Raw genomic sequence first — 60,948 nt, 5'->3', positions numbered from 1 at the left:
TTCGACAGAGTTCTCTAGCGCAGACCCGATTAATACAACATATGCTAGACCTCTTGCTATTGAATCGCGACACGAACTTTCAAGCCTTTATAAAAAACCATTTGAAACTATAATGTGTAAAAGCAAATTTTAAACATTGTTGTTATTCTTTATATTTAAAGCTTTTTCAAGAATGATAAAATACCTTTTATATTGAAGCACACACTAAATAACTAGTGAGAACATATATACAGTACATGATTAATTTACAGAATATAACAAAGAAACTTATTTATGGAAACAACCTTTTTTTAGACTTTAACCATGCCTTCTCCATGTTCATATTCACATACTTACAAATGTTATATCTATATATAAATAATGAAATGTGAATAAAGAATCTTTGTTTCTTAAAGTACTTGGGACTATTTGTTTTTTTATTTTTCTTACTTTCTCAATAAATAAGAAAGTAAAGAGAGATCCAAAGTCTTTATGGAAAGAAAAAGATAAACAGACAAACAAATAAAGTGAAATATATATAGAGAGAGAATCATATGATCAGAAAATAACAATATTAAATGATATAATAATATAATATCTATTTTTGAAAAATGCAATAAGAAGGCTTTCAAGACAAGATAAAAGAGCATTACAAATGTTCTGAAATGCAAAGTCTTGAACTAGTCCCTGAAAACCCAAATCAACTATTGGGCTCACAACACAAAGAAAGTAGTGAAAACAATATGGATATAGACACAGAAAATAGTAAAAATGCAGAGAAAGATAAAGAGAGTTCAGTTGGTTTTACAGAGTTGTTTAGATTTGCAGACAGATTAGACTATTTATTAATGGGAATTGGAACTATTGGTGCTTTTGTTCATGGTTGTTCTTTGCCTATTTTTCTAAGATTCTTTGCTGATCTTGTTAATTCCTTTGGTTCAAATGCAAACAATATTGATAAAATGAGCCAGGAAGTGTTGAGGGTAAGAGTCTTTTTTGTTTTTATTTTTATTTTTTGTAAATTTAGTATCTTTAGTCATAGAAATAATGATATGATATCTTATTGTCATAAAAATTTAATCTTTTTGTCAAATTTGTGCTTTTTTCTTGTTGGGTATTGTAGTATGCAACTTATTTCAAGATAAAGTTTTGATTTTTATGTTTTTTGTTATTGGTTTTTGCAGTATGCATTTTACTTTCTTGTAGTTGGAGCTGCAATATGGGCTTCTTCATGGGCAGGTATTTGTTTATGCTAAACTTTCTCATCTTATAAGAACTGATTTTATGAAGCATTTTTCAAAAAAGATGGAAATTTGGCATGAATATTGTAATTAATGTAAGTTTTTTGCAGAGATATCATGTTGGATGTGGACAGGAGAAAGACAATCAACAAAAATGAGGATCAAATACTTAGAAGCAGCATTGAGTCAAGACATTCAGTTTTTCGATACCGAAGTTAGAACTTCAGATGTTGTGTTTGCTATCAATACTGATGCTGTTATGGTTCAAGATGCTATTAGTGAAAAGGTAACAAAAAGTGATCAAATTTTGTTGTTAAATCATATGCATATACATACATACATAGATACATTTATCTAAATGTTCGCGTGTTTCGTGTTGTATGGCAGTTAGGGAATTTTATACATTATTTGGCAACATTTGTGTCTGGATTTGTTGTGGGATTTACAGCAGTTTGGCAATTAGCACTAGTGACACTTGCTGTGGTGCCTTTAATTGCTGTAATTGGAGCTATTCATATGACTACATTAGCTAAATTGTCTTCCAAAAGCCAAGAAGCTCTTTCTGAAGCTGGAAATATTGCTGAGCAGGTGAGTTTTATCGAAATCATAAGAATTGTGAATCATTTTAGTCAAATGTTTTTATATCTTTATGTGTACAAATTTGGGTTAAATTCAAGAATCTTCCCCTGTTATTCTATCCGTTTTTTTAATATTCGACTTTGCAATACTTCTCAATCATGGTAGTTCTGAATTTGGTTACAATTTAGGAGTAAAAACCCCCCATCTTTTCCATGTTTCTCAATCTGGGTATTCAAGAAGTTGTTCTAAATCAATAACAAAAAAAGTATCATTTCAAGGCTTTTAACCGGATATCACTGATTTTTTTTACCCAAATTCAAGCAAAAAAGGAAAGAAAAAGGAAAGAAAGAAAAGCAGACTATGCTTAATGCTTTTACATGTGGGTGTTGCCAAATTTAAAACTGAACTTAAGAAGCTGTTGATCATAAAAATGTCACATTTATTACTGTATGGTCATGGTTATTTTCTTTGATCTGCCCAAAAATGCAGACAATTGCACAAATCCGAACTGTTTTGGCATACGTTGGGGAATCGAGAGCATTACAAGCCTACTCTGCAGCATTAAAAATCTCGCAAAAGCTGGGCTATAAGAGTGGATTTGCAAAAGGATTAGGATTAGGGGCAACTTATTTTACTGTCTTTTGTTGCTATGCCCTTTTACTATGGTATGGAGGCTATCTTGTTAGACACCATTACACCAATGGTGGACTTGCCATTTCTACTATGTTTTCTGTCATGATTGGTGGACTGTAAGTACTGATTCTGTCTCCAACTTTTGAATAAATCCTGTTCAGTTCTAACTTTTCAATTTTCACATTTGGCAGTGCTTTAGGCCAGTCTGCTCCAAGTATGGCAGCATTTACAAAAGCAAGAGTAGCCGCAGCTAAAATCTTTAAAATTATCGATCATAAACCAAGTGTTGATAGAAACTGTGATTCGGGTTTGGAGTTGGATTCCATTTCGGGACAACTAGAGCTGAAAAATGTTGACTTTTCATACCCTTCAAGACCAGATGTTAAGATTCTAAACAACTTCACTTTAAGTGTTCCATCTGGGAAAACCATTGCTTTGGTTGGCAGCAGTGGTTCCGGGAAATCCACTGTTGTTTCTCTTATTGAAAGGTTCTATGATCCTACATCAGGTAATTTGACAATATACAACAAATCAAATGTATAATGAGAACATTGAATTATAAGTAGTTTTGTTATTATTTTGACAGGACAAGTGATGCTTGATGGGCATGACATCAAAGGACTAAATTTGAAATGGTTAAGGCAACAAATTGGTTTGGTTAGCCAAGAGCCAGCACTTTTTGCAACCACTATCAGAGAAAATATACTCTTGGGTCGGCCTGATGCATCCATGGTCGAGATTGAGGAAGCTGCTCGTGTCTCCAATGCTCATTCGTTCATTATCAAATTGCCTGACGCCTATGATACTCAGGTTCGTTGCCTACTATTATACTATACTGTACCCATAATCAAATAGGCCTTTTATTATCCGAGCATAAAGGGAATATCGGTCAATTTTGTCTTTAAAGTAGGCCTACTCAGTTAACTCTCATATTCTAACATTAGACGGGATTGATCTTGTTTCTTGTAAGATTAGATATGCAAATACCAAATAGATCATTTGTTCACTTTAGAAAAACCTAGGCCTTTTGGCATCCAAGCATTAGGGCATTTTGATCATTTTATCTACTTTACCTGACCCATGTTCCTAGCATAGCCCCACCCCGAGTAACTATCGAGTGTTAACACTGATGGTGATTGATCTTTATTATGGATTGGATATGGATGGTAGGGTGGGGGCTTTCTTTAGTTAAAGTTGATAGCTTTTTGGTGTTGCTTCAATCTTAATTCAAAAGATTAAAAATGAAAGAAAATTGAAGTCAAAAAACAACCTAACTTATGCTTATAAAAGTCAAATGTGGTAAGCTGAAGTTTTCTTTCGAGGTAATAATGCATTAATTAATAAGTTACAACATGGTTTTTGAATCAACATTGCATGTGCAGATCATGCAAGAAACAAAAACTTGACTGCAACATCCCTGGATGGGAAGGAAAATATAAATATAACACTAAATAAATAAATAATAATTAAATATTTAAAATAAATATACAATCCTCAACATGACTGACAAATTCCAAGATTTTACTTGACTAGGAGCATCTTCAAGGAACCCTTTGACTACCATCAGAAAGACAAATGTGTCAACGATACCCAATTCTGTCATTGGAGTATTTTCTTGAAATTTAAGTGTCAAACATGCTGATATGAAAATTATTGTGAATATGGTTTGCTTTGGGAGAAAACTAGATAAGGGTAGGGAGAACACAAGAAACATATACATACTCTAGCGGAGAAATATATCTGTAAATATGTAAATTATTATGGCATAACCATTGACTTAAAAAGTTCTATAATTTGATTTTAAAAAACTATGTGCACATAGGCAGGGGCGGAATGGGATTCAGTTGAACCAATGAGATTTTTTTGCAGGGTTGTAGCAATATTTTAGTTATGAACTATTTGATTTTGTATACAAACATAAGTAATATTGATTATGAGACTGTTGGTATAATTTTTGGGGCTCGTCCGTGTAGGTTGGGGAGAGAGGATTACAGCTATCAGGTGGACAAAAGCAGAGAATTGCAATAGCAAGAGCAATGCTAAAGAATCCAGCTATCTTGCTTTTGGATGAGGCTACAAGTGCATTGGATTCAGAATCAGAGAAGTTAGTACAAGAGGCATTGGACAGATTCATGATTGGGAGAACAACTCTTGTGATTGCCCACCGCCTCTCCACCATACGCAAGGCTGATCTCGTGGTGGTTTTGCAGCAAGGTGGTGTTTTGGAAATGGGAACTCATGATGAACTTTTTGCCAAAGGAGAAAATGGTGTCTACGCAAAACTTATAAAGATGCAAGAAGTTGCTCATGAAACTGCTTTAAACAATGCTCGAAAAAGCAGTGCAAGGTACTGAACTAAAATCAAGTTGACTTTAAAGGTCAGACAAACTAATGTCTGCACTTCATGTTTGACAACAAAACCTTTAAAGTTCTTATAAGGATGATAAACTCATTATACTATACAAGGATGAACTAATCTAAACATGAACTTGGTCTTTTAAGTTAAAGCACATACTAAATACAATCTATGAAAAATTAGCAGCTTGACTTCGAAAGTCAGCCCAGTAGTAAAATGTTTTTGCTTATTACTACTACCTGTTTTTCAGGCCTTCTACTGCAAGAAACTCGGTGAGTTCACCAATAATTACAAGAAACTCATCTTATGGGCGATCGCCCTACTCCCGGAGGTTATCTGACTTCTCGATGTCAGACTTTAGCCTATCAGTTGACGGAGGATACCCTACCTATCGGGTTGAGAAGCTTCCTTTTAAAGAGCAAGCAAGTTCCTTTTGGAGGCTAGCGAAAATGAACTCACCTGAATGGGCCTATGCTTTGATTGGCTCAGTGGGTTCAGTGGTTTGTGGTTCGCTAAGTGCATTCTTCGCTTATGTTCTCAGTGCTGTTCTGAGCGTGTACTACAATCAAGATCACAAATACATGATCAAAGAAATTGGAAAGTATTGTTATCTATTGATAGGAGTGTCATCTGCTGCTCTTATTTTCAACACATTACAGCATTTCTTCTGGGATGTCGTTGGAGAAAACTTGACTAAAAGGGTAAGAGAGAAAATGCTGGCTGCGGTTTTGAAAAATGAAATGGCATGGTTTGATCAGGAAGAGAATGAAAGCTCACGTGTGGCAGCTAGGCTGTCTCTAGATGCAAATAATGTTAGGTCAGCAATTGGTGACCGGATATCTGTGATCATGCAGAACTCTGCCCTCATGTTGGTTGCATGCACGGCCGGTTTTGTTCTGCAATGGCGTCTTGCTCTAGTTCTTGTTGCTGTTTTCCCTATTGTGGTGGCAGCAACTGTTTTGCAGGTTGGTTTGTTTATTTTTGCTAGTTTCTTGATTTCTTACGTTTCTACAAGGCTTGATCATTGATTGATTTTTGTGTTTCTTGGACAGAAAATGTTTATGCAAGGTTTTTCGGGCGACTTAGAAGGTGCACACGCGAAGGCCACACAGCTGGCTGGAGAGGCAGTGGCTAATATGAGAACAGTAGCCGCATTCAATTCAGAGGCGAAAATAGTTAACCTTTTCACGACAAGTCTCCAAACGCCTCTTCGTAGATGCTTTTGGAAGGGACAGATAGCTGGGAGTGGGTTTGGGGTAGCCCAGTTTTTGCTCTATGCTTCGTATGCACTCGGTCTTTGGTACGCGTCGTGGCTAGTAAAACATGGGATCTCTGATTTCTCGAAGACTATTCGGGTGTTCATGGTTCTTATGGTCTCAGCCAATGGTGCAGCTGAAACCCTCACTCTAGCTCCTGATTTTATTAAGGGCGGTCGGGCCATGAGGTCCGTGTTCGAGCTCCTTGATAGGAAAACCGAGATTGAGGCCGATGATGCTGACTCGGCCCCTGCACCTGACCGCCTCCGAGGTGAAGTCGAACTCAAACATGTCGATTTCGCTTATCCCTCTCGTCCTGACACCCCGGTCTTCTTTGACCTTTGTCTACGAGCCCGGGCTGGAAAGACACTAGCCCTAGTGGGCCCGAGTGGGTGCGGGAAGAGCTCTGTAATCGCACTCATACAAAGATTCTACGAACCGTCATCAGGACGTGTGATGATTGATGGAAAAGACATCAAAAAGTACAACCTTAAGTCACTACGACGTCACATTGCCATAGTCCCACAAGAGCCCTGCCTTTTTGCTACCACAATCTACGAAAACATAGCATATGGACACGAGTCAGCAACTGAGGCCGAGATCATAGAAGCCGCCACCCTTGCAAACGCTCACAAGTTCATATCATCCTTACCAGAGGGATACAAAACATTTGTAGGCGAAAGAGGGGTGCAGCTCTCAGGAGGGCAAAAGCAACGGGTTGCCATAGCACGAGCATTTTTAAGAAAAGCCGAGATCATGCTACTGGACGAAGCAACAAGTGCACTAGATGCAGAGTCAGAGAAGTGCATTCAAGAGGGGCTTGAACGCGTTTGCTCAGGAAAAACAACAATAGTAGTTGCACACAGGCTATCAACGATACGAAATGCACATAGCATTGCAGTCATTGATGATGGCAAAGTCGTAGAACAAGGATCACACTCGCATCTATTGAAAAACAATGTAGATGGCTGTTACGCAAAGATGATTCAATTACAAAGATTCTCGCACGGGCATGAAGTTGTAAACCTTGCATCAATTGGCTCAAGTTCTTCAACCGTGTGATGTAATTCGAGTATTTTTCTTGTTTATTTTTCGATTTTTTGGTATAACTTCAGTATATGTTGCTAAATCTTAGTTGTCTAGTTTATGCTGTTTGAGGTAAAGTTAAAAAATGACTATTGTACTTATATCAATATATGACAAAATTTACAATTCTCTACAAGTATCAAGGTTTATGTAAAATTTTATCATGTATAACTATTATCATTGACTCATAATAAGTACACCAACAATTATACCAGATCTCAGCACACTCGGAAACAAAGGATGTAAGATGTATATATGATATAACAACCCAAGACAGAAAATGAGGGATATGAGATGCAAATGGTATCATTTTAATTGTTACAAATTATTGTAAATTTGTAATCTATACTTTATATGAAGACCAATTATGAAGTACAATAATCAGATAGAAAGCAATGGACCCCATATGTTCCAAATTATGCATCTTTCTGAGACAAAAGATAAAAACAAGGCGTGTAAACTTCCAAACAAGTTATTCACCTACTTACACTACACTTTTCTATCACATGTTCCATTTTTCACGACATCATTATATTCCACTATTAATCATGTAAACCCAATAATACTTCATAATCATTCAAATTCTGAGACAGTAATATAAGACAAATGATGTTTATTGGTTGGGTTTACACATTTGTTTTTGTATGAATTACGTGTTTATTGACATATATACAAGTATACAACACGGTCTCAAGTCGTGTGATTGCTTTAGCTCGATTACATTAGTATATATCAAATGACAACTAAACCAGTTTTGTTCAAGGATAAAACCGCTGATTTGCACCACATGAAAGCCTTGAATGGAATTACACGTGAAGTGTCGATTCGTTTGATCATGGACATAAAATTTCTTAAACAAGCCCGACATGTGGCAGTGCAATTCATTGGATAAGATTAGTACAGGACATGACGACACATTCATTATGGGTGAAAACTTTCAAGACCGAAAAAGAAAAAAATACAAGTACACATGCAAAAATATTATAAAAGGGTCATTAAGAAAGGTATGGGTTATTGGGTTTCCACTTTCCACATGGTGGTAGCAAACACTGATAGCAACCGTGTATGTAAACCAATTAGGACCCAGCAATAGTTGGGGTATAGTGGTCCATATCCAGCAACCGTTTGTTCCAAAAGAGTGACACTGGATTGTAACCATCTAGTTAGGTCATTGTGTCACTTTCATATTGATATGTATTGTTAGCTTTGCAGAAAAGGGAAACCGTAATAAATGAGTGGTAAGCATACAAACCCAATAACAAACTGAACATTCATATCCAAGGGTTAATGATACCAATTTCCACGATTCGTTATAAATCATCTTTCTGTAACATTACATGTGGAGAAAAACTTTGATTCTTACATTGCATACTAAATTAAAGGAACATCAAGTATTGATAGGCTCACATCGACATTAGCTTTGGCCCGTTATCAGGCATGCCCATTCCAGCTGCTAGATCTGCATCGAGCTGTGTATGTGGTGCAGGGCCAGCCATCACCTTCAGCCTGCAGACATCAATACATTTCTAAGAAGATGATGTTGTAAATGAACAATCTTTTTTTAAACTGCATGTATAGAAAACAACTGATACAGCGATTGAACAATATAGAAACACAACAAGCACGTAATTAACCAAGCGTTCCAAAGTGTATTAGTTCAAAACAATCACGAGATATTTAATGAAACAAAAAACTACAGTTACAAGAGAATAACAAGCATCAAGAAAAAAAATTCAAGTTACTAAATTAAGAGCCAAAGTACCATCACGGCATCACTTATAATTTGAAAGTAATCAAATAACATTACTCCTAAATTGTGCTCGTATTTACCAAAACCTATTAATTACAGTAACAATTTAACCAAACTTTGAATGCTATTTACTCAAGCGGGTCCCACACGGCCAACATGAGAAAGGTACTCCAAATTCTACTAGTGAATGGAAGGCCTGTTTAACCTCAACAAAGATTCTGAATAAAGAGATTCTACCCCTAACTAAAAAAGCTTACAATCACCTATAACATGTTAACCCATCAACAAACAGGTCTCTCCATCCTTCCCGCATTAGGCTACAAAGCCATAGTAAGTTTCATGGGTCCAGCATGACCATTTTATATAACATTTGGAAATAGGTGTGTATCATCTAGCTGTCAGGAAAATATTTCAAATTCTATTTGTAATGTAAATCCATGTAGTAAAAATATTTCGAAGTCTCTAATATGTGAAACAATTATTTCTTCAAGGTTATTGTATCTCATAAAAGTATGCTAGTATTTTTTTTTCAACAATATAGAGAGCAAGCAAAACTCAAACATTGTTTTAACCTTCATCGCTATCGAACACAGCCATGTTTCAAGTCCATCCAATAAAAAGTAGCTTACTGCTAATATAAGTTGACTTTGTACCCGACAAACTTATTGTATCTCATAAAAGTATGCTAGTATCTTTTTCAACAATATAGAGAGCAAGTGAAACTTAAACATTGTTTAACCTTCATCGTTATCAAACACACCCATGTTTCAAGTCCATCCTATAAAAGGTAGTTCACCTGCTAATTCAAGATGACTTTGTACCCGACAAACTGACTGAATTTATCAAATATGTGAAACTTCACTTAAGACCGACAAAAAGTTCTTAACACTAGAAAAGGGCAAATGCCAAGAAAATCAGAAACTGCTAGTGTAACGCTCCAAAAAGCCAAAAGCACTGGACTACTCAGAATCTCGGATACCCTTCAGGTTCAACTAAAATCATGGTGGAGGGTATTAGTACCCACTACTTTAGACTTACAAGAGGCCCAAACGTCTTATCTCATACAAATATGAATGTGGGAATGGTTACAGTTAGTGTCCATGAACGATTAAATCAAAATTAAAAGTCAATCACATTGACAAAACATATATTTAATAAGAAACTTAAACATATATTTAATAAGAAACTATCGATTAATGCAAGTCTTTCATAAAAAGTTCTACCTTTCAACAATTTTGTGCACTGTCATAGACATGGTAATTAACAAAGACCGACCTTCGGCCAGAAAGGTAGGTTTGCATTCGATGATATTGTAACCCCAGTTTATTCATTATACATACAAAGTGATATTGTCCTTGCCATAAGAAACTCATGTTTATTAAAGGTAGACCTTGTTGGGCGTATTGTTGTCTACGGCCCGTTAAAAGGCTGAAGACAATTAGGGCAGCAGGCCTGATTTCAGCCAGCCCCATTACATAGGCCCGTTCCAGCTTTAGGAAACTTGGGGAGCAAGTTTAGCAACCCTAATTGTAGCCTATATATTCTATCATCTCTTGTACATGTATTGTGTGGAAAATCAATAAGAAAACCTCTTTCCCCCCGTGGATTAGTTCACACAGTTTAGTGTGAGATACCACGTTAAATCTTCGTGTTATTACTTTCTGTTTAAGTTCCAGAATTTCAGTTGTGTGTGTGTTTAATCAGACCTGAGTTCCTAACAAGTGGTATCAGAGCCAAGGTTAACGGCTTCCAAGGTTCTGATTCACACAGATCACACAAATCCGTCACCCAGATTAGGGTTCCGGCCAATACCATTTACCACAACAGCCGCAACCAGAACAGCCAGATTAGTCACCACAGCCACCGCTTAGAGATCGGGCAAAGCTGATTTAAGCAGTATTAGGTCTGCTTTGGTCAGAATCAGGTCTGATTTAGGCAGATTTAGGTCTGAATTGGGCAGTTTAGGGTTCCGGCGATAATGTTTTGGGCAGTTCAGGGTCTCACTTTGGTAGATCAAGGTTCAGTTAGGCATATTAGGGCTTGATTTGGCAGATTGGGGTTTTTTGGGGGTCGGTGAATTAACAGGAGGAAGAACTGGTTTTCGGGACAGCAGGGGCTGTTCCTGGAGTGTGTATAACAGCAGAAAAACAGAGACTGTTCACAGCAGGGGTTGTTTCAAGTCTCTTTGGGACGGCAGGGGCTGTTTCAGGGCTGTTTTTGAGGGACTGTTTTGATCAGGTATCTTCAAACCAAGTTTTATTCTTTCTTTTGTGCCTAGTATAAGAACAGAAAAGCAAGACAGCTTGTTCTTGAGGCATAAGTTATTCCAACCAGAGCAGAAGAAACGGACAGGAAAAATTCATCAAGCAGGAGGCTTTGAACTAGGTCATGCTTAGCTAGAAAAAAGAAAGGGGCAGAAGCAGGAGGGTCAGTTGTTTTTTTTATTATTTGGTTGGTGGTTGTTGAGAAAGAATTTCTGGGTAGTGAAGATCAGATCAAAATTTTCAGCATGGTGTGCTGATGTTGAGTTCTTTGCGGGCCTTGATTGGCTTGTTCATGATATAAGGAGACCGTTGTGTTACATGAAAAACAGGCAGTAAGGATCCGTTAAAGCAGGTGGCTTTGGATTCGTCTCGTTTAGCAAGGTGAAAGAAAACGTTAGAAGCAGGTGGCTCGTTTTCAGGTCGATGGAGATATTTCTTTGAACAAGCATAATCAGAAGAGGTGGGACATTTTAGAAATCAATGTCCAGAAAATAATAAAGAACTAAACACTACAGAAGACTACAGCTCCGACGAGGCACTGATTGCAGAGTAGAGAGTAGTATGAATTCTTGGGTCGTGGATTTCAGTGCTTCATTTAATGCTACCCACAGCAGTGAAGCACTGCGGAATATGAAAGTTGGGGATTTTGAAATGGTAAGACCGGCGAACATGAATTTCTTGATGTGTAGGGCATGGTTGACATAGATTTGAAGACTCCAGCCGGTTTATGGACTTTGAAAGTCCTGGTTACTCCAAGTCTGGACAGTTGGTTCTGTCGGGCAGTTGGATGAACATGGTATGAGGTAAGTTCGGGAACAGGCAGTAGAGAGTCAAGGGAATTCTACTCGTGGCTCAAGCTAAGAAATGAGGTTCGCATTATTTGGTCAGTTTATCATCTGAGGGAGTGACCATCCCAGTTCAGAAGAAAAACAAAATCCGGTTCACAGAATCTCGTGGGCAGAAGAAGGTTTGCTTAGCAGATGGTAAACCCAAAGCTACAGGTCAGATTTAGGTTGAACGTGCTAGGAAAGGTTCAGAGAAACCAGTCAAGGATTTTGTTGACAGTGGGAGCATGGATGTTGTGCTTCAGTCATAGCCTCCAGACAGTGGGTTAAGTGAGCCAGTATTCCAGCTCTTAAAGTCTCTCCAGTTTATTATCTGCTTTAAAGGAGAGTGTTTGTTCTCCGGATTTCTCAGGATCCGGCAGTTCGTTTCAGTGGGAGCCGGTAGAGACAGAGAACGAGTTAGGGGCATAGATTGCCGTGATTGATGGGTTGAAGCTCAGTGGGCTTTAACGGGCCTTCAGGTCATCTGAAGAGATAACCAGGGGGTATATAGGACACAATGAAGAACGGGATTTAGTTCTTAATACAGATGTACAGAAGAGATTGAAGATGGTGCAGTTCGAGGTCCGAAGACACCAAGTGGGAGATTGTTGGCGTATTGTTGTCTACGGCCCATTAAAAGGCTGAAGACAATTAGGGCAGCAGGCCTAATTTCAGCCAGCCCCATTACATAGGCCCGTTCCAGCTTTAGGAACTTGGGGAGCAAGTTTAGCAACCCTAATTGTAGCCTATATATTCTATCATCTCTTGTACATGTATTGTGTGGAAAATCAATAAGAAAACCTCTTTCCCCACGTGGATTAGTTCACACAGTTTAGTGTGAGATACCACGTTAAATCTTCGTGTTATTACTTTCTGTTTAAGTTCCAGAATTTCGGTTGTGTGTGTTTAATCAGACCTGAGTTCCTAACAGACCTCCCTATCCCAATTATATAGATTTTTAACAACAATTGACGAATTCCAACTTCCGGAGTTTCTCAAACTAACGATCAGCGAGATTTCTTAACAAGGATTAGATAATTGGAGGTCTTCCTAGTGATGTGAATCAAGCAACATTGATATTGTTTTCCCTTAATGTCATATTTACCTATAAAGAACTACTGGCATATAAGATTACTAATGTGATCACTAAATATTAATTCAAGTAACAAAGACTATAAAGTCCAGCAAGATGGGAAAGGCACCAAGAAAAGGAAGTTTCAGTTCATAGTTATAAAATGGACAGAAAAAATCGCTGGAACAGAAACAGGAGGCCACGCTATCCATCTAAAACGTTTGTGAGGGCCTAAAAGCATACTTTATGGGACAGTTGTGGTATGACTGCCGGCCTAACACAGTTCAAAGTGTATACCTTATTGTTCATCCCTACTCCATAGTAAATCAAAATTTTGCATCACATACTAGTTTGATGAAAGAATCATTGCCATAAATAACCCCCATTCCCCATCTTGAGTTGACAGTTAAATTCCCTACTGTTACATAAAACTTAGACGCTAGTGCGCTTCTTGAGTCAGAATACTCGGGTTATTATCAAAGCACTAACCCCTAGACATTCACAATTTGCAGCCTTTATACATGAATACAATCCTCTAAACTTGACATATACTGTATACCCATATGATACCAGCCTACACATCTACGTCAACTATTATTCCTAAACGGTGAACGCTAAATGCAACGCCATAAAACTTTCGCCATACATATGTCAAACAATTCACCATTCAACTATAAAACCAATGAATATATAAATATCAAAAACGAATATCATCGTATCAACAACATACCGCTTCTTGTGACGCTTGGTCTTGAAATGCTCATCTCTCACCGTCACATTCGCAAAATACCGACTACAATTATTTATCACAAAAAAACACACAACATCAAAAGATTTATTCAAAACAAAATAAACAATGATCACAAAAAGAACTACATAATACAAAAATAATAATAACAATATAATTACATACTCGCAATGTAAACAATAATATTGACCCATCCCCGGCAAATCTTCGTCTTTCGGCAACACGATTTCCGGTTTCTTTAGCTCATCATAAACAGCATCATCACGTGTCATTCTTAAGTTAAAGAAACACACAAACACAAACACATATACATATATCTATATCTATATATATAAATTATAGGACTTTGCTAACTATAGCAATTAATTGGTTAAAGAAATTCTAAATTCTAAATAAAATAGGAAGAATTAAAAAAAAAAAAGGATATCTTTAATAAGGAATTTAGCGAGACGGAATGATTTATGACCGTAACGTCTTTTTTTCACCCTTCTGTGTGGACATTTTCCGCCCATTTTTTATATATTTTTTGAGCTGTGAAATTGGGGGTGAAAACCCTAGAAATATATAAATTTAGGGTTTAGATGTGAAAAGGTGGAAGTTTGGGTTTTTGGGGGTGTTTTTATATGTTGGTGAACCGGGTTGATTGTATTGTTATTGAGCCCAATACTTGGGGGCCAAGTCTTCCTTTTTTTTTCTTGTTAAGACAAGGCCCAAACCTATATTCTACTACTTTTTCTTTCTAGCATTTTAGGTTTTTTTTTGAAAAAAAATTATTATTATGGTCTTAAACTCTTAATGATAGGAGTGGGGCGTTAAATGCCCATGAGACGTCGGTTGGACGTTGGAGAACGTCGGGCATACCGCCACAGTGTTTAAAAGAGGTCTCTGCATTGGATATCCGACGTCTTTTTTTTCCTCTCTATTTTCGAGCCAACGGCTCTTTTGACCAACAAATAGGCTAAATTTAGCTTTTTTTCATATTTTTTAATTCTCCAAAACTCATATGTATACAGATAAAATGGACTCACATGTAAAAACCGGTCAAATGACTAGACGTCACGTGTCGTAAAATGACAAAAAAAAAAAAGACTTTCATTGGAAACCTCACTCCTAATAGTCTGTGTGACAAACCATTCAGCAGTTTTTAGAAACCTCACTCCTAATAGTCTGTGTGACAAACCATTCAGCAGTTTTTAGTTCATGTCTGACAAAATCGAAAATGTAATACTATGATTGAGGTCATACAGAGGCGGTATTAGGAAAAAATTTCAAAGGGGGCAAACTTTAAAAACTTATGAAAAATAAATCTAAAAGGGAGCAAAATGTTAAAAACCTATAGAAATTTTTTAAAATTTTATGAAAAATTTAAAAATACATGACAAAATTTAAATTTGGAGGAGGGCATTGGACCCCCTTGCCCCCCCCCCCCCCCCTTTAGTACCGCCCATGAGGTCATACATAATTTTATATTTCCATTACCCTTTATAAACCACCATGAAGATAGTCTAATGGTCATGCTTCCTTAAGTTATTGACCAATTATTTATTACGAAGATGGCTTAGTTGTCGAACATCCATTTTCCTTACAAGGGATGTTTGAAACCTCTATAGAAAACAATAATGGGTTAATTTTAACAAAATCAAGTTTCTCATTAGTTAAAAAATAATCATAATTTTGGGTTCCAAGTTCTTCGATATGAACAAAAGAAAACACAAGTAATATATGAGGCTCAACCCTATGGGCCATGGGGACTTTGAGTTGATGAATGTGTATTTCTCAAGAATACCAAGTAAATTTAATTGAAAAATGGATATAATGATGCATTTAGACACGTCTCCATCAATGTCCTAAACTCCTCATTGCTATTTTATCAACTTTGGTGGCACATCTAGATTAAGATATTTGAAATTTCGATCACTAGTAGTTAGGTTGGTTAAGATAGCGATTTTTACATTGACATTCTTATTTATGCCCTTCTACAAGAAAAAAAAAAAAAAAGAATCAGTTGAAATAAGACAAAGTCTACTACCCATTGTTGTCTCTAACTAAAAATGTTGAAAACCCGATTCCTCACATAGTAATTCGCGCCTTTTAGGAATTTTAGTTTTTTTTTTAAAGTGAGTTTCGATACAAACGTTTTGGAAGCAATTTTAACCAGAGATTTTCTGGACCTTCAACCCCCTCATAAAAAATTCCTTTGAGATGAGAATCCCAAGACTTAAACTTAAAACCTTAGGTAAACTCACCCCAGTCTCACATAGTAGATTTAAAAGATACCTATGACCACATGTTTAAATCAAGTTGCTGTTAAAGTTGGTGACTTGGTGTTAAAGTTGTATGTCGTCGGGTAATTATTATTATTATTTTTTAACCCTTTTCAATTACTTAATTTTATTGATCTAGAGTTAAATTGAGAGAATATCTTTTTATAGAGAAGAGTTTTGCGTTCAAACGTTGCAACTTTTTCTTTTTTCGAACACGATAAAAGTTAAATCCTAATAAGTTCCTAACTTTTCATAATGCAGTAAAAAAAGACAAGCTCCATCCTTCACGTAGGAAACGATGAATATCGTTGTCATTAGCAAAATCAATAAACAAAATATAAATTGAAAGTCATTTTAGTAATTTGGTATTGAAACGTTTTACAATTATTTTATGCAACAAGGGACAACCTGCTGTACCCTTGTAAAACAACATCTTATGGTAGTTTTGAACGGTTCTGAATGGTGGCATTAGTGTAAGAGAAGAAAGAAATGGTTTTTCTTAACATTAATACGAAACAATGTAACTACATAGTCTATATATATGAAAATGATTTATTGTCTATATCATGAATCAAACAGATCAACTAGAAAATAATTTGATTACCATGTAAAAGAAAGCTGCTAACAACTAGAACAACTGCAGCCCTCTTAACATTTTCAAGATTTAGCATGTAGCGAGTATAAGTTACCTATCATCAGTATATAAAGCAGCCAATATACCATTAGCAAAGACGAGTACTAATATATATCCTGTCAAACCCCTAGCTGGACACACATTGCTAAGTCAACAAGTTCAACAATACCTAATGGCCATGCTTGGCACGAGGTTTAAGAATTCCAGGAACCGGTGGCGAGCTTGACGGCTTGCCGGATTGCACGGTGGGCTTTGAAGGAGTCCAAAACATTGGAGATGTGTCGTTTGCTATGACTTCTTCTTTTGGCTGGTCAGAAACGTCGATTGTCATGTCATCAAATTCTGGTTGGCCAGATAGCTTCATTGCCTTGAGAACGTAGTTGTCATCGTGTAGCTCAAATGGAGTACTGTAAATAAGTTAATTAAATAAGTTAAATAATGTCAAAATGAAAATTCATCTTTTAAAACCCGTGTGCTTACCTATTGAAGTCGAAATGAACCAGTTGCATATCTTCTGAAATTTCCACTTCCACGGTAGCGTGAGGTTGAGTCTACAACATGGGACCATTAGTTTTGTATCAGTGTCAAAAGTTTATCATACGACTATTTCCGGGCAAAGATAAATCATAAAATCAAAAGATCAGGTGATACTTTTACGTGTGAGTTGTGACCTCAAAAGTAAACGAATTCCTCTACTTATGGACATACAGTATCTGATCATTGATTGCTAAGAATAAACGTTCTCGCACAAATATTAGTCCTTTGGTTTCAAAATTAATGTAATTTTTTATTGGACGCATAGCTCAATTTAGATTCTGGCTATAAGTCATATATGATGTATCTAACATAACTCTCAGAAAATGTGAACACGAAGTATTCTTGTGAGCTCAAAATGGTATCACTATTTCAACAAATGCTAACGAAAAATATGGTTATTTCTTGACTCATTTCTTTTACCAACATGAAAACTATTACACCTTGCCAAAGAATCATACCTGGACAAGTATAAAAGGCAAAGACACTCCACCATTTGGAGCATTTCCAGAACTGTATAACCGTTCATTCCGATGTACCAGATTCTGAAGGCCTTCATACTATGAGGGGAAAGGAAGACAAGTTAACAATTTAGAGGAAAACAATCAACAGTTTCAACTTAAAGAGAGAAAAACAAGAAGAATAATATAACGCACTTGATCCTGCAGTTCTTTGAGATATGCAGCTTTCTTCTCCATTCTGCTCCTTATAGCAAGACGTTCCCTCTGCCATGTGAACAGCAAAATAATCAAATCTCGGTACCTTAAGAGACCTTTTTTAAAGAAAAATTTGATAAATCCTATCAAAAGTAAGATATATAGAGAGGGCCAACTATTTGCAAACCTTTATCTCTTGGATATCATCCAAGCTAGTTCTTGGAAAACCCTTCCACTGTATTTCTTTTTTATCTTTAGATATAATATCCATTGCCATGATGACATTCAATGCATCATATACCCTTCGCCGAATATTCTTTTCATCATATGGCTGCTGAAATAGGTATTCAAAGACAACAAGAAGCTTGTGTAAGTATCTAGAAAAACTACTAAAATAAACGTATAATATACTCCCCACATACCAAGAAATTCCCTTTTCAAGATGTCCTTTAAAACTTAATGTGTTTGCATTTACCATCACTATTACTACTATTTAATAAATTGATAAAAACTGGTTTGAGTTCACTAAATTTGGATAAAAATTTAAACACTATTTTAGGCATAAGAAAGATAGCCCATGACTCTCCTTGGTCCTTAACTATGCATTACCTGATCAGCAGTTTCGCCAGCGTTGCTAGTATCTGTATATTCGGCTACAAGTTCATCTGCAACCTGAAATTGAGCTTAACATATATCAGTTTATGCTTTAAGATTGCAACGTGACTTGAAACATGTCAACTATGGCGCTTTGTGTAAGACGGGTAAAGGAAGAGGGATTCATGTTCAGGCTGCCAGGGAAAATAAAGCCTTAGCTCTGATGCACACATCTAAACAGTATTCTCATGGCAACTTCCTAGACTTTTTCCCTGGTCATCCCAACTTCCCAAGATATTCACCCAGTGATGTGCGAACCTTGGTCTCTTCTAAGACCTTCAAGATGGCTTATCACTAGGCCACCTTGGAGATGGTTAACTATGACCCTTCATGTACGGTTAGTAAATGAAAATTATACATAATCTGGCTACATATATTTGAAAAGAATGAACAAACTATCTTGTATTCATCAGCTGTGGATTCACTATATTTGTTGCAAAGCTTGACTTTTTATAAATATACGAACACAATAAACAAGCATTCTAGAGATAAATGAAAAATGAAAATTTTATTGGTGCTAATCATGATAATGTAGTTTATCTCATTATAACATTAAATTGTTAAACTGAAAATCTTGTAACAAACATACATAGAATACAAGTGAAACACGTAGATAAAACTAGAAGAGCACAGAAATAGACAACTAATCCACTAACCTCATTATAAGTGGTTCTTCCCTTGCTTTCAACCTTCTCGCACACTATGCACATCAAAAATTAAAACATACATTAACTGACACTAAAAATCACAAATGGTAATTTGCAAAATCAGAAAGGAAAGGAGCAAACCTTTCATACTAAACTGCCGAAGTCCTCTATTTCCTTTATCCGGTCCAGTTGCGCGTTGTCTTTGCTTCTTCTTTTTATCACTGTTTAAATTTTCGCATTAGTCAAGTCAAATAGCATTATCGAAAGCAAACTAAACTTGACTCAACAGTCAAGACTCTATGTTATCCGGAAAGGATCATGATAAAAGTCCCCTTACGGAGAATATGGCAGGAAACAGTTTGGTGTTGACACAAGTCTGATCAATGCACCAAAAAATACGGTGCATGAGTTTGGATATGGTTTACAAAAGTGTAACAACGGTTGCATCAATGAGTAAAACAAAATGATGCATCAGGCATTAATAGCACTAATCCTTACTACCCTTTTCTCCATGAAGTGACCTTGTTCCCGAACCACTCTCTAACACAAACACACACGTATATACCCACTGAATCACAAACTATAACCCAATTTAAGCATGACAATGACGCGGCCTCATTCGCGGAGCCAAAATACGATCACATTTACAAACTAACATTCATGACACATTTTAAACATAATTATGTATACCATTTCCCATATAAGCCTATACTTTTTACTTTAGTGTTACAAAAGCTACAACAATAACATATTCTACAAATTTACACAATTCACACTATTCATATCATTTTTATACATCAAAAACACTAACCGAAAAGAAGAAAAAAATAACGACAACGGTATCCAATTACGCAGGGCAGGTATATGATAAAGTTAAACAAAAAATTAAAAAATTCTCACCCAACAACTTCTTGAGATCCAACACTATCAAGAGTATTCAACCTCAAAATTTTATTCTCAGGAACAGGTGTCACAACTCCTCCTCCTCCTCCTGCTGAATCACTCCGGGTCAAAGGTGACCCGACACTGCCACTTGTCGAAACGGATTGACCCGACCCGTTTGTGCCCCATGACCCACCACCACCCCCTTTGGAATTAACTGGTTTTTTCTTATCCCCACTAATTTTGTCTTGATTGTTTGATATCACCATTAAAAGCCCACCAAGATTTAATCAAAAATTTGGGATTTTGATCGATACCCAGGTGATAATTTGGTCGATTAAAAGTGGGTTTTGAAGGAATTTTAATTAGGGATTTAGTTATGATGATATATGGAAAATTGATTTTTGTTATTATTAGATGTCGATGAGAGGGAAAACAAGAATAAGGGTTTCAGGTTTGTAATTTGTACAAGTCTTTGTTTGGTAATGACTCCGTAGCAAGTCCAACTATGTGTCACTCTTTGCAATTTTTTTTATTTTCTTTATTTCACCCGATATTTGCTAACGGAAAATGATAAATCCTCTTAACTAAATAGCCTAAAAATTCTCTTAATACTTTAAGAATGTGACATGTGGTATTCACTAATTCTCTTTCCTAATCTTGTCCCCTGATTTTTCCACATGTCATCATCCAATCGTTAGGAGAATTTTTAAGCTAATTAGTTATGAGGATTAATCACTTCCCTTTGCTAACACGATACTTGCTTAATGTGACGATGTTTGTGATGGCGATGGTTGACGACGGTTGGCGTTAGAGGCGGTGGCGTCGAATGGTGTAGATAATTGATGTAAAGGTTAATGAGATATTTGAAAAGATAGAGTACTAATAGTGTAATACGATAATCATTAAGGGTATTTTATACAATTTTTTCTCGTATAACTTTCAACATGAGACTATTTTTTTATAATATAATATATATCTTAATCTTAATCTTACTCTTAATCTTAATCTCTACTACATTATAAAGCATTTTCTCTCTCTAAAATTTCAACTTTCAACAAGTGAAAACCCTAAAATACCCCTATCACTTATTCATAATATCCTTAAAATAAATCTCAACCACTCATTTTTTCTCTCTCTCCTCAAATCTCAACCACTCATTTTTCTCTCTCCTCAAATCTCAACCACTCATTTTTCTCTCTCCTCCATAAACTTTTCTAATTAATTCAAAATCTTTTATCTCAAAAACCGTAAATTGATAAATTATAAAAATTATATGGGTGTTCTTAAAATATCATTCTCTTTCATTAAAGATGTCATTCGATATACTTTCGACGAATTTTTAAATCCGATGATGGAGCCCATACGGCTAAAGCATTTGGCTATCACACTCTATGACATGTCACAACCTATGACCTATCACAAATTCACAACCTATGACCTATCACCCTACAATTTTACCCCCGCAACGCACGGGTACTTACTCTCGTATATACTAAAAGACAACTGATCTAATCTCAATTAACCAATCACAACTCTCAATTTCTCTAATTTAATTAAATTAATACATGTCATAATATAATTTACACTTTTTGAATTTTTATCACCAATTTACACTTTTGCCATGGCCGTATTGACCCCCCGAGTACTCCCTCATAGGCCCAAGCACTCTCAAATCTCTAATCAACTGACTTAACTATATAATCCAAGATTTCATTAAAAACAAATACCACAACTAAAACTACAATAGGTTTTTTTAATTGTATTGTTAACAAAACAGTTACAACAACAAACATTGACATGATATTGATAGACGGACAAATTGAGCGCTTTCGTCAATGTTCCACTATTACATTCTGTTACTTTGATTTTTATTACGTTATTTATATTTGAATTTACCAGTTTGTTATTTTATAATTTTAATTACATTATTTATAATTGCATGTATTGGTTTGTTCTTTCACATCATTTTTTGAATTACATATATTAAATTTTATCTTTAGTGTGTCATAAACAATCCGTGTATTTAACACGGCTCTAAATATAATATAGTTATTGTAAATCTAAATTAAACCTGTATTTTATACGACAATAGTTATAATAACTATTAATTAAAAAAATAGTCATTCATAATATACCTCAATTTAAAACACATACTTTATAATGTAGTAGTGATTAATAATTCTTAATGATACATTGATACAGGGGAAGTGAATGTGTGGGACAACACATCCAACTTGGGTGAAAAACTACTCACATCTTGATTTTTTATTTCATAAAAATCAGGGACCCATCATTTATTCATTAATATTAAAATATTAATATGTAAGAGATTTTTTACTTAACTTAGGTGTTTGACAACCCCACACTCACTTTAAATTGTCAAAATCTTTATTAGCCAAATTAACTAATTAATTGATGGATTAGACTAATAAGCATTATATGTTATATACATAATATACATGACATAAAAATGGAATGAATAATGTGATAAAATGACACATAATTTAAACTCATCGAGTCGAGCCGAATACTTCCCGAGTACTCGTTATAAGGCAGCGCGTTGAGTCAATGGATTAATCTGAGCACTTTCCGCCATTGTCGCTTTGACCCCCGAGTACTCCCGTATAGGCCCAAGTATTCTCAAATCCCTAGTCAACTGACTTAAAAAAGGTTTAGCGACTTCTGTAACCTTGATTAAGTTTATTAAATTAAATATACAATTAACTTATCTAAACAAATGAAGCTCATGAAACTAAAAAAGTAATATTAAATTAACCGAATACTAGTTTAATCAATTTTGTTCCTTATATATGTTGCTAACTAAGAGCACTTATTAAGCTATTGTACTTTGGGACTTCATTACATTTCATAGTTGATATATTAGATTTATTTAAGCAACTGTGCGATCAAGTGATCTAGAGTCCGATAGCAAGGTTTCAACTTTTGGCTATTTAAGTGATTCAATCACATGGCTAAACAAGCAGTATCAATGTTCTCGTTGAACAATACAGACGTGCTAAAGTCGATCTTGAAAGTACATTGGAGGAGGCGGTGGAAATCCGGTTCTATATTTTTATCTTTATTTTTATTCCTTTACAAAACAAATTATCGCATATTCTCGAAATACCCTTAACTTTCAACATATTCTCAACTCACACAATCTATCTACTCAAAATACCCTTTAGATATTTTACAATCTCTATCTATCCAAACTGCATATTTTATTTATTTACTAATTAAATATTTGCACCTGATGTATATATATAATATCCTTAAGAATACTATTTACAACCTATATTACTCAACTTTTAAAATAAGTACACTACTTCTGTTTATATATATTATTTTTACATTAATAACTACATCGTCAGCAACAGCCGCTGCTACTTTCGTTAACATTACGCGGGTACCGTTCTTGTGTTTGGTAGAATGAATTTTTATATTTTGTTGTAAACAATAATAAACATGACAAAAATCATAACGAACCCAGGCTAATTTTGAGTTTGGTGCCGCTTCTTGAGCTATTTCCATTTGTTTATAGTTTATTGGGTTATTTGGCCCGTTAGTAACCTAAAATATGTTATTTCCATTTGTTTATAGTTTATTGGGTTATTTGGCCCGTTAGTAACCTAAAATATGTTATTTCCATTTGTTTATAGTTTATTGGGTTATTTGGCCCGTTAGTAACCTAAAATATGTTATTTTACCTAGCCATTTTAATAGTTAAATAATGGTTAAATAAAACAAATTGTAAAGAAAAGTTTATTCAGACAATTCGTACGTAAACCACTCAACCTACACAACGCCACCACCACTTCCTGCGAACTCAGTTACACTCCAAAATATACAGACAAACTAATTCGAACTAAAGCTTGCATCGTTTGTTTTTACTCCATGCAAACAGTAAAATTCTACAATTCAGGGTTAATTTCGTAACTCACTCGTAAAAAAAAAAAAAAAAAAGAGAGATTGTTGAGTCCTCTGTCTCTGGTGCAAAAATTTTAGTGTATGTCTCTCTTCTTTCTTTCTTTCTTTCTCTCTCTATCTGTACATATAGATTTCTGTATCTAAATGTTGTAACTGTAGTTCCTTCATTAATCTATTAATGTACTGATTTTTATTTTGATTAATATTTATTTATTTTTACATGCAGTTGCTTTTCGGAATTTCAGAATGAATGTGTTTGTTTGATTTTTTTTATTTTTTTTCTTGTGATCGCTAAAACCCTAGATATCATTATATATTCTCCCTGTATCTATCTATCTATCTATCTATCTATCTATAATATATATATATATACATATTGGGTTAGGTTTTGAGTTAAATACTTCATGGAGGATACTATTGATGAAGATTTTTTCGATAAGTTGGTCGATGATGTCGATGCAACGGAATCAAGTAATTTGGTAAACTATTCTATTGAAGCTAAACCTAATTTAGTTAAAGAACTGGGAAAAGTAGGCGTAGGTGGTGAAGAGAAAGAAGAAGGTAATACAGGTTTTAGTACTGTAGATGAGTTGATTGACGATACAGTGGGGACCGGTCAGTCGTTAGTGTCGGGTGATGTGTTTGTTACTAATAACGTGAATCGAGAATCTACTGCGGGTCGGGATCATGGGACTGCAGGTGGTTCGGTTGTTAAGGAGGTGCAGTGGAGTGCTTTTACTGCTCAACCGTTAGATGATAACGTTTTTGGATCGGACTTTGATTTTTTTACGGAATTTGATAGTGATTTGGTTGATCCCGCTGGGAAAGTGGATAACTTTGTTAACAGTGAAGCAAATTTCGTGAGTATTTCGTCGCATGGTGGGAGTGTAATAGATCATTCGCATCATTTCAAGAGGGTCAAGGTTATACGACATCTGGGAGACCAAGTACGGATGAACAAGATGTTAATAGCAGTCAGTATTGGGAGGATCCTTATCAAGGATATAAGTATGATGCATATACCGGACAATGGTATCGAGTTGATGATGGTTATAATGCAGCATCAAATGCACAAAAGGTGAATAATTCAAATTCTGCATCTGACTGGACTATTCCCAATGTGAAAACAGAGTTTACTTATTCACAGCAAACTGGTCAATCTTTTGTAGGAGAAAAATTAACAAATGAAAGTTTAATGAGTTGGAGTCCAAATTCACAAACAAGTCACACTAAAACGAGTTCATCAAGTTGGGGTCAAACATCACAAGGAAATAGTTTCGTGTATCCTCCACAGTTTTATTATGATCCTCAATGTCCCGGTCGGTATAATGACCTGAATATCCAAGAATGCCATTCTGTGGACACATATAATTCTCAACTAACCCAGCCAAGTAGTCTTACAGCAAGTAATAGTTCTTATGGAAATGAACAATTTGATAAGCGGTCTGGATCATACTATAACTGGAATGGGACATATAGTAAACAAGGTTGGCAACCTGATACGCTTCAACAACAGCAATCTTCTGGCACTAATTTTTGTGTTCACAATAATGTTAATCAACAGCAGTATTATGATAATGGGGAAACGGTTTCATATCAATCTAGAGAGGTTCGTGCTGAGTTTCCCGGTGGAAACGTCAGTCAATCATTTGGTCAATCAAAGACAGAACACAGTGATATGATGAAAGCTACACCGGCCTTTGGAAATCACAGCCAGTTAAGTTGTTCTCAGCAAAGTGTTTGTCAGAGTGGACATCAAAAATCTTATGGACCTACTATTAGAAGATCATCAATTGGCCAACCGGCTCATGCATTGGTTACATTCGGGTTTGGTGGGAAGCTAATTGTCATGAAGGAAACAAGTGCTCTCATAAAGCCATCCTATGGAGGCCAGGTGAGCATGTGAATCTTCATTCTCAATGGATATATATGAATATTTATACTTTCCTTTTCCTTTTCCTTTTTCTTATCTTTATCCGTGTTTATGTTAGACTCACACCATTTATGTTCGATTTTTAACAAGGTAGTTTCAGTATTTCTATTAGAGGTGGCAATATTAACCCTTAACATAAATAGTGGTTGATTTGGGCTAGAAAAAGATGGAAGGTTTTATTTTTAAAGATATTGATGGCCAACTGTTGAAATTAGATCAAATTTGTATTTTAATTCTCATTATTAGTTTTCTTAAAAATGGAATGTGCTTCCTTTCAATTTACCTTAATTGTTGTCCAGGTTTTGTTTGACAAATGCTTACTTCTCTTATTGAAGGATTCTAGCTCTGGGTTAATATCCATTTTTAATCTGGCGGAACTTGTCACCGGAGTTGGTGATGCATCAAGCAGCAAGACAGGTGTACATAGTTACTTTCATACTCTTTGGCAGCAATCGTTTCCGGGATCACTGGCTAGTGGAAATGTTGGTAAAGAGTTGAATAAATGGCTTGATGAGAGGATCGCGCACCCTACTGATGCCGATTACAAGAAAGACTACGTTTTAAGGCTGCTCCTTTCTTTGCTTAAAATAGCTTTACAACACTATGGGAAATTGCGTTCTCCTTTTGGCACTAATACTACATCAAAGGTAAAAATAGGTCTGTTGATTTTTTATGCTTTTATGGATTATCTTTTATATTCAAATGTTGTAAGAAATTCACATATCTTAGTTCTTACCAACACTTCTACAGTTCTACCCATCAGTTTGGGTGATAAACTTATGTATTGTTTTCATTGCAAAAGATGAGACTCTTCCATATTTGTATTTTGATAATTTTTTGTTTGTTTTGAGTACGGTATTTGCATACTGGGCAGTCCTTTTATCTTCCATAAATTACTTTAACTTACACAGCAACTCTTTCCCATTTTAGAGTCTTTCTGGAATTATGAAAATTATGAGACTATTCTTATTATAGCGTGTTTCTTTATTTATATTGTTTTTCCCATATTAAAGTTCTCATATATTATTGTGCAGCAATATTGATTTAGTCACTAAAGGCATTAAAAAGACTTCGGTCCATCAATCATATAAGAAATCTTAAAGTTTTGTCTCAAAACATTTTGATAAGAATGAATTTCATGATGCTCCTCATGTAATCGGCTGACACTGTAAATGTTAATATTGGTATTTTGGTACATGTTCCAGGAAAATGATGCACCTGATGTAGCTGTTGCTCAACTCTTTGCATCTGCAAAGAGAAACACTGCAGCGTACGGTGATTATGGTGCTTTTGCCAACTGCTTGCAGTACTTACCTTCAGAAAGACAAACCAGGGTATTCGTCTTATTTGATCATTTCGACTCATTAATCTATAAATGGTTCTACTTGGGCTATTTTTTATCTCAAAAAGTTCAAAAGAAAATCTTGTTAATTTATAAAGGAACCTGGTCAAAGGTCCCTAACATGTCAAAGCTTCCTTAAATGTATTTTACGTATGCATATAACCACCTAAATCATTTTATTAGTAATTTAGGTAATTTTTGGAGAAAAGGTGTTTACAGGTTGGCCTAACCCAATCTGTTATAATCCCTACTAAGAACTGTCCATTTTGATCCTTTACCAACCCAGCCATTTCGCCACTCGTATTTCTTTCTCCTTGAAATCGCTTTATCTTCTACCGCTTATGTATATGACTTAGGCATCTGCTGCCGAGGTCCAAACTCTACTGGTTTCTGGTAGAAAGATGGAAGCCCTTCATCGTGCACAAGAGGGTCATATTTGGGGTATCGCCCTTCTTCTTGCAAAACAACTTGGTGGTCAGGTTAGTTTTTCTTACAGGAATCTATATTGTTTTATGTTATTTGTTGTTAAAACTGCTTGCATGGGCCTGGGCTTTTTGTTGCAGTTTTTTGCGGATACTGCTAGTAAGATGGCTCGTGATCTTGTACCAGGTTCACCTTTGCGGACGTTATGCTTACTTATTGCTGGTGAGCTTGGGGATGTGTTTCTAACTGACTCTCTGGCAAATGATGCCACTTCTGCTGCTGTAAATATGTTTCAACAGCCCGCACAGGTATCATGGTCATATATTATTCCTAAATGGTCAAATATGTACCATGAAAAAAGGTTGGCTAAAAAGCAAATGGGTCTAAAGGTCAATTTTGGTTACCCGTGTTCACACTTTACAACCTACTAGGTGTAGATTGGAGGGAATACCTGGATCCCCGTTACCACATTGGTAATGACATGTGCATGCCGCACATGCCCTCCACCAAATTACCCACACATGAGCCGTGAGCGATATTTATGGTTAAATATTCTCAAGCATGCTTGCAGGTGGATTCAAACCTGGGTCCCATCAATTATAAGGGGTAAACATGGTGGGCCCGGCTTTGTAGGGGGCGGCTGGCCACTTGAGCTAACTCAAGTGGTTCACTTCACAACCTACTAAAGTCTATTCACTGTAAATTTGGACCATTATATTAAGAATTGACGGGTCAACCCTAACCAACTGACCTAGCCTAAAAACTACCATATTCTTTTTAAGCCCACCTTACCCGTTGCCCAATCCACCCATATCCTCATTTATCAACAATTTAACATATACATCCCTTCTTCTGAATGTTAAGATATCTTCTTGGCTGATATGTGGATTACTTGCTCAAATGCTCACTGGTTTCTTTGCTGTAGGCTCAGCATGGTGCCAATGCTATGGTAGATAACTGGGAAGAGAATTTAGCTATGATGACTGCTAATAGGAACATGTATGATGATCTAGTGCTTCTTGAACTTGGAGACCGTTTATGGAAGGAAACAAGTAATGTAAGTGCTGCAAATGAATATCCAACCATATATATAGTTATTGATATACTTTTCATGTCAAGTAATTCTGTTTTTTCTTTCATGTTTGTGATTTTTTGACAAATAATTCAGGTTATTGCGGCACACATTTGCTACTTAGTTGCAGAAGTAAACTTTGAGCCGTATTCAGATAGTGCTAGACTGTGTCTCATTGGCGCAGACCACTTGAAATATCCGCGCACATATGCCTGTCCAGAAGCCATTCAGGTACCTTATTATATGCAATTACTATTCTGAGTAATAGGTTGAAAGTTGGGTGGTTCTACATGTTGGGTAAGGGTTAAAACAGGTCATATTTGTGCAAAACTGGTAAAAGATCAAAAGCAGTGGATGAATAATCGAATCTGTTTAATAATTCTGTATGATTATGAGGATGTCTAGATTTGTGTCTTGGAACCGATCATTTTGATAACCAGTTCTAAAGCTTCCACAAACTGATTCTGTTTCTAATTATTTCTCACATAATTAGTTTTATACCAGCTGCAATAAAGCTGATATCAGTACAATCACCCATATAATCATTTCTTTTACCTTAATTTCAGAAACTTCTTCTCCAGTTCATAAAAAGCATTTTATAGGAAAAAGAAATTGATGAAGTTTTAGTTTAAAGTCATTGTATCTGTTGACTGCTTAAGTGATTAGAAATTTCCTAAAACTAAATAGTAAATACATCTCATTAATACAACTTGAAACAACATAAGGACACCCATTTACAATGTCCTATAAGTATAACCCATTTTGTTGAAGGCCAAATGGAAAACACATGTTATTGCAGTTTTTATCATATTATCATTTTGAATGCATTTCCAGTTGTCCAAACACCACTAAAGTGATAATCTAATACTTTTTTAATAAAGCGATGAGAAGATCGTAAGCATATAACTACAACTTGGACCACTTTCCAACGCTTTTTGGCCTATTTGACTCATTTCATCTATAGCAAATTTTTACATTTATGTACAAAGTATAACTTAAAGTTGATCTTGGTAAATGGGTCAGTTTCCCTTTCTATATTTCCCATTCATAATGTGTGATAGTTATATTAATTATGTTCTTGTAATAGTATGTTTAAAACTTGGAATAACAATATCATGAATATGGCAGAGGACAGAGGTATATGAATATTCAAAGCTTCTGGGGAACTCTCAGTTTACCCTGCTACCATTTCAACCGTATAAGCTTATATATGCCAGTATGTTGGCTGAAGTAGGAAAACTCTCCGATTCATTGAAGTACGCATACAGATATATCTTGTTTTTTTTTGTAATATTGTTTCTTCATGTCCTTCCCCTTTAAGTGTTTTTTTATTTATTTATTTAGGTATTGTCAATTGATATTAAGATCATTGAAAACTGGCCGATCCCCTGAAGTAGAAACTTGGAGGCATCTGGTTACATCCTTGGAGGATAGGATAAAAAATCACCAACAGGTAAAACTTTCATTTTATAGCTACTCACATGTCATTGTCATTTAACAGGTAAAACATACACTGTTATTGTTATTCACGCGATTTGGATTATGAGTTGAATTGAGTTTGGGTTAAAACATGCAATTTCTTGCTGAGAGTCAGGTCATTGGGTTGAACCAAACACTTGATGGCCAAATTTTAATTAATTGGTAATATTAGCTCCAAATTTAAATTATTATAATATTAAATTATATATTAAGAGAATTACTATTTGTTCCAACTATTCATGCCTACAAATGTTGCTACTCAATGAGATGCATACACTTGTCATTCACAAATATCTAAATAGGCCCACACCAATGTAAGCATCTCATTGAGTAGCAAATTTGTAGGCGCGAATTGTAGGAGCACATAACATCTCTCAGTTTTTTAATAGAATGATTTATGAGGTGTTATGAACTATATCTATATTCGAGGCTTTTTTATTCCCATTACCTTGAATATGGTTTTTTTATTTCTCTCTTATACCCGCTAGAGATAAAACATAATCTGAATCGACCCATTTACTAGTAAATAGCTTCAAATTGCCAGAATTCTATATATATACATATCCTCTGAAAGTTAAACTTCTTTGTGACTATTTTTCAGGGTGGTTTTTCTACAAATTTAGCTCCTAAATTAGTTGGAAAAATTCTCAACCTTTTTGACAATCGGAATAATAGACCACCACTCGCCCCATCACATTCTGTTTCTGCTGTACAAAATGACCATTATCAGCAACCCACGCCTCCTTGGGTATCCACTAGTCAGTCAACAATGGCAATGTCGTCATTGGTTCCATCTGCATCTATGGAGTCCATCAGTCAGAAGTCTGCAGAGGGTAACAGTAGAAGAATCATGCATAACAGAAGCGTTTCTGAGCCTGATTTTGGTCGATCACCTATGCAGGTTGTTACATAATTCTGTGTTAAATTTCTTCAATTTTTTTGAAGTACTTTCTCAATGCACTATTTGTTGGTTAATTTGAGAGAGATTAGTTACGGGAAAAACAGAGGAATTTTCTTATAATATATCATGTGGAAACCTTTATGTAGAATCAGGTGGATTCTTCAAAAGAAAACCCTCCAGATTCTCAAACTAAAGCATCTACTTCGCGTTTTAGACGTTTTGGCTCACAGCTCTTCCAAAAGACAGTTGGTTTAGTTTTAAAACCTCGCCCGGACAAACAGGTATCAGTTCGTCTATCAATCAATTTACTATAGTATTGCGATTAGTTCTAAACTGATTCTTTGAACCCTAAATACTTTGTTTAAATGCACCTATAGGCTAGTTAGGATTGTATTAAGATTCAGTACAGATGCTTACATAAAAAAGTGGGACTTTGGCTTTAAATTGCCTCCCTTCAGTAAAAGAAAAAATACGTTTTATGTGCGCTGACAGAATTGGGGGAGCCGAATAAATTATTTATAATGATAAACTTATAACATGGGTGGAGGAAGGTGTTGATACTTATATAAAAAAAGTGGGACTTGGTTTTATGTTGCCCCCCTTCAGTATATAAAAGGAATACGTTTGATGTGTGCAGGCAAAATTGGGGGAGACTAATAAATTTTATTATGATGATAAACTTAAAAGATGGGTAGAAGAAGGTGTTGATCCACAAGGCGAGGAGGCATCACTTCCTCCACCACCCACAATGGCAACTTTTCAGAATGGAACACCAGAGCATGGCTCAAAGATGCAAAGAGTGAAGGGAGTCTTAACAATGGAGTTTCAGAATTTTCAAACTCAAAAAGTTCAGGAATTCCACCAATTCCAGCCACCTCAAGCCAATTTTCAACGCTCGGAAGGACGGGAGTTCGTGCAAGGTGACTGATTCTGTTTTTCTTGTTCTATAACTAGTTCAGGAATTATATATTCGATTAGACTGCGTTGAAAGGTCATTTAGAAGCACATTTTTATTTCAATAATATGATTAGACGTGGCAAAATGGACTTGGTAACTTGTCAAAAGATAGGTTAGTGTCAAACCTGCAGTTTTTTTTTACCGTTGTGGTAAATTAGTTTGACTTGAAACACTTGTGTCAAAGTTCATAACTCTATATAAACTTTTATCCTGTCAAATATGATTGTTGAGATTATACTATTTCAGTAGTTCTCTGCTCTTTTTTATTTAAATAAAATGATTTAAGAAGTTTTTATGCATTTAAAATACGCTGATTTTTTCCTTTTAGATTTATTTCATTCATCCAACACGTTAAATGATATGGGATGACCCAAATCAACCATTTATAAGTAACTAGGCTTGCCACCTCTAGATATGAGTAATGTTTTGTATGCTCCTTACAGGTATGTTGATACTTTCAACCAAGGTGGGGGGAACCCAACTAAGTTGTTCCAGTCCGCATCTGCAACTTCTGTCAAACCAATCACAAAATCAAATCCAAAATTCTTCGTTCCAATGTCCATACCCTTGGCTGAACAACCAGCCGATGCTCTCAGAGAAAACATACAACAAAAAACTACAACTGGTGATAATCATTCACCAACTTCGGTGCATAACCGGTTCCAACCTCCTTCGTATGAATCTTCCATGCAAAGATTTGCAAGCATGGATAATATCTCAAAAGGGGGAGTGCCATCCTTCATGAGTGCATCCAGCTCACCTCACTCGAGAAGAACAGCCTCATGGAGTGGAAGTACCGATGAACGTTTTTCGGTATCTAGTAGTGGAATAAAACCAAGAGGAGGAGTTTTTGGTATGCCTCAAAAGTCGTTCATCCCAAGTGAACCAGCTGTTTGATCAAACAACCAATGGTGATGGTTTTTGCGACGATCTTCATGAGGTTGAACTTTAAAAACCAGTAAAAGTAAGTGTGGTGATATGTGCAGAGCGTGTCCGGGGGTTGCAACTGTACAGTTTAATTTTTTGTTGGTTGATTTATCTAAGTATGCCTCGCTTGAATATGTTGATGACGAGCATAGGGCGATGCGGCGGTGGTGGAGATGAAGGGCGGTGGTGGAGAAGAAGGGCGACGGCGGAGGGTGATAGAAGGTCAATGAAAGTGTGTTATATTTAGAGAGAATGGGGAAAAGATGTATTTAAAGGTTTTATGTTTAAACAAGGGTATTTTAGAAAAAAAAAAAAAGAAAAAAAGAAAATGATTAATCAACCTAACTCATATGCCTAAAAATCAACCTAATACCTTAGAAATTTGACATGTGGATTCCACTAATTCTCTTTCCTAATCTTGCCCCTTGATTTTTCCACATGTCATCATCTTACTATTAGCAAAAAAAAAAGTGTAAAGGGTATTATGGGAATATTGAAAAAAGTGTATAATTTTTAAAAATAAAAAACCAATATGCTTTATAGAGATTTATAGCTATGTTAATTTTGGGAGGGGGGTTGATGTATATGGTTTTCCGAATGTACAAAGAATGTGACAGATTTTGATCTCATAGCAAATGATAGCTCTTATTTTGTTGAATCCGGGTATGTTTATATACAAGTAAATCGATTTTGCTTTATGACCTTAGTATATTGTTATTATATATTATGTTTCTCTAATTACGTCATAAAAATATTGACAGGCTTAAAAATCTAAATTATAATGGTTTCTTAAAAATCTAAATTTATAATGGTTTAATCATATATAATTGTTAGTGTAAAGTATTAAATGTTAAAGTTGAAAACTGAAAGGAAAACATCATATGAGATTATAGAAGATCCATCACCATTAATAACTTATTTAGTCGAATTGTTGTACATAACTATCGAAATATTTTGGTTGAAACTTGAAGAAGAATTATACAAAATTAAAATGATAACATAATATGAAATAAAAAAAAACTAGATCGAAACTTAAACATGATAACATAATGCGAAATTGAAAAGAACTTCAAAACTTAAAAATGAACTTCAATTCATATACTAAACATGAAAATTAACATAACGCGATGAAATCATAAAAAACTCCATCGAAACTTAAAGCTAAAACATCATACTAATTAAGCTTAAGGGATAATGCATATGGAGGCCAATAGTTTTATCAACTTTTTTTTTTTCTTTTAGGTCACTTAAATATCAAAATTTTCTATAAGCCATCAAAGTTTCTGCTTCGTTTCATTTTTACCAATTTTGATCGAAATTATATCAAAAGTTTATCAAAATGTAAAAGTATCTCTACTTCTGAAAATCTAAAAATGTTTGAAGTTATAACTTACATGTATAATACATGTCATGTACTATTTTAAAGTCCTGAGTTGGTAAATATTGTCTTCTTATCTCTTATATTAATAAAAGAGAATTGTTTCCAGAACCCTTTTTCCTATGTGGTAAGCTTATGTCCCTTGCTACAAGTGTTTTTAAAACTTACGAGCATGGTACACGCGCAACGGCGACGGCGGTATAGTGGGTTGGTGACGCGTAGTGATGACATTGACAATTGGTGTCGAGTGGTGTAAGTTGATGTTAAGATAATAGAACTATTTTATAAGATAAGGACTTAAAATGTAAATTAGCAAGATAAGGGTTTATGATGTAAATTAATTCATTAAGGGCAAATTTGGTAATTCATAAAAACCCTTTCATAGTGGGGTGTTTATTAAGGACATTTTGGTAATTTCGCATGTGACATTTTGGTAACACTTTCCATTTTGAGGGAGGTGTATAATCTTTAATAAGGAGTATAGATAACATCATATATTTATATTTGTTATTTCTTTTTTTTACTTTCTATAATTTTATTTAACCTTAGACATTATATATTATAATTAATTTAAGAAAGATTAAATAGATAAGTGAATATATTATATTGTTTCTTAAGTTTAAAGGAAAAAAAATATAACTATATACAACAAAAATATCAATAAGTCATATAAGATTATCATAAATTTAGTATTTAATTTATAGTGTTTAATTATTATTGCATTGATTCATTATTAGTCATACTAAAATTCCATTACTAACATAAAAAAAAACTTTAATTATTTTTAATAAACATTATTTATAAAACTTTTATTAAAAATCCCGGGTTAAACCCGGGTTAATTAGCTAGTCTACTAATATACTAAAACAAGATTGCAATCGCAGCGTTCTTTGATTAACACGTGTCACAATATTTTAGCAACACGTGTCTTTAGCCTATATCCTAATTTGAATATTTCTTATTATGATCAAATACCATATATATTATATTAAAAATAAAAATATTGTTAGCTATTTAAAATTTGTTTGGTTCCACACAACACTAAAAAGTGCTTTAACATCCATAATATATTGAAAATTTTCTAATGTTTATCAAATTTTTGACTTATCCTAAATTGATAAATATTAATAGTTATTTTAATATTAAAATAGATTAATACTTTGTAATTTTATTTGCATTATCATTATTTCGAAGTTATTCCATCATATAACAATTAATCGATAGCAATAGATCGTAAATGTCAAATTATAAGACACCAGTCAAAATCTTTATAATGGTAATACAAATATAAATATAGTTATAAACTATAATAAGTGAGTCTGTACATCGTACGAGTATTAAAGACTAGTTAAGTATATAAAAGGTGTTACACATTAATTTTAATCTACGGTGTTGAGTTTGTAAAATGATAACATTTTTTGTAGTTTAAATAACTTTTTCAAGTGTTTTAGTTAAAATTAATTGAAACGAAACAAATTATATATTTGAGTGACCTATAAGTAAATTTTTATAGTTGAGTGGCCTAAAAAAAAGTTTAATATTTGGATGGCCTCCATGGACATTATCCCTAAACTTAAACATGAAATTCATACTTAAAGCTAAAACATCATACTAAACTAGATCTCGGAGAAGCTTAAAGATGAAATTCATACATACTAAACACAAAAACATAACGCGAAATATATATATAATATAAAAACTCGATTGAACACATAATATTTATACTAAACACGAAATAATTTAAAAATTCTTCATCATACTTAACTTCCACACCCTTGTACCATCATAAGCTGTCATCCGTCCACCCAACTCATCCACTAGATCTAGGCACGTTATTTCCATCATCCGGTGGGATATTCATGACCAACTGATCACCCAAGGGTTATGGTCCATGAAGCACTGGTCGGCCGAAAGTGGGTGGGAGATTTGGGGAATAAGGTTGAAACGGATCAAGTGTGACGAATAGTCCTTGAGCAACACCGACGAATAGTGGTCGGATATAAAGGGGTTGGCCGAGGTAGAATGATGACTGAGGCTGTGGTGGTATTGGGGGTATGTTGAATGCAAGTATTGGCAGTGGTACGTAAATAGGTTCGGGATGGTTTCGATGGAGCTGATAGTAGTACACGTAACTCCCTTGAAAGATAAAAGTGTGGAATTCAACGATATCACCTATTGGTTAATTTGGTGTTTGTGTGTGCAATTTGTGAGGTGATTTGAAAAGAAAAAAAAATGATAATTATATAGAAGTACTATTTCACCCTTCAATCTATTTTTAATAATTTATATAATAAGGTTATATTTGTAAAACTATATTTTTTTTTCTTTTTCTTTTCCTTTCATTTAAACTCAAGAATATACTTATCATTTTGATTTTTTTTTTTCTTTTCATTTTTTTTTAAACTCGAGAATGCATTATATATATATAATTTCTTTTCTTTTTCATTCCTTATCAAATCTTATCATCTCTTTTCTTTTAATTAAGATCTTGAGAATGCAGTGTAAGTATGTTATGCATATTATATATCTATGTTTGTATTTTTAGTTTTTTTTTTGAACCTTCTTAGTATATATATAATATAGTTTTTGAAAAATGAATTGTTACAATTGACTAATTAAATACTGTAATATATTTTATTAACTTCAATTATTTTTCAAAGTTAGTAATTACAGGTAACTCCCTTGATCGATAACAGTGTGGAACCCAACGATATCCCCCATTGATTAATTTGGTGTTTGTGTGATATGTATATGTAGGGTGAGTGAAGGTGAATGTGTGTGTGCAATTTGTGAGATGATATGTTGTATATATATAGAGATAGAGAGAGAATCGAAGAAAGAAGGTACCTAGCTGTAATCTGTCACCTATGAGCTGTTGTATGAGTGCCACGTGTCACTGTTGGGATTGTGAAATGAACATGTAAGAAGAATGAAGGTGAATGTGTGCGTGAATTTTGTGAGGTGATATATGTCGTATATATAAACAGAGTGAGAAGTAATCTTTCACCTATCAGCCACTTGATGAGTGCCACGTGTAACATTGATCAATATAAATATCATATCCGGATTGTGTAATGAACATGTGAGACAAAAGATTTGTGTAAGATACATACAGTATATAACCATCCTAGCTATTTAAAAGTTTAAAAATAACCTGTACAATTAGCAAAAAAAATTGTACACTTCTCTTCAAAATTAGGTGGTAAATTTGTACACTTCTCTTCAAAGTTAGGTGGTGACACTACTTACAAAACTTGTCTTTGTACCAGCCACTCACAATGCATTGTTATTTCCCTTTTAAGCTAATCAATTCATGTATAAAATAAACTTTCAAATTTAAATGTACTATGATATATACACTTGTACAAAATACACCCACATACTATAGATATTAATGTGAAACTATCTAGAATAATCAAGATATTATTGGTTTTATTTCCAAACTTTTTAGTTTCTTACGTATTAAATAATTTATTAAATGTTTTGATTTATTTATTATAATTCTCACTATGAATTGAGATGTAAGTCTTTTTATTCTATAGCTTTTGATCAATGATATGAAAAGTTTTTTTTTCCTCTCTATTGACTAGTTTGTGTTTAATTAATGAAACTGCTTGGTTATAGGTATTCTGTAATAATTACAATAGTTAGAAAAATTATTCCTGACATTCTTGTGAATTAACAGGTTCAATCGTTTATCCATTTTTTCTCTCTACATTAGTTGGTATCCGAGCCAAATATCCTGATCAAGATGTCTCATAGTAACGATATAATCTATGATTATCCGCCCATGTATGATGAATACAAAGATGAAGAATGGTATCTTTGGTTCGGGTCTGATTGTTGTGAATATGATGAGAAGTTCGATGAAGAAGATCAATTGTTGTTTCGAAATATACCTAAAATTCCATTTATGTTCGTCCAACTCTGCGCAGTTGTGGGAAAGCAGGTGGCACGAGTCCGTTCATCGTTGGATCGCTCTGATTTTTGGATATGTTGTTCAAGACTTATCGACGCATGATCTGACCATTGGGATTTTCGATCGGAGCATTCTACAGGTAGTTATTCTTCTCCGAAGTTGTTGCAGTTTGTTAACTTTATAGTTTTATTTGATAAAATTATGAGCAAGGTGACACCGACACACATGAATATGAGTTGGTTGTATGGGAAACTTAAGTATGAAAATTATGATTGTTATGCTTGGACAAGGGGTGATGTGAAAGAAATCTCTATGAATCTCCAAAAAGAATATTGGTTGGAGACAAAGGTTTTAATTGACTATGATCAAGAATGCCAAGATGAGAAACACGAAGATGGTTTTGTGTTTAATATCGTGGGCCAAGTTCTTGGAACTCTTTGTAACCACAAGTAATTTGTTGCTAACAAGGTTTTTGAAGTTCAAAGGGCTCAAACACATAAAGTTGTGATCTGCGTTTTTATGTTGATAAGAGGAGATAAGTCTATATCTAATACGATTGAGAAACATAAGAGTAAATCAATTCCAAAGAAACGATTCGATATCCCTTTCAACCCGGGTGGCTTGGTCCGAAGTAAAACTCGAGGATGAGATTTCGTTAAGAAGGGGAGAATATTACGGAACTATCTAGAATAATCAAGATAATATTGGTTTTATTACCAAACTGGTACAATTTTGGTGCCATCGTCGTACACCATTTTGGTGCTACCAGTTCAAAGAAAAAACACCTGGCCAAAACCCAACCTTGAAAAATAACCTCAAATTTAGATTTGAACCCGAAACCTCACGATATTCATACTCTGGCTTTATTTGCATCTCCCTGTCTCTTTGATATATATAGATCCGAGTCATTATCACCGAGTCTCCGGCAACGAGTGAATGTCATCATCATCTACACAAACCATATCTCTATCTCTATAATCAAAATCAAAATACAAAATACAATATGCTATATAATGATATAACACACTTACATTACATATACATACGCATATTGTAGAAGAATAATTTCAACTTTTTAGGTCATATTAATTACTAAACGATTTAACAATAAGAATACATTTATCTTGTCAAAGTCATAATATACATCGTTATATTATTGAATAAAATTACAAAAAAAAATTAAAAAATTTAAGGTTTGCAAAAATCTATATGTTAGAGTATGTTTAATATCTCTATATCTATATAATTATTAAAACAGTAGGAATCCTAGCCATTTGCTCTCCTTAAAACCTTAAGTTATCTTTAAACAATGCCACGTAAGATTATCCTAGGTGTCATTTTATAGTTTTTGTACATTATTATTATATTATTATTATTATTTTTATTATTATTATTATTATTATATCAATGCACGCAGACCTATCAGCTATCCAAGTACCCAACCCTATTATCAAACTCGACATATACCTTCTTCTTCTGAGCAAAACTATAATAAAAACAACAAGCCCTAACCAATCCTTCCTTTATCTTGATCCGAGTAAACGTTTTATGCATTATTGAAGGTTACTGTTATTATTGTTATTATTATTTGTTTACCTTCTTTTAGTTTGATCCATGGTAATTGTTTTTAGCTTCGTTGAAGATTCTTATTATTGTTAATACTATTTATTTACCTTTCTTCATCTTGATCCACAATAACCATTTTCTGCTTCATTGAAGGTAGTTAATGCTCTTGGACTATATAATGATATATACTGTTATTAATTTTTTTCTTTTTTTGAATGCAGGATTTGGGAATTGTCTTCCATGTGTTTGACGAATGTCTCAAAGGAGTAAGAATTTATATGTAGTAAGATATGCTAGCTAGCTATAGCATCTTTTTGCAGAATTCCTGATTACTTATTAGGTGTTTTTTACCCCGCGATATTTTTCTAGGCTGAACTTATTTATCCTAACTACATTTATAATTTTATCAAGAATTTCGAGTACAATCTGTTTAAATAAGACTGTGTTACTGTAAAGCTTTCATATAACTGGTCCACATAGGCTACCCATACTCGAAAACGTCACCATATTGGTGTTACCAAATTTAATTAAGATGATCACAGCTAAGCTTATCAGTGATCAAGCTATAAACCGTAACCATTTATAAAAATACTGATAAAAAGGAATTCGTCACTCTTTGTTTAATTCAACGAAATTCATCTAATATAGGGTCCAACAGTTTGTTTATGGAATTTAAATTGATTATGCAAAGAGATTCGATCATTGAAATCATAAGCCGTCTTGCACGAATTTACCAACTATTCACAAAGTTATCTTCTGTGGGTATTCCCCTTGAATATCTACTGGTAATTCCTAACCGTCGGGTCACCCTGTACCGACATCAACTAGGTTACATTACATGTAATAATTATGATTGTATTTTTTGTTAGTTTCATTATGATTTTTTTTTTTTTGTTAGTTTCATTAAGATAGCTTGAATTGAGTTTTTATATATGTTAACGTGTTGCGTTGAAGCTTATGTATATAAGCTAACTGTAAAATTAATCAAAAACTTATGTAGAATTCAACAACTAATCCAGAATCATTGACAAAACATGAAAGATGGATGCAAACTGACATCTTGATTGAAGAACAATAAAGGAGTTTTGTTACAAATTATTAACCTAAGATTCTTAAAAGAAAAACTAACAATGTTTTGAAATTTAAAATACAAAAATGGAATGGAACAAACGCTCATCTCGTACTACATCTTAACGGTAAACATTCAAAACGGCTAAAAGAGAAGAAGCAGCAGAACTGTTCGAGATCCAAGAGAGATATGGCTGCGTTTATATAGAAACAAAATAATCATCTTCAGCCCTTGTCTTCTTCTTATTTACACTTGAGACCCTGTCTTCTGTAGAAAACCATTTGTCCAGTTTTGGCCCTTCAACAATATAAAACTGCAAAACAAAAACTTAAGTAAGACAATTAAGTTGAATCCCTTTAACACCCTCCCACAACTTAATTGTGGAAGGGATTGAACATACCTAACTGGTCACACAGAGTCTTGTGTTGCAACTGCACAAGCCTTTTAGTAAATATGTCAGCCACATTCCTTTCTGAGGCAATCTTAATAATGTCTATAACTCCCAAGTTAATCTTTTCTATTGTAAAAAACAAGTCTAATTCAAAATGTTTAGTTTTCTCATGAAAGACAGGATTTGCAGAAATTTGTATGGCAGCTTTACTATCACACATGATTTGGACAGGATCATGTGTGTTTATACCAAGATCTTTAAGGATTTTTAATACCCAGATCACTTCACAAGTCACTATAGCAAGAGCTCTAAATTCAGCTTCAGCTGATGACCTAGAAATTGTTGGCTGCCTTTTACTTTTCCAAGACACAGGGCAACTACCTAAGAAGAGACTAAATCCTGTAACACTCTTCCTGGCAGTCACTTTCTTGGCCCAATCAGAATCAACATAGGCCTTGAGAGTAAGGTCAGTGTCTTTATTAAGTAAAATGCCATTTCCTGGACATCCTTTAAGATATCTGAGTACTCTCATGGCAATTTTAAGATGAGATTCAAAAGGATTATGCATGAACTGACTCAGAATGTGAACTGCATATGAGATGTCAGGCCTAGTAAGAGTTAAGTAAATCAACTTACCAACAAGTTTCTGATATTCAGTGATATTAGCAAGAGGAGTATCAGATTTATCATTAGTATCAAAGTTAAGATTGCAGTCAATGGGAGTATTAGCAGGCTTACAACCTAAAAGACCAAATTCAGAAATTAAGTCAAGACAGTACTTCCTCTGTGTTAAGCATAACCCATTTTGGGTATCAATGACTTCAATGCCAAGGAAATATCTCAACTTTCCTAGATCCTTAATGGAGAACCTATTACTGAGATAATTTTTGCAGTTATCAATTTCTTTGATACAGTTCCAGTGATGATAATATCATCCACATACACAAGTAAAACAACTAAGGTATTACCCGAATTCTTAGTATACAAAGAGTAGTCACTTTGACTTTGCACAAAACCAAAATCAGTTAAAGCATTAGTGAGTTTTTCATTCCACTTCCTTGGTGCTTGTTTAAGACCATACAAGGATTTTAACAGTTTGCATACCTTAGGGCTTGAAGGAGAGTGATAACCAGGAGGTGGTAACATGTACACATCCTCATCAAGATCTCCATTTAGGAAGGCATTGTTAACATCAAGCTGAAAAATAGACCAATTGATATGACATTTTATGAATGCATGTGTTGCACTTGCACGAGAAAGCAAAATGCAAGTCCAACCTATTGATATGACATTTTATGAATCCGTAATGGCTTAAATTTAATTCAAAACATGCTTATTACTTTTATTGCAGAACACTAAATATGCGTTTAATGTCTTGCTATCAAATAAATTTGGGTATAGTAGTGAGATGGCGAGCTAAACGTGGACCCGAATTTACTTGGGAACGCGAGGACTCCATGAAAGCCAAGTATCCTCATTTATTCGACGAGACTAGTTAGAATTAGAATTTCGGGACGAAATTCCTTTAAAGGGGGAATGATGTAACATTGTGGTTTTTGACTTGTTTTAATGTGAATTAAACGTGATTTATTTTGCTTTATTTCCACGATTTTGTGGCTTAATTTATTCTCGACCCGTTGACTCGAACGTGCTAAATGAATTATTGTTCAAATCGATTTAAATAGTTTATATATTTATCTGTTAACTAGAAACGTGCATTTATGCTAGTCAAAGCTATGTGAACGTATTTATCGGCTGTAGGACGTAAGGTGACATTTAAATTGATTAGAAACGTAATCGGTTGATCCATGAGTCGACCCATGACCCATGAATCACCCCATATGACCCAACCCTATCCACCCAACCCAAGTCTTACACTCTCACCCACTCATTCACTTCCATCTCATCTCATCCTCTTTCTCTCTCACCACATTCATTGCAAGAACATTATCTCTCTCACTAAATTCTTGTTCATTAAATGTGTTTCAAGCTTAATTAATACTAGTTTAAACATCATTATCACCATATAATCATCATATCAAAGATTGGTGGGTCAAAGTTCAAGTAAACTCTCCAAACGGGTCAAATTCGAGGTTGAGCATTTGAGAAGGGTTTTGAAAGGTAAAATTCATCTCTTGTTCATCTAATTATGTTGTAAACTTGTTACTAAGCCAAACCCTTGAAGCTTTTAGTCGAATTCGAAATTTAAGCCAGATTAGGGTTTTGAATGGGTAAATGGGTCAAAAACGGGTTTTCCAACATATTGGTGAAATGGGTCGAATATTTTGAGTGGGGTATACTTCAATTCATGTATCTAGTCTAACAAAATCAATCTCTGGTCAAAATGTGAATTTACAACTCATAAAATCGGAATTAGGGTTTTGGTTAAATAAATTAGGTCAAAAACCATTTAAATTCAAAAATAATAATTTGTGATCGTTTTTGGATCGAGGGTCGAGTTGGTGTAGGTTCATCTCGACTACAATCACCCCAAGACAAGTTTCAAACCATCACAAATTGATCCCATGGCTGCAATTTAGAGTTTCTTGGACGGAGTCAAAGTTGACCAAAAAGTCAACTGTGTGTGTTATTCATCTTCCTGCCCAGTTTTGCGCCCAGATCCTTCATACCTTGCAACCATCGTCTGCCACGCCTGTAGCAGCGTCCAAGACGCTGCCTTTTCTGTTTAACCGTCCCACACGCCAGCCAGACCGTCCAAGACGGTGCCCTGCAAACTCTAATCGACCCGCACGCATGCCAGACGCCTAAGTCTCCTGTTTTACGACCCCCTAGACGCTGTACTTCTTCTTTCCAAGCCACCGTCCCAGACGGTGGCATACACCGTCCCAGACGGTCTGTTCTCCTTGAACTTGCTCCGTTCTGTTTCTTCTGTTAAGTTGTGAGATAGTCAAGACCAAAAGCCCATATTAGACAAATAAAATAGGAAGACTATTGTTTCCAGTTTTATGATTGGGCCAACCTACACTTTTTCTATTCTTGGGTCGGTTTGAACTCTACCCGATTTGTCTCCCACCCCTTCTCTTTTTCATGTGTCGATGTAAACAAGAGGCCAACAAATAAAAGATGAGTTTCTTTTACAACCAATTAATGTACTTAACTATTAATACATACATAGAGGTACATATACTTATTCGTGTTAAATAAACGTAACGACAAATAGTGAACTATGATAATTACGAGACGTTGGTAACTTGTTAAAAACTCATAACTCGACCCATCTTGTATTGGATACGAGGCCTAAGAATTTTCTAAGCATAAGTCATTTTTAAACGTCAAGTAAAGACTTATGATAAAAACGTGTTCTGTATATTAATAGGTTTGGACGTGTGACTCTCACCAAACACTTATAACTTGATTATAACTCGACGATACAAGGCAAAGGTGAGTTTCATAGCCCTTACGTTTACATTATTTGGGGTGGAAAGTGTACTTAGTCGTTTAAACGAGTTATGATATGAAACGAGACGTTAGTTATCCACTTGTTTATTTGTGATACGTGTTAATGGATGTTTATGTGTGATGAAGGTCGTTATGGTATATTATGTAAGACGTTATATTATATATATATATATATGTATATATATGGACGTGGACGTGAATGGTGGATTGACAAATCCACACCCGGTATAATCATTACCGTGGATACAGGTTGTTTAACCTAGATATGGACGATATTATATGTATATGGACGATTATTGGACTAGGACATGGACTTGTGTTGACTTGTGATAACGTGGGACCCTTTTAGGGTATTACTTGGACGTGAATAGGTATCCTAATCCTTGTATATCATTAACGGTTGTTATCCCGACACACTTGATTTTTATTATTTAAACCTACGAACTCACCAACTTTATGTTGACCCGTTTTAGTATACTTTTCAGGTGAACAGGAGAATCAAAGACGTGTTGGATGATGATTGATTGTTTGCATGCTAGGATTGGACTTGGACTTTATCATGGATCCGTGATTTATAGTTCCCGCTTATGGGTTATGCTTAGGATCATACGCCATCTTTTGTGCTATCTTTTGTAAACGTTTGATGGTCATGCTCCTTATGCATTTTTGTATGATCTCGGGATTGTAATTGAATATTTGTATGGATTTCCAATCCTATTAAATGCATCTAGACTTGTCTCTACTTAATTTCCATGTCATGCTGTGCTTAGTACGTAACCCTCATGATTCCGCCTTGTTGGGGTATTACATCAGTTACCTTCATCAAAAGCTTGTTACACATCCCGCGATTGCTCGTCATGACTGGACATCTAATAATCTCAGGTTTTCTGCCCGGACCAGGCCCAAAAAAATGGGCATGAATCCTAGTGTAAGTGCTGGTATATGTGGCCTTACAGTGTTTGCAACTCCACCTTTTGGAACCTCCAACATTCTTGCTCTTTCCTATAATGAAACCCAATGTTGCATTGTTATATTAATAATGATAGTATGGTACTATAAAAGTCACTTTTAAATTGTATCAGATTTTTATCCCGCGGGAAACCGCGGATCGATTTTAAATAAACGAAAATTTACACTAAATGTATATATATAATGTGAAAATAATGAAATAGTATTAGATATAAACATAGAAAAGTAGGAATTGTAGATTGGATATTACAGATAATAAGAGTATTTGTAGCAAAACATGTGTACTGCTTGAATGTAATAAGACATGAGCAGCATCTTCACAAACATTGTAGCACTTCTTTGTAGACCACATTTGCGGTTGTGTTCTTCACTTCAAAGTTTTCATCTTGTATTAGAATTTTCAATCCTTTCTTGCTTTTCACTCTCGAGACTGCTACATATAATTGGCCATGACTAAAAACTGGTTGTGGAAGATACAAACCAACACGATCGAGTGATTGTCCTTGGCTCTTGTTTATCGTCATAGCAAAACATACTGAAATAGGGAATTGCTTTCGACAAATCTTCACTGGAATCCTTTTATCCGATGGAGTCATCTTTAACCTTGAAATTAAAGTGTGAGTGCCAATGTTTGTTCCTGTGATGATTTTAGCTTCTATCACATGTTTTCCCAACCTCATCACTTGTAAACGCGTGCCATTACACAAGCCATTTTGTTGATCAAGGTTTCGCAATAACATAACAGGGACTCCAACCTTCAACACCAACTTATGATTCGGTAATCCGGCCAATCTAAGTCCATTTATTACTTCTGATGAGAACAAAGCTGCATCTGTTGCGTTGGTATCTTCAGATTCACATAAGTTGTCGGAACTGAGATATGTCATCTCTTCACCGGGCATCATTTGTAACAGCTTCTCATTTATGGTTCCCACCACATCATGAGTTGGTGCAAGAATAGCACGTTGTTGAAAAAACACTGGATCCTGCAAATTCTTGAAGCTCTTGTAAATCTTGTTGTTGTGTTCCAACTTTTAGCCTCATATTGACAGTCAATTTAAGCACTTTACAATGATGCCATATAGATTTAAATCCCGCGTAAAATGCGGGCCTTTTGATATAAACTTTTGTATTTATTTTCGATTAGGTGATAGAAATGACACTCGGAAATTTATAAATTGTATTTGAAGAAAACCATAGTTGATATGCTTTAACGAAACTTTGACGATTGGTTAACCTTATGGTGATTGTTGTTTTTATATGAGTAGTTATACCCCAAGTCATCTTCCTTTATTTGGTGACGTAAAAACACAACTTATAATTTTGTATTCGAGACCTATTTTGTTTGAATTTAAATTGTTTATCTTTCTCATACATGCTAAGGACATTACATTGTCATTTTCTCAAATTAACAGATGCTCAAGTTTTTCTTAAATGAGATTTATATTCAATATATTTCAATGGCTCGTCAACGAAACATACACACGATACGTAAACATATGTAACAAAATTCTCGTAGTTAATTCTACTTTTTTGGCATTCAACATAAATAAATTTGGGTAAAAAGGCACTTGGAAATTTATTGCTTAAAAAAATTATTACAAAACAAAAGCTATGAGCCCAATTCAACTAAGATACTGTAGCTTCAACAATAATTAAATTTGGGTAAAAAGGCATTCAACATTGATAGTTTGATGTAAATCTTGTAGCTTCAAACAATTTCACATTTGCACTATTTTATTGCCTTGTAAATCTGCTCCAAAAACGATGAAATCATTCACTTGAGCCCATTCTTTAGTCCAGTCCTCTTTTAGTTTTTATGGAAAAGTCCAAGGTAACTTTGACTTAACAAAGTCAAACCTCCACTATAAAACCCATTTTCATAAAAAATATCATGACATTCTTCCATGCCAAGTGCAATATACAATTTTACTCCACATATCATCCAATCTATCCCCCACCAGCAAACCATTACATTTTACAAAATCTGTTAGCCACTATTTTGTTAACCGCATAAAACAGATTTTGGACATGTATGCTGACAGCTTACTATACTTCCAATTTTAATACTCTCAGCTAAAGCTAACCAATTCCATTTCCAATTTTTACAAATTGACCATAAGTAAAATAAGCATGATAAGTTGTTTGACAGCAACAACTTATCATAGCCTGCAACAACCATAAGTAAAATTGACCATAAGTTTGTCCAGTTTGTATTCCAGAAAATGCAATAATAAAAAAAGAAAATAAACCTGCAAACCCTTCTTGCTAAGTTGCTTGACAGCAACATCAATGTTCTAACCCGAACCACCTGTTTTCCTTAGCATAGCCTGATACACACCTCCAAAACCATGTTCACTTGTTCATCCATTATAATACTTAACTGCTGCAGTTCTGCACCAATTCAGCTTGAAACAGTCCATAAATCTGCACCAAAAACTGCTTCAATTCTGCACCAAAAAATTGCTGCAATTCTGCACCAAAAACAGGAGAAAAACAGCCATAGTTCAGCAGCAACACAACCATAATTCTACAGCAGGAATCTGCAATAAACCAGCAGAAATTCTGCACCAAACAACAGCAAAAAAAATACAGCAAAACAGCAACAAAAAACTGCCAAAAACACCAGCAACAAAACTGTAGAGCAGGAAATAAAAGGTCAAAAACAAGTTTCTTTCATTAAATCGTGATTAAACAATTTACAAATTACAACTTTCATTGAACCATGATAAAAACAAGTTACAAATTACAACTTTCCTTTACGATGAACCTTGTTAAAGCAAGCAATAGCTAATTAGACAACACAAACCAATAGCTAATTAGACAACCACAAGCATATCTTTCAGTCTAAAACAACCACAAAAACTAAATATAAGTTTCACCATTGCATCGAATAATCATGATAAACCATGACTATTAAAAAAGAAACAAATCAAATTATTATATTTAATTAAACTACCAGATTTAAATTTTCACTTTTGATATTTTGAAGTCAAAATCATAATAAAAACCAAACCTTTTGTGATAAGCAGTTTCACTTTTAAGTTCTATATGAGTCGTTATAATGGGCAGCCAAATGTATCTAGAGAAAATATGAATGCAAGTTATATGCCTTACAGTTCTTTTTTAATAAGCCTTCGTAATATAATGTAGCTTACTCCACATTGACGCTCATGAATCATCATCGCAGTCCAAGTCTAACCATCCTTGCCAGTAAAAAAAAATGTCTCCTCTTTACTTCCTGCATTAATAAAACAGATGCACATTAAGTTTCCAAATGTCAAAAACCCAAGCCTTTTTTGCATTGGTGGTTACTATATACAACATACAATGTAACATATTAACCAGAGTTAGTACAATCATTAGCAACTTTTAGTTGGTTCTAAAAACAACTGTTAACCATACTTATCATTGAATGAGTACCTGGTCAATCTTCAAAGGATCACCACCAAGCAGAAGCAGACAAGCATCCGCCTGAATAAGATCTCCAAATTTGATACTAATCACATCCCCCGGAACTAAATTGAAGCATCATATATCTTCATTCCATTTTCTATCTTTAAATCTACACACAGATTAAAACTTAACTTTGATCTTCTATACAAGCTCAAATCAAAAACATTTCACTAACTTCGACAACAAAGTAACAAACGTAAAAACCTATGCTTTCAGGGGCCAGAGTAGCCATAAGAGCTACAGCAGCATTGCCTGCATTGTTTTCTTCCACAAAACTAATCACAGAACTTATCAAAAAGCAAAAGAATAATTCCCCCAAAATCTTGCGAGTCGGGAGGCTTTCCCTGGAACAATAATTCTGATGCAATACAGTGAAAATAAAAATGTAAACTTATTCTGTATACTATTTTGATCCTTTCTTATACTCATATAATTTTCTTAATTGATTACAAATTATATATACACATTTATATATGAGAATAAGTATATTAAGATCTTACCCTTCCATTAGCAAGAGCAATTTGCTATTATAGCAGCAGCTTCCATCACCCATGAGAGTAGATTCCACATAAACACTAAATATTTCAATAATTTGCTCTCCTGAGAAACAAAATTTCCAAATATCAAAATAAAAACAAAAACAAAAAACCTTATACCAATATCACAATGTTAAAGCAGATAACTTTTGTTATATACCTTATTTTCTTCAAGCTTGTTATAGGCTTTAAAGTGGTGAGACCATCTTTACTACATCTCAAATTCTCAAATACTTCTTCAATGGGAATACTTTCCTACATTTCAAAATTCAGTAAATAAAAACACAAACAAAAAAAATAAATAAAGAAATTAATGATCAAAAACAGATCATGTTACCAAATCTACAGTTTCTTTCAACACAGCTTGAAGAACTTCTTTCCTTAAGTATCAATCTACAAAACATGTATCATAAGCTTGTAACGACAATTCATACTCTGATAACCAAAATTAGATTTAAGAACACAAATATTGAAGGAGAGGGGAAGGGGGAGAGACCCGGGTGTGTGGTGGTGGTGGGAGGGGGGGGGGGGGGGGGGGGCTTTTAGGTGATGGATGCATTTTATATCATCCAATGCAGCTCAACCCCATACTCTAACCTCCCTACGTTTTACGCTACTCATTCAATGATAAGTATGGTTAACAGCTGTTAACCTTTTATGTCGCAACAACAATGGGTTTGGAGCAAAACTTGTTCTTGTGATCGTTACATCTCGCTTTCATCATCTCGATATCCTTTTCTACAGTAATCTGTTAATAACCATCGTTTCACTGCAATTTCCTTTTCGTTTGTCATCAACTCATCACCTTGAAATCAACCTGTCCAGTTAAGCATGATATACCTTGTTCAAACTTTTCAAGTTGTAACTCATACACCATTTCTGAAAATTAAATGACAAGATGTCCTAATATCCGGAACTATATAAACGCAATAACAAAAAACAAACTTTGCTTTATTTATACAACACCTGCTCATCTAACTTTACAAACAAACAATCGGAAAAAGGAAATTATAAAGTCTTGATTAAGTTTAAGGATCAAGAACTTACCCTAGGTTCCTTATGGAACTTTCCAGCCAAGGCAAACAACAACGTTTTTTTCCCATAACTCGGACGGTTTACCCAAACTGTGAAGAACCACACACATAAAGCAAAAACTTGAAGAGTTTTCTCCTTGTTTCATACCTTTGTACCATTTCTTTCACAAAACTTTCAAAATATATCAATACTTTTTCTCCAATTCGGTCATCTCAATCTCCTGGCAATCATCATCATCAAAAATATATAATGAATAAAAAAAGGTGATTTCGAATCAAATACCTTAATAAACCTTATTTCCAATTTTAAGCCTAAAAAATTTATACATTCAACACAACCATCTTCTATGTTTAAATATAATCGAGTGCACACACTGACACACTGAAAATAAACCCCATATCAAAATATCAAAAATTTTATACGAAATTTTTTTCAAAAAAAACCCATATCAACATATCATGGAAACCTAGATCAGATTTAAAGAAACATAAAAAGTTACCATGTTGATGCCCTCCTCTTCTCTTCTTCCTTCAGATTTTCACCTACATAAAGATTTATGGATAATGTAACAAAAAACCATTTATTCTATGCTAAAAAATTTCTAATTAAAAGCTTGAACACATGTTATCCACTAAAATACATATGGTAGTCACATTCACACAGATTGAATGATAATGTAAAGGACATACCCAAAATGTTGGCAATGCACAGAACCTCCTCCCCATACTTATACTTTCCACTGCATCACTACTACAAAAATCAAGATTCGTATATATAATTAGTGTCTATAAAGATTCATATATATATATATATATAGTTTTCAGTAACAGATCTTGAATATATATATATATATATATGATGGTGACCCAACTCAATCAAAGTATGTAAAAACATAATAATGTATTATCAAACAAACACACACACTAATCACAAATCATTATCATCAACCAAGAAATCAATCAATAAAATTCAAGATAAAACTAAGAGAAGGCTATATGAAACTTACATTCAACACAAAAAATGTAACTTTCCAAAGATTTCTAAACTCAAAATATCACAAACACGAACAAACACTTCATTCCATTATACAACTGTCCATCGTCATCTTATGTTTCTTCTTCCTAATCTAAGACAAAAATAAACAAATCAGATTATAGATGTAATTCGTATAGATAAGAAAAGGAGATGAAAAAAAGAAAGTAGAGTGTGTGTTTAGATTTGAGATCTAAATTATATTTACTCTTTCTCTCTCCAGTCTCACTCTCACTCTCACTCTCTTCTCTGATAAATATATGTATACTCTCTCTCTCCAGTCTTACTTTCTTCCTTCCCATTTTCAAAACTCAAAAGACCCGCCCAATTTCAAAACTCAAAAGACCCTCCCCACACACACCAAATACACCATAAAATACACACCACTTGACATCATAGTTCCAATGTGGCAAGCCTATATGCTCGACAACACAACTTTATGATATCACTTTGGTGGTCTCCTTTAGTATGAAAAGGGAGATTTTAAAAATGAAGTAAAAACTATGAACTGAATAATGGTACTACACAGTGTGTTTCAAAAAGTATAAAATATTCAGCCTTTTGTGGTTCTTAAAGGTTCCATGTGTACAACTAATATCCTTTCAATGTGTTAAGTGGTCAACATAGAATCAAGCCACGTATATGGTTCTTTTTACCACTAGTACTTATCTATAAATACAGTAACACATTATATCTTCAACAATTCTTCTACTATGTACACATACATATAATAACAAAATAAAAGTTTGTAAATTATAGATTAACATACCAGCACCAATGATAGTAACTTCTTCGAGGAGTGGTTTGTTGTTGTCTTTCTCTTTGACGTTAACCATGGTTTCAGTTTCATCCCCGGGTTGAGTTTCATCTTCACTTGCTTGTTGTGTATCTTCATCGTGGTGGGAAGGCTGCGGGTGACCCTATATATAAGCATCAAAGATTCCTTAAATGTAAAGTCGTATGAAATGTATGTGCATGGTGGTTTGGATGATTTGTGAACGTTATACGGAGCACTATTCATTATATAAGTCGCAACGTTATGGGTATCTTTATACTCACGTTATGGATTGTTGAATCCACGTTATGGGTATCTTTATATCCACGTTATGGGTTGTTGAGCCCACGTTATTGAACGTTGCTAATCATTATATGAATCGTTGATTGTATTGATATTGTGCTAACGTGAAACCTTTTAGGGTTTCCTTGGAACGTGATTAGGTATTCTAATCCTCGTATATCGTTAATGGTTGATATCCCGACACACTTGTTTCCTATTACTTGTCCCTACGAACTCACTAACTTTAGGTTGACCCGTTTTAGTACGCTTTTCAGGTAAACGGGTTAGCTCAAACATGTATTGGATGATTGATTGCTTGATTAGGATATGGACTTGGACTTCTTGGATCCGTGATTCATTATTCCCGATTTGGAGTTTATGCTTAGAAGTGATCCGGTTACTTGCACTACTGAATGGTTCGTATGGATTTACTTGATCCTTTTATGCATTTAGTTTTACTCTACATAATTTCCATGTCGTGCTGTGCTTTTCTTGTGATACCCCATGATTCCGCCTTGTTGGGGTGTTACAATCTTTAGTTGAGAAGTAAAGATTCAAGAAGTTCAATACCTCTAGATCATAAGATTAAAAAGTACTACCATAAGGTAGACAGCCTTGATACAAGCTTATCTTCCTTGACAATAAGCTCATGTCTCCCGTCACCGTGATAGTGGATCCATGCAATAAGTTGGGGATAGATACTGCTTTTCCTAGATAGTCTACCTGCTCAGCAACGGTGCTTTTACAACTTCCATTTTTAAACCTGTGTAAAAAACAAAAGGACACAAGTGTTAATCCTCATCTCTTAAAAAAAACACCATTAAATAAATGCTTACCCACAACATCAATGTAATGACACGGTAACTTTAGTTTTCTGACCAAATAACCCCGTCTTACCCATTAAGGATCATTTTTACCCTTTACCCACCATTCTTATCCATATTGACCAATTACTGCCCACTATGTACCAATGTGACCCGTTCTTACCCATTATGAACCAAAATTACCCATTCTTGATATATTACACTATTCTGGCCCACTATGAACCTACTTGACCCATCACGACTCATACTTACCAGTTAGGCATTTGAGCCTTTTAACTATGCGGGCATTATTACCCATTATAATTTCACATTCACCTATTAGGCACCAAATGATCCATTAAGCACTAAAAGTAGACACTGTTATATTTACCCTTTCTTCATGACCCACACAGTACACGACAAAGAGATCTACCCTTGTGTCACTACAAAATGCGAGCATAAAATACAATAGAAAACAGTTTCATGCAATATTGTGTCAACCTAACCCATATCCCCCCAATCCCCAATTACCAATTGGTATAAATCCTACTAATCTGCCAGAGAAGTGGCAGTGTAGAAGGTGAACAAGAACATACCTGTCATAAAACCATGCTTCGGAAAATGCAGCCGTCAAGCAAAAATGCAAAATGTCCTATCTTTAGCAAACCTCTTGCAGTAAATTTTGGTATGCTAGTTCATTTTCTTTTGCAGAAGTTACAACCAGTATCTTTCGGCCATTTGAATGAAAGTCATTAAGCATTGAGCCGCTGTGGCATGCGTCAATGTAAATCAGGATGGATTCATATGAGTCCCTGGACTTCAAATAAAGCATATTCTGAAAAAGAGAACTCATCCACGCTTGCTTTGCTAAAACTACAGAAAAATATATATATATATATATATATGTAAGATAAGATAAATGAAAAAATACATATGTTCTATTATTCTAAACAGCATAAACATGAACTTACCCAAGTAACCGTTTGCTCCGTGCCCATCAAAATAGGCAAAAATCTTGTCCTGGGCTTTGCTTATAATTGGCTTTTTGGTTGTTGGGTTCCCTAGAAACGCAAGAAGCACGTTTTCTACTGTGACTTCAGAGCCTTTATAATCCTATAACACACTCAAAAATATATTTATATAATATATATATATTGATAAAAAAATCAATCAAATGGAAAATAAGAAACATAAAACATACAATATTAACTCCTTCGCAGATATTTTTATATTTAGAAAACTTGCTTTCTATAAATCCCGGTTTCCTGTTATACGGACTGAGTTCATTAGTGTCGTACATGAAGACTACGACATTCTTCTTGTTGATACCGCCTTCTATTAACGCTTGGTATGTTGTGCAAATATTCGCCTGTTAGATAAGAGATGTGTTAGATGTTTATAAGCTGTACAAAATAGAATTTTATATGATTTCAATAAAATCAGTGGCGGATTGTCCAATTTAGCTTGTAATTTTGAAGGAGTTTACCATGTCAGCATTTACATTTATATATCCTACAAAACCCATGTCTAAATTGATATGATGAATGATCCAATTTATGACAGCCATGCCTCAGATTTTGGATTAATGAACATTGATGTCAAAGGAAGAGTCATTTAATTCAGTGAAAAGCTAAAAAGGAAAGACTTATGAATAAACTAATCCATAAAACTAAACATTCAGTGAAAAGTTATACATCCTTGAATGTTTAGTTTTATGGATTAGTTTATTCATAAGTCTTTCCCTTTTAGCTTTTCACTGAATTAAATGACTCTTCCTTTGGCATCAATGTTCATTAATCCAAAATCTGAGGCATGGCTGTCATAAATTGGATCATTCATCATATCAATTTAGACATGGGTTTTGTAGGATATATAAATGTAAATGCTGACATGGTAAACTCCTTCAAAATTACAAGCTAAATTGGACAATCCGCCACTGATTTTATTGAAATCATATAAAATTCTATTTTGTACAGCTTATAAACATCTAACACATCTCTTATCTAACAGGCGAATATTTGCAAAACATACCAAGCGTTAATAGAAGGCGGTATCAACAAGTAGAATGTCGTAGTCTTCATGCACGACACTAATGAACTCAGTCCGTATAACAGGAAACCGGGATTTATAGAAAGCAAGTTTTCTAAATATAAAAATATCTGCGAAGGAGTTAATATTGTATGTTTTATGTTTCTTATTTTCCATTTGATTGATTTTTTATCAATATATATCAATATATATATATTATATAAATATATTTTTGTATGTGTTATAGGATTATAAAGGCTCTAAAGTCATAGTAGAAAACGTGCTTCTTGCGTTTCTAGGGAACCCAACGACAATTATAAGCAAAGCCCAGGACAAGATTTTTGTCTATTTTGATGGGCACGGAGCAAACGGTTACTTGGGTAAGTTCATGTTTATGCTGTTTAGAATAATAGAATATATGTATTTTTTCATTTATCTTATCTTACATATATATATATATATTTTTCTTTAGTTTTAGCAAAGCAAGCGTGGATGAGTTCTCTTTTTCAGAATATGCTTTATATGAAGTCCAGGGACTCATATGAATCCATCCTGATTTACATTGACGCATGCCACAGTGGCTTAATGCTTAATGGCTTTCATTCAAATGGCCGAAAGATACTGGTTGTAACTTCTGCAAAAGAAAATGAACTAACATACCAAATTTACTGCAAGAGGTTTGCTAAAGATAGGACATTTTGCATATTTGCTTGACGGCTGCATTTTCCGAAGCATGGTTTTATGACAGGTATGTTCTTGTTCACCTTCTACACTGCCACTTCTCTGGCAGATTAGTAGGATTTATACCAATTGGTAATTGGGGATTGGGGGATATGGGTTAGGTTGACACAATATTGCATGAAACTGTTTTCTATTGTATTTTATGCTCGCATTTTGTAGTGACACAAGGGTAGATCTCTTTGTCGTGTACTGTGTGGGTCATGAAGAAAGGGTAAATATAACAGTGTCTACTTTTAGTGCTTAATGGATCATTTGGCGCCTAATAGGTGAATGTGAAATTATAATGGGTAATAATGCCGCATAGTTAAAAGGCTCAAATGCCTAACTGGTAAGTATGAGTCGTGATGGGTCAAGTAGGTTCATAGTGGGCCAGAATAGTGTAATATATCAAGAATGGGTAATTTTGGTTCATAATGGGTAAGAACGGGTCACATTGGTACATAGTGGGCAGTAATGGGTCAATATGGATAAGAATGGTGGGTAAAGGGTAAAAATGATCCTTAATGGGTAAGACGGGGTTATTTGGTCAGAAAACTAAAGTTACCGTGTCATTACATTGATGTTGTGGGTAAGCATTTATTTAATGGTGTTTTTTTTAAGAGATGAGGATTAACACTTGTGTCCTTTTGTTTTTTACACAGGTTTAAAAATGGAAGTTGTAAAAGCACCGTTGCTGAGCAGGTAGACTATCTAGGAAAAGCAGTATCTATCCCCAACTTATTGCATGGATCCACTATCACGGTGACGGGAGACATGAGCTTATTGTCAAGGAAGATAAGCTTGTATCAAGGCTGTCTACCTTATGGTAGTACTTTTTAATCTTATGATCTAGAGGTATTGAACTTCTTGAATCTTTACTTCTCAACTAAAGATTGTAACACCCCAACAAGGCGGAATCATGGGGTATCACAAGAAAAGCACAGCACGACATGGAAATTATGTAGAGTAAAACTAAATGCATAAAAGGATCAAGTAAATCCATACGAACCATTCAGTAGTGCAAGTAACCGGGTCATTTCTAAGCATAAACTCCAAATCGGGAATAATGAATCACGGATCCAAGAAGTCCAAGTCCATATCCAAATCTAGCCTAATCAAGCAATCAATCATCCAATACATGTTTGAGCTAACCTGTTCACCTGAAAAGCGTACTAAAACGGGTCAACCTAAAGTTAGTGAGTTCGTAGGGACAAGTAATAGGAAACAAGTGTGTCGGGATATCAACCATTAACGATATACGAGGATTAGAATACCTAATCACGTTCCAAGGAAACCCTAAAAGGTTTCACGTTAGCACAATATCAATACAATCAACGTTTAACAACAACGATTCATATAATGATTAGCAACGTTCAATAACGTGGGCTCAACAACCCATAACGTGGATATAAAGATACCCATAACGTGGATTCAACAATCCATAACGTGGATATATAGATACCCATAATGTGGATTCAACAATCCATAACGTGGATTCAACAGTCCATAACATGAGTATAAAGATACCCATAACGTGAGTATAAAGATACCCATAACGTTGCGACTTATATAATGAATAGTGTTCCGTATAACGTTCACAAATCATCCAAACCACCATGCACATACATTTCATACGACTTTACATTTAAGGAATCTTTAATGCTTATATATAGGGTCACCCGCAGCCTTCCCACCACATTTCATACGACTTTACAATCAATAAGTTGTCAATCAAATCAACCAAACAGTCAAAACAAACACGTATGCGTACACTTTTCAGCCCGAATCTCAATTGAGTAGGGAGAGGTTTACGAAACTCACTTTTCAGCAATATAAAAATGACCATAAGCGTTCAACGAGCATCACAAGTCCACACCTTAGACAATCATCATAGCATAGCCAAAAACAGCAGCAGTTCTGCCCGTTTGCAGCACCAAAAACAGCAGCAAAACTGCACATTTTCAGCAGCAAAAACAGCAGCAAAACTGCACGTTTACAGCACCAAATACAGCTGCAAAAATGCACGTTTTCAGTACCAAAAATAGCAGCAAAACTGCATGTTTTTAGCACCAAAATCAGCAGCAAAACTGCACTGTTTTTGCAGCGAAAACATCAGCAAAACAACAACAAATCTGCATTAATTCAGCACCACAAACAGCTATAACTTTCAGCACTAAAAACAGGGTGGTCCTGTCGAAGAAAAATCTGGGCAGCAGCAGTTCAAGAACAGGTCACGACCCAAACACCACCTTAAACCCAAATTTTCGCATGGAACATTGATTTGTGAAGATCCAGAACATGTTTTAGGTGATGATGAACGTGATGGATGTAAACAAATTCAGTCCCTCTTCCAATTCGATCAATTTCATATTAATTTTTGTTTTAACCTAGTTTATGAACACAAACCCTAATTTTTTATTTCAATGATTTTTAGCTCGAATCTTGACCAGAAGTCGTTTGTAGTAGTTTAAGAATATGGTTACAAACGTAACCCATTTTAAGGACTCGACCCATTTCATCAAACAAGTGAAAAACCCGGTTTTGACTTTGTTCATCACAACTCTAAAACCGACCCAAATTCCTTTTGATTCGATTTCTGACCCAAAGGTGCTTTGTTTTAGTTAAAACTATGATAATAAACATTAAAAAAAAAGGATAATGAAATAAGCTTACTTACCAAAACCTTCTCCAAGTTGTGAAATCCGAAATTTAGCTAAATATTTAGTTTTCTTGCACTTTGACTTCCAATTTTGAGATAGGTTGTAAAGATGACAATTTAGATGATTATTCCATCACAAATTCACTTAAACTAATTAATTTGATGTAAGAATTTTAGAGAGAGAGAGGGAGGTTTGTATTTGTGTGGGTTCTTGGAAGAAAGATAGAGAGAGAAAGAGTAGTGAGAAATGAATGGATGGAAGGGTAGATAAGGTGGGGATTGGGTTGGGTGTAAGAGTTAGGTCATGGGTCATGACCATGGGTTGACTCGTTTCACACATTACTAGTTTAATTAAATCGTCGCCATGTGTCGTCTAATATCGTATTGTCCAACAAGTGGTCAAGTGACCCGTTAAGCGTTTTGCCCATCGTTTAGTCTCAAAAGGAACTAAAGCATTCATTAATTGAATTAACTAGTCAATTTACACAAAAGTCAAATGGTCAAAATCCGCGGATGTTACAAAGATATATACCAAATATCTGTGCCCATCTATGTCTTATTTTGTTAAAATGCAGTTTCGTGTTTTAAAGTTTGAATGGTTCATAAAGTATATCTAAGAACAATTGTAGGCCTTCAGATTTTCTTGATTGCATGTAAAAACAAGAATATTTTGGAATGAAAAGACCCAACCTAATAGCTTTTCTGTCTGTCCATTTAAATGTCAAATTATAATAATTATTATTCATGTTTAGTGACTTGTTTTATATATAAATAAATATCAGGGGATTGCAAAAACACTGGTTGCAGTAGAAATGAAGGAAGCAGCTACTGGTTCCACAAAGGTCATTTTGTTCGTGAGTATTCTTCTTTTCCTGTTTTCTTACATTTTCTTGGATCAAGAATTGCATACTTTCGTATTTTGTTGATATGTCTGTTGGATTTGTTATGTTAAAAATATAAGGTGGGAAATGGGCGGTAATGGGTTGAATGGGTTAGGATCGAAACAGGTCACTGTGGGTCAAGTCATGTTTCTGAATAGGTATTGGCAGATAATTTCATCCATGGGTTTTTATGTCATTATGTTCTTCTTTGTTAGTTTTCGTTGAGTCAAAACCATACGTTTTCTAAAAATCAGTAAAAGTTGTGAACCAAAAGTTATGGCTTCTGCTAAATCATTGTTTCGATAAACACCTTATTCCAAAGCTAAAATGGTAGGTCAAGAAGAAAGTGACAGCTATAGAATGATCAAAGTTTCAGTCCCTATATCCTAGAACAGATGAAAATCGGATGGTCTTTATTTTGTGATTTGATTGAGTTATTGTATGTTGTGTCAGTTTTGCTTGAACTTTGTATTATCATTGACTGTATAATTGTGTGTTATATGTGTATATATTATCTTGTTATCTCATGGTTTTTTTAGTTTTCTTACTGTGTCAATGCTACTTGTTACTTCTTGAATCCTGATAGAACTATATCTTATTCTTTGGTAGCTTTGTTGAGTCAATTGTACATGTATTCAAAAACTATGGTTTCTACTGAAGCGTCGTTTGATTAGACCTTATTCTAAAACTAAAAAGGTAGTCAAGACATAAATAACTATAGAATGATCATAATGACGACCCCCACATCACAAAATGGTAGTCAAGAAACTGATTACTACTGAATGATCCTAATTGTATCCCCCATATCCTATTAGGAAAAGATTATATGGTTGTAGTTTATGATCTCATTGAGTTATTGTATGTTCACTTTATGTATTGGTTTTGCTTAATATGTATACCAGACTGTATAGTTGGTAACTTGGGTGCAATATATGTATGTGTTATCTTGCTTTCTCAATTGCGTTAGCCCCTGAAGACAGTCTCATGGTTTTAGCTAGTTTTC

At 34.6% G+C, this 60,948-nt stretch overlaps 5 protein-coding genes, 2 long non-coding RNA genes and 1 pseudogene across 9 annotated transcripts in view; 4 read left to right on the top strand and 4 right to left on the bottom strand.

Annotated features, from left to right (window-relative positions):
* Positions 1-569: 569 nt before the first annotated feature.
* On the top strand, positions 570-7,266 carry LOC122581091 (ABC transporter B family member 1). Its single transcript, XM_043753239.1, has 10 exons — positions 570-962; positions 1,164-1,218; positions 1,331-1,506; positions 1,608-1,808; positions 2,289-2,548; positions 2,624-2,940; positions 3,019-3,242; positions 4,406-4,779; positions 5,039-5,753; positions 5,841-7,266. Exons 1-10 carry the CDS (start codon positions 645-647, stop codon positions 7,104-7,106), a joined length of 3,906 nt encoding a protein of 1,301 aa, XP_043609174.1. The 5' UTR covers positions 570-644; the 3' UTR covers positions 7,107-7,266.
* A 1,120-nt stretch (positions 7,267-8,386) lies between these two features.
* Positions 8,387-14,389, bottom strand: LOC122580883 (zinc finger protein 593). Its single transcript, XM_043753035.1, has 4 exons — positions 14,219-14,389; positions 13,957-14,056; positions 13,774-13,836; positions 8,387-8,636 (listed from the first exon to the last, which is right to left on the bottom strand). Exons 1-4 carry the CDS (start codon positions 14,301-14,303, stop codon positions 8,534-8,536), a joined length of 351 nt encoding a protein of 116 aa, XP_043608970.1. The 5' UTR covers positions 14,304-14,389; the 3' UTR covers positions 8,387-8,533.
* Positions 14,390-16,529: 2,140 nt separating this feature from the next.
* On the bottom strand, positions 16,530-20,517 carry LOC122582404 (transcription factor-like protein DPB). 2 transcript variants are annotated; one of them, XM_043754794.1, is made up of 9 exons: positions 20,081-20,517; positions 19,322-19,401; positions 19,190-19,233; positions 18,489-18,551; positions 18,067-18,210; positions 17,880-17,948; positions 17,685-17,783; positions 17,170-17,240; positions 16,530-17,096 (listed from the first exon to the last, which is right to left on the bottom strand). In XM_043754794.1, exons 1-9 carry the CDS (start codon positions 20,329-20,331, stop codon positions 16,859-16,861), a joined length of 1,059 nt encoding a protein of 352 aa, XP_043610729.1. In that variant the 5' UTR covers positions 20,332-20,517; the 3' UTR covers positions 16,530-16,858. The 2 variants fall into 2 exon arrangements, with proteins under 2 accessions (XP_043610729.1, XP_043610728.1); XM_043754793.1 differs by having other exon boundaries at positions 18,067-18,213; positions 20,081-20,516.
* Positions 20,518-24,396: 3,879 nt separating this feature from the next.
* Positions 24,397-33,277, top strand: LOC122583655 (annotated as a pseudogene).
* A 9,943-nt stretch (positions 33,278-43,220) lies between these two features.
* Positions 43,221-45,298, top strand: LOC122583005. Its single transcript, XR_006321295.1, has 3 exons — positions 43,221-43,470; positions 44,687-44,751; positions 45,255-45,298. It is a non-coding gene; the product is annotated as an uncharacterized LOC122583005 (long non-coding RNA).
* Positions 45,299-46,011: 713 nt separating this feature from the next.
* Positions 46,012-46,643, bottom strand: LOC122583654 (ATP-dependent DNA helicase pif1-like). The gene has a single exon (XM_043756038.1). It carries the CDS (start codon positions 46,641-46,643, stop codon positions 46,056-46,058), a length of 588 nt encoding a protein of 195 aa, XP_043611973.1. The 3' UTR covers positions 46,012-46,055.
* Positions 46,644-47,292: 649 nt separating this feature from the next.
* Positions 47,293-53,510, bottom strand: LOC122584031. Of its 2 annotated transcripts, XR_006321393.1 has the most exons (14): positions 53,425-53,510; positions 52,567-52,717; positions 51,772-51,891; positions 51,455-51,515; positions 51,265-51,307; positions 50,778-50,985; positions 50,383-50,547; positions 50,068-50,123; positions 49,891-49,985; positions 49,695-49,794; positions 49,399-49,552; positions 49,162-49,303; positions 48,897-48,979; positions 47,293-48,212 (listed from the first exon to the last, which is right to left on the bottom strand). It is a non-coding gene; the product is annotated as an uncharacterized LOC122584031 (long non-coding RNA). The 2 variants fall into 2 exon arrangements; XR_006321392.1 differs by lacking the exon at positions 49,399-49,552.
* Positions 53,511-60,676: 7,166 nt separating this feature from the next.
* Positions 60,677-60,948, top strand: part of LOC122583653 (probable protein phosphatase 2C 43) — a 1,512-nt gene continuing 1,240 nt past the window's right edge. Inside the window, exon 1 of the mRNA XM_043756037.1 lies at positions 60,677-60,701. Within this exon, the coding sequence (XP_043611972.1) occupies positions 60,677-60,701 (25 nt within the window). The remainder of the gene's footprint in view (positions 60,702-60,948) is intronic.

This window comes from Erigeron canadensis, chromosome 9, assembly GCF_010389155.1.
Source record: "Erigeron canadensis isolate Cc75 chromosome 9, C_canadensis_v1, whole genome shotgun sequence".
Lineage (NCBI taxonomy): Eukaryota > Viridiplantae > Streptophyta > Magnoliopsida > Asterales > Asteraceae > Erigeron > Erigeron canadensis.
This window is presented reverse-complemented; position numbering and strand designations above follow the sequence as displayed.

Excerpts from the sequence above, each read along its gene's own strand:
- LOC122580883 (XM_043753035.1), bottom strand. The coding sequence starts at position 14,303 with ATGGGCGGAAAATGTCCACACAGAAGGGTGAAAAAAAGACGTTACGGT. Across the intron at positions 14,057-14,218 it reads CGCTAAATTCCTTATTAAAG|GTGATGATGCTGTTTATGAT; the intron begins ATATCCTTTTTT and ends TAAGAATGACAC. Across the intron at positions 8,637-13,773 it reads ACCAAGCGTCACAAGAAGCG|GCTGAAGGTGATGGCTGGCC; the intron begins GTATGTTGTTGA and ends TGATGTCTGCAG.
- LOC122583654 (XM_043756038.1), bottom strand. The coding sequence starts at position 46,643 with ATGATGCCCGGTGAAGAGATGACATATCTCAGTTCCGACAACTTATGT.
- LOC122582404 (XM_043754793.1), bottom strand. The coding sequence starts at position 20,331 with ATGGTGATATCAAACAATCAAGACAAAATTAGTGGGGATAAGAAAAAA. Across the intron at positions 19,234-19,321 it reads TCGGCAGTTTAGTATGAAAG|TGTGCGAGAAGGTTGAAAGC; the intron begins GTTTGCTCCTTT and ends TGATGTGCATAG. Across the intron at positions 17,241-17,684 it reads TGCCTTTTATACTTGTCCAG|ACTCAACCTCACGCTACCGT; the intron begins GTATGATTCTTT and ends CCCATGTTGTAG.
- LOC122581091 (XM_043753239.1), top strand. The coding sequence starts at position 645 with ATGCAAAGTCTTGAACTAGTCCCTGAAAACCCAAATCAACTATTGGGC. Across the intron at positions 3,243-4,405 it reads CTGACGCCTATGATACTCAG|GTTGGGGAGAGAGGATTACA; the intron begins GTTCGTTGCCTA and ends TCGTCCGTGTAG. Across the intron at positions 4,780-5,038 it reads GCTCGAAAAAGCAGTGCAAG|GCCTTCTACTGCAAGAAACT; the intron begins GTACTGAACTAA and ends CCTGTTTTTCAG.